The following is a 72,089-nucleotide window of genomic DNA, read 5'->3' as shown; positions in this document are numbered from 1 at the left end:
AAAATTATAATTTTTTTTCACATTTTCAATTGCAATATCTCAAATATGGGCAAACATACTGTGCAAATTTTTGGTAAGGTATATATTTTCATCTGTTTACTTTATTCTGGATGCACATTTGAAAAACTTTCTTTTTTTAACCATTTAGGAGACGTACAAATTTAACATTGTTTATCAACATTTTGAGGAACACTTTGTTTTCCAGCACCAAGCCAAGATTGCAAAGGCTCATAGGTGTCAGATTGATACTCTTATAAATGACTCGAGTTTAACAACTACACCCCTTAGTATACCCCACAGTTTTTTCAGGAGTTAATGCAATTTAGAGGAGAAGAAAGAACATTTGATAGTCTTGCAAATATCTAATTTTAAAGACAGGTTTTTTTCCACAGTGCACATGAAAATGAGGATTTACACCCCGAAATGCATACCCCTGTCTGTTCTGTGTTCAGAAACATACCCATTTTGGCCCTAATCTTATGTCTTTATGCACAACAGGGCCCAAAATGAAAGAATCAGCCGGCGGCTTTCAGAACACATATTTTGCTTAAAGGTGTTTTAGGCCCCGTTGCACATTTGTAAAGCCTTTGAGCAGCCAAAACGACAGAGAAACCCCACAAATGACCCCATTTTGAAAACTAGACCCCTCAATGAATTCATCTAGGTGTATACTGCATAATTTGACTTCATAGTTTTTTAATGGATGCAAGCAAATCAGAGGGAAAAAATAAAATTTTTTATTTTTACCAATTGTGTCATTTTAAAAAAAGTTTTGTTTTGTACAGCACACATATGAATGAAGACTTTTACCCCCAAATGGATCCCTCTGTTTGTACCGTGTTCAGAAACATACCTATTGTGGCCCTAATATTATGTCTCTATGCACAAAGGGGCCAAACTGAAAGGAGCAGCCAATGGCTTTCAGAACAGAAGGCGCTCAACAAGCTGCACCTGAAACTGCGAGAAGATGAGCATTTCCGAGGCTTCTTGTAAATTACTCTTTCATTTCAGGTAGCGATCTGAATAACGCCGGAATCACAAGGCCTATGTGGAATCCACTTGCGTAGGCCTGCAGTGGATCCCAGCTCTGACCCCGGCTGTGGCACTGTGTACGGCCACGTAACGTATTGTACATAACTGCGTACTCATGCAGGCGGTCATGCGCAGTGCATCTTTTTCTGTTTGTATTTCCCTCGCAGCCCATACACAATGCAATAGTGACCTTGGAGCACAATGGGCTCTATGTTGCGGATATGCGTGGTAGTATAGAACATGCTGTGTTTTGTTTTCTGTGAGTGGATTACGTAATTCTGACCTGCTAATGTGAGCGGAATTGTGTAATCCAATGCATTTGATTGATCTGCGTATTACTGCGAATCAAACGCTTGCGGAATCTGCAATTCCTATCCACTCTTGTGAGACCAGCCTAGTAGTAGATCACTACCTTTCTATTACATGACTGGGGACCGGTCAACGAGGTCACCAGTCACTGCTCCAGGCTCCTGGCTACCTTCGGTAGCCGGGAGTAAGGAGATTTTTAAATTTCCCGGGTTCTCTCCAGCTCCTAGGCATGTGTCCAGCATTTTGCCGGCGGGCGTATCCACAGCAGCCAGGGAAAGTCTGTGGAGGAGGATCTCGTTGGGGTTCAAATGCGGAGGCCTCCAGTAAGAAGTTTTATCTCCTCTCACTGATCGCATCGGTGAGGGAAGATGAAACTTCAACTTTTTTAAAACTTTTACATGATCGCCATTATCAATTGGATAACGGTGATTATGTGACCATGGACCGCTCACCGTGGTCCCAGTGACATCTCCAGGCTCTTGGCTACGTTTGGTAGCCAGGAACAGGGAGATTTTAATTTACCTGGGCAAACCTCAACTTTTGCGCATGTGTCCACCATTTTGCTGACAGGCGCATACGCAGAAGCCAGGGTAAGGGCCGCAGATAAGGATTCCATCGGTGGACAAATCCGGAGATCTTAGTTATGTAATTTTATCTCCCCTCATGGATACTTTTTTTTTTTACACTTTTTAACTTTATGAGATACAGCGGTCCTCGGTGACATCTCCCTGCACTCGGCCATCTTTGAAAACCAGTTGCAGGGAGATTTTAAATTTGCCGGGTTCTCTGGCCTTCTGTGCATGCACGTCGTGGGACATCACGAAGGGTGAAGGTGAGTATTTTCAGCTCCCCTCTTGGATCCGATCCAGGAGGGAAGCTGAAACTTTAACTTTATTTGACTTTTTTTTTCACTTTTTTGGTGATTGCCGTTATTCATTGGATAATGGTGATCACAGGCCTGTGACATCTCCAGCCTCCCAGCTACCTTCAGTAGTTGGGAGCAACGAGATTTAATATTTCCCGGGCCTTCCGACCCTTTGCGCGTGATGCAGTACGTCTGGCGCGCATGCGCAGAAGGCGGTGTCAGGTCCTTTTGGACCAGATCACCATGGGATATCGCGGAGGACGGAGGTGAGTACTCTCAGCTCCCATCATGAATCCTTTTTTTACTTTCTATTTACTTTCATGCGATCGGCTTTACCCATTGGATGACACCAATTGCATGACATGGGATCGCTCCCCGTGGCCTCTCATGACCACTCCAGGTTGTTGGCTATCTCCGGCAGCCGACAGCATGGAGCTGTTATGTCCTCAGCCCACCTGGCTTTAATCCCCAGAGCGAGCTTGTTTTTACGGCCCTAGGGATTAAAGCTCACTAAAACAGGACGTAAAAAGTCCTTCTTTCTAAGAACATTGCATATGTCTCTTACAGCGCACATCACATCATATAATAGCATCTATAGCAACCCTTATCACAATCATTACGCGATCCTGCATCTTATGCCATCCCTTAGTACGCCAACCAATCTGTACTCACAGAGTCTATATGATACAATTTCCCCAAAACCTGGAGTGCCTACGAGCTTGTGCTGTGTGGTTCATAGTTTTCCATCGGAGGCAGAAAAAATAGGACATCCAACTTCATGTCGCTGTCATATGTGCAAATTCTTATTCTTATTTCTTCATTGGTGACCTGAATCGCATGTGGCTCTTTTAACCCCCTTTTCATATTTTTAAATTCATATCAATGTATTTCTGTTTTATAACTATACATTAGTGAACCTCTTAATAAAATCAATCAATATAAACCATAATATAAAAACAATTGTTTATTGAATCATATAGAGTCAGCACAGATCTCACCAGCTGCTACTGCCATATGTCTACTAAGACCCCATATTAAATTCTATACTTTGACCCCTCGGTTGTAAGGTCTCTAGTGTGTGTATCTATCTTAATTCCTTTATCCTCGAAAGTTTTTCTCAATCACTTCCCCTTCTCAACACACACACTGAATCAATAACCCTAAAGCATGGCTGATTAATCGAGTAATTACATTTCACAAAGTGTTCAGCCACAGGCACCTCTATTAATTTTTCCTAATTGTACTTTTATGCTTATTTATTCTCTGCCTGATCTGCATAGTTGCTTGCCACACATAGAATAAACTGCAAGGGCACTGTATGAGATAAATTACATATGAATGGTGACAAGTGTACTTTTCTTTACTTTTATATATTTTTTCCACTATGGAGATATTTTAACACATCCTTTTTTGGCCTCTTTCACACGAACATTGCGTTTCCATACTGTCGCATTGTGGCCGAAGAACAAGTGAACGGGTAAAACCCGTGATCAATTCATGGCCAAAATATGCATTTTCTCGTTGCAGTGTGTATATGCCGCAGCATTGAAAACTCTCGGCATGGCTTCTAAGGGTTGACCAGAGCCAGCAGGTATGTTTTCACAGGACTGGACGCTGCAAAACTCCCTCCCCTTCTGTTCTTTTGCAGCTCCGATAAGAACCACCAGCGTATATTGGCCAAAAGATAGAGCAAGACCTATCTTTTCCGGCTGCGTATAAAATCAGCTACCGTATTTGATCACCAATGTCCTATAATTCCTGGTGCGACATTTACGCGGCTAAAATATTCAGTCAGAATCAGCTTTGAGAAAAGTCAGCGGTGAACACTGTACACTCCCCCACTTAACTACGGAGTTGAGAGACGGTACTGACTTTGCTGCTTCAGGTTGGAGTACAAGCCTGGTATGAGTGACTGCCTCAGAAATGCCACTAGTTCAGCGAGGATGGGGCGTAATAAATGGTGAGAGAATGTTTGCATTTTCCCCTCAGTGTCAGCAATGCTTTCCTAAGAATTCCCATCAGATAACTGAGACTGATAATGACTATATTACGGGGAAGGAGTGTATGGCTAACACAAGTGTAATGGAGACTTTATCGGGAAACACGTGAGAAGTGCCGGACTTTGGATTGTCACAGTTTGCCCTTGGAAAATCAAAGTTGAAAATGTGGAATAAAAACCGCGTGCCTCTGGTTCAAACTATGCTTGAGTTTTGGATTATTTTATTTGTCTCTGATTATTTAGTTCTTTGCAGAGGCACTGGCGTCACGTGAACAGTTAAGTTATTCTTTCTAGAAGCAAGACTGCTAACTTTTACGCATGCGTGCAGCTGGGCCAGGCCATGGAAGGAGACAGTAGAGCCATCATGACCCATCCTCTTGTTCCCTGCTGTCCTCCCTATTCATGGCCTGACTTTTGGATGCTGCACTAGAATCCCAGCACTGTAAGTCAACAGTGCTATCTGAGGTAGAGGAAGAGGTAGACACCACCTGAGTTTAGGGGTTCACAGCAGAATTTAAATCTGCTACATGTTAATTAGCTGCAGCAGATTTATGGTAAAAAGCCCATATCTTCAAATGAAGGGGTTAATTCTGCACTAACATAAAAATCCATGGATTTTGCCCTGGAGAATATCTGCTTGCGACACTCTGCAGCAAATTTTGCCCTATGTGGACAAAGCTTTAAAGGAAATATCTTGCATTGAAAATGTAATCTGATCTGTAGGCAGCATGCTATAGAGCATGAGGAGCAGAGCAGTTTGATATATACTGTACTGTATAGTATATCTATATATATAAAGGTGAAACCTCTCACTGACTGACTGACTGACTCGCCACTAATTCTATTACTTTCTGGTGTCATACAAACATGAAATTTAGCAGGGCATTCTTTAGTTCCTAAATAGAAAAAGTAAAGGGGTCACAATTTGATTATTCAATGCTAAGCGCAAAACGTGTTGGCACCCCTGTGTAATGTACTAAATCTAATTCTCTAACTTCCTGGTGTCGTACAAACATGAAATTTGGCACAGCTATTCTTTAGGTCCTATATAGAAAACTTAATTGGGTCACAACTCGATTATTCTATGCTAAGTGCAAAAGTATTAACCCCCTTATGTAATGTACTAATATAACTCATTAACTTTCTGATGTTGTACAAACATGAAATTTGGCATGACTATTCTTTCGGTCCTAAATAGGAAAAGTAAAGGGTCACAACTTGATTATTCAATGCTAATTGTAAAAGTAAGTGCACCCCTATGCACAAGCATTCTTTAGGTCCTAAATAGGAAAAGTAAGGTCATAAATGGGAAAAGTAATGGGGTCACAACTCAATTATTCTAATCTAATTGCACAAGTAAGTGCTTTCCTGCGCAAGCATTCTTTAGGTCCTAAATGAGGAGAGTGGGAGGGGTGGCACACTCTGCAGAGGGACATCGGTACATGCAGCCTGAGGAGAATCTAACGCTCCTCTATATGTATACATATTTTATTCATCGGCTACTCTAAAGTAACCTTGACTTCATACATTTTTCCGTATGAACAACACGTAAACACCTGTATCAAATGAACTCGAGCAAAGATGAGCATATCAGCTAGTGTATATATATATATATATATATATATATATATATATATATATATACACTATACAGTACAGTATATATCAGTATACCAAATAATGTGGATTAGTTTATGCTTCATAAGATTAAGAAATCTCATCCTCTTCTTGTCATCTGCAACTGCATTAGTTATGATGTATTTCCCAATACCCCTCTCATGATATAATTAAAGGGGTTGTCCCGCGAAAGCAAGTGGGTCTATACACTTCTGTATGGCCATATTAATGCACTTTGTAATGTACATTGTGCATTAATTATGAGCCATACAGAAGTTTTCAGAAGTTATTCACTTACCTGTTCCGTTGCTGGCGTCCCCGTCTCCATGGTGCCGTCTAATTTTCAGCGTCTAATCGCCAGATTAGACGCGCTTGCGCAGTCCGGGTCTTCTTCTTTTCTGAATGGGGCCGCTCGTGCCGGAGAGCGGCTCCTTGTAGCTCCGCCCCGTCACGTGCCGATTCCAGACAATCAGGAGGCTGGAATCGGCAATGGACCGCACAGAAGCCCTGCGGTCCACCGAGGGAGAAGATCCCGGCGGCCATCTTCAGCAGGTAAGTAAGAAGTCACCGGAGCGCGGGGATTCAGGTAAGCGCTGTCCGGTTTTCTTGTTTAACCCCTGCATCGGGGTTGTCTCGCGCCGAACGGGGGGGCTGTTGAAAAAAAAAAAAAAAACGTTTCGGCGCGGGACAACCCCTTTAAGCCACAATCCATTCCGTCCATGACACTAGCAATGCCCTTTTTTCTTGAATGGATTTATTAGCTAGTTGCTGAATTGTTTTCATAACAAGCATTATACTTAGGGCTAATAAGTAACTTTTTGTGAAGTTACATGCTGATCTTAATACCATTTTACTCCCATTCAACAATTGGTTGAATCTATCTTTAATGATACAAGAACCTACCAGATATGTCTGCACACATTCAGAAGAACAACTTTTATAATACATGATATTTTATGACTAATACTCATAATGAATAGTCGCAGAGATTGTAAACTGATTTCTGTCCTAATTATAATTTCATCTGTTGATGTAATAGCTAATGAATGTTGGACAATGAAATGATTAATCTACTGACTGAATGCTAATTATTATAAATGCGAAGAATAGGGTTAATTGGGACTTGATTAATTGGACATCACTGGGGACTAAGATGAACATATATAACAGTCCTAATAATTACGATATGTAAATGATTTCTTCTTCGCCTGAACTGCAGTCATTAAACCACTGATATATATTTAATGATTAGAAGAATTATTTGTGTTACAGTGTAATAATCTGGATCACTGTTTAACAGACAAGATAGAAAGGTGAAGAATTGGTAATGCCATGATAATCTCGAACTCACGCGAAGCAACACAAAACAAAAAAAAATAGTTTAAATGATCATGTGACACAAAAGAAGGAGGGCCTACAGTTCTCGTACTTGTTGGGGTTGGATCTCCATCCATTACCATATCCAGATGACAAGATGAATTCTTAGTCATACCAGGTAGAATGTTCCAGAACAATTTTTATTTCATATGCTTTTTTAAACCACGTTTATGTGCTACCTCTGAAAAAAAAAGTTTGGTTAGGATAAGAAAGTATTCAAATCTATCCTGTGAAATACCAATATGTTTCATACAGACATAGGTTTAAATAGTGTCAGTTTGGCATTTCTTTAACAGGTTAATATATGGAACTGTTGAGGTGCTTATAGGATCTGCTTCTTTCTAGTATTCTGGTTTAGGTCTTGTATTTCATTCTCTTCATCTTCTGAAATGGTGGGAGTGGTTTTAGGTGAGACTTGCTTGGTGTTAGGCCGGCTATCTGGGTCAGACACCCGTTTGCTATTCTGGGCAGATGCAGGTGTGATTTTGCCCCTCCTGTATGAACAGCTCTTAGCGGTTTACGTTCTATCAGCACTGCAGGAGTTAATCGTTCCCAGTGCTCTCAGCCCAGCTGCAGAGTATTGGGTATTACCCTCCTAGCTGGGGATCCTCCTCCTTGCCCAAGTATTGTGGTATGCTTGTCTGTCAGCCAGCAAACGCCTCCTGCTCCTGACTTCAGCCTCTGCCCTGTTTCCTGGACTCTTATGTGGTTTCTTTTTGCACCCTGTCTGTCCCGGCACCAGACCAGATTCAGCTCAGACTGTTCATGGTGCTTTGCAGCAGCGTCTTTGACCCCCATGGGTCAGCTGCCAACCACAATGGGACAAAATAAGCATCTTGCCTCCATTTTTTACATGTTTTTTTTTTACGCTTTTTGTCATGCGGGTTAAAAAGTGTGTTCACTGGATTTTTATTTTTTAATTTTATTTTATCTAATAGTAGTAAATAGTAGTAAAAGATTTTTTTAAACTTTTTTTTTCTACATTTTTTTTTTATTTTGACAGTGCGTTGATCTTTTTTTTTTACACTGTTTGTGTTCCTTACACAACTTGTGTGCCTACCTGTGGGAGACTTATACAATAGCACCTATGATCGCTATGATAAAGCATGGCAAGACTTCTGTTCTGCAATTCCTTATCGCTTGTTATAGCGATCATAGGCACTGGCAATGTAGGACGCCTGTATCTGGCGTCCTATTGCCATGACAACCCATCAGGCTCTCCACAATTATATCGCGAAAGTCCAAGGACGTCACCTCTGTGAACCCTTTACATGCTGCGATCTACATAGATTGCGGCATGTAAGAGATTAACAGCGGGGATCGCTGTCTCTATGCACCCCCGCTGTTGCACCAGGAGACCAGCTATCGGTGACAGACGGCTCCCGCTGCTGAATAGCATGAGATCTCTTCTGATCTCGCACTATCCTCAGGGCGTAACTGTATGTCCTGTTGCTCTAAGTATCTCTCTGCCAAGACGTACAGTTACATCTTGTGGCATTAAAGGGTTAATGAGCAAAATTAGGACTAATTATATAAAGAAAATACAGGAAAGTGAAGGAACTTAAATAAAAGGACATTTTTTAAGCCGAGGATTGCACATTAACCAGTAATGATGCAATTTGTTATTATGGAGGGCAAAAAGGTTTTTCATACAAACTTTGTTCAGGAACCAAATGTAGTTGTATACTGCATATGTACCCAAAAATGCTACTAATAAAAACATACGGCTATTTTGATGGACAAATAAAAAAAATTACGGCTTTTGAAAATTGGAGAAGAAAATCCCCCCAAAATAGTTGGGTTCTTATGGCCAAAATTGAGTGTCATTAACAGGTTAAATGAATAAAACAAAAGTTACACTGAATCTTCCCCATAAACTATATATCAATCTGCTCCGCTCCTCCGGCTCTACAACATCATGCCTGCAGTTTGGCCAGTGGGTTCCAGCTGACAGACTCCTTTTAATTTACACTGTGTAATACACAATTGTGTAATAGTTCATCAATTTCAGTTGAGCACCCCACAGTGTCAGTGTTGGTATAGTCCAATCTCTTGTATAAAGATATCAACAAAGAGAATGATTGCCTAGCCAGCATGAGTCTCGGGCTTCTTATTACTGATTTGTTTATGAGGTGTCTTGGAGGACGTTTGGCCAATTAAAATTTGGAATGCATTCAAGTCGTTAGACTTTGTCTAAGATCGGAAATGACAGCTCTTTAAGATTAGAGAAATGTATGCTATCCATGCGTTACGCTACATTGCTCTTGCATATGCAGTGAGTTGGCAGAAATAACCATTCATTCTACATCCATCTGTGGAACTACAGATGTACCACAATATACAATATACTTGCACAACGTCCATACAGATCATTAGGTAGAATGCTCAGCATGTTGTCAACTCTCATTAAAAATGATGATTGATAGTAACCTGATGAATAGTAAATGGAGAAGGAATGCTCCATATGGAGGACATCAAGTACAGCAGTATTTTTATTAATTGTCATTTCTTTCTCACATATACCATATTGGTAAATGAAATGTCAGAATAACCTAAAAAACTAAATATTTTAACAAGTGCTCTAAACACTTAAATAGACATACAAAATAGGGCAACGATAACAAATATGCCAATTTAGGAGTGGCAGATCTTGCCTAAAAGCAGAATGATCGTGGCACGACAGGAACCTAATGGGCCTAGTCTATCCCTAGATGGAAGATAGGGAAAATGTTTAATGTAGTTGGAAAGAGAATAAGCCCCATACAGAATAAATAACCACAGATACTTAGCTGATAGGAGTCCGCTATCTCACCAAACACTTAAGGGTTGTTTCACATCTGCATCAGAACCTACGACCTGAGGATCCAGCACAGATGCAGCTGAAAATACTGGTAAAAAGCACTGCATTCGATGATCTTTCTTCTGGTTCAAAGCCAGCCAGCTGAGCGGAATGCGGGTGGACCCCATTATAGTCAATGCGGTCCACCCAGCACTCTGCGGTCCAGAGACAGAAGCATTTGGCTGCAGGGATTCCCTTTTCTTACTCCCCTAACTGAGCAGGAAAGCGGAATCCCCAGCACACATGTGAAATCACCCTAAGTACTTATTCACAAGCTATATTCGCCCATCTGGGGGCTTTAACATTGCTGAAATACAGCCATCTGAGGCATTGGAATCCACGTTTTCACGGCCGGCCGATATACGCTCGTGTAAAAGAGCCTTTAGCATTAATAGGAGAGTATTATCAGAAAATTACCTTTTGTATAGAGCTAGTTTAAAAGTTAACCCCCAACAAGCACATTAACCCCTTAATGACATGGCCTATTATGGCGTTGAGGACCAAGCAACTTTTGGTATTTTTCCATCTCCATTTTTTAAAAGCCATAACTTTTTATTTTTCCGTCGAGGCGACTGTATAAGGGCTTGTTTTTTGCGTGGCGAACTGTAGATTTTTTGGTACCATTTTTGGTTACATAGACTACATTGTAAAACTTTTATTATTTTTTTTATGATCATAGGGAGAGAAAACGCATCAATTGTGCCATAGATTTTTTTTTTTTTTAAAAAGCGTTAATTATGCAGCATAAATGATACAACACATTTTTTTTCTGCGGGTAGGTATGGTTACAACGATACCAAAATTCTTATATTTATTTTAGGTTTTTCCACTTTTCCACAATAAAACCCCCTTTTTTTGAAATTATTATTTTTTTCTAAACTCACTGCAATCAAAGTGCTATAACCTTTTTATTTTTCCATGGACAGAGCTCTATGAGGGCCTATTTTTTGCGAGACGAGCTGTAGTTTTTATTGGTACCATTTTGGAGTACATACTTTTTTTTAATCACTTTTAGGGCGCCCACCCACTGGCGCTTGCGTTTTCCGCGGCGTTTACCGCGATTTTTCCGCGCGTTTATCGCGGCGTTTTCGCGGCTTTTCCATTAATTTCCATTGACTTTCATGGGTGCATTAGGAGAAAAATAAGGACACATATGCAACTGACAGTTCCTATGTTAAAAACGCAAACGCAACGCAAAAAAAAACGCCAGTGGACAGGAACACATGTTATCTCTATGCCTGTGCAGGAAAAACGCAAAACGCAGGTAAAAAAACGCCAGTGGGTGGGCGCCCTTACTGTGTTTTATTGGAGGCAAAATGCTAAAAATTAGCATTTTGCCTCAGTTTTTTAGCATTTTTTTTACGCTTTTTGCCGTGCAGGATAAAAAGCATGTTTAATGTATTGTACATGTCGTTACGGACACGTCGATACCAAATATGTGTGTTTTTAATTTTTTTTACATTTTTTTATGCTAATATGAGAAAAAGCATTAAAAAAGGGTTTTTTAAACTTTTTTTTTTACATTTTTATTTTTTGAACTTTATTTTTCTCTTTTTTTTACAACACTTGTGTCCCTCTGAGGGACTTTTACTGTAGCACTTCAGATCGCTGCGATAAGGCATGGCAGGGCTTCTTCCCTGCCATGCCTTATCACTTACTATAGCGATCATAGGATATGGCAGTACAGGACGCCGGTATTCGGCGTCCTGTTGCCATGGCAACCAGCTGGGCTCTCGCAATAACATAATACGCTATCTCCATGACGTAAGGGTACATCATTTTACGGGAAGTACCCGCCTCCCATGACATACCCTTACGTCATGGGACGAGAAGGGGTTAAAATTGGAAAAACCCTCCTGAAAATGTAACTTTTTTTTATTGTATATGTCGAATTTATATCTCATGTAAATGTACTTACCGCAGAACTCAGTTGCCTTAGGGTGACTACCCACTAGCGTTTCTGTTTTTCTTGCATGAAAAACGCTGCGATTTCGCATTTGTGTATTTGTGTTTTTCCGGCGTTTTTCGTTGCGTTTTTCTGGCTGTAATTTCACAGCACATCACAGCTTGAAGCGTTGCGTTTTTTGCAGCCCTCCATTGAAAATCATGGGTGCATTAAAAGAAAAATAAGGAGACATATGCAACTTACAGTTGCCATGTGAAAAAGCACAACGAAACGCAAAAAAAACCCCAGATGGACAAGAACACATTTTATACCAATGGCTCTTCAGAAAAAACGCAAAACGCAATTTGGCATCGCGGGGGAAAAAAACCCTAGTGGGTAGTTAAAAAGCATTTTTAACCCTTTAGTGACATAACTAATTTTAGCCTTAAGTGGTAGTAAATCGTTCTCCGTTTTGTGTTTCAGCGGTCATAACTTTTTTATTCTTATGTCAGTGGAGCTATATGACGCCTTTTATTTTGCAGGATGAGTTTTAGTTTTTATAGGAACCAATTTCAGGTACATATAATGTATTGAATAACTTTTATTAATTTTTTTTGCTGCCCGGGGCTATGAAAAAAAGCAATTTCACCATTGTTATTTGCAATTTATTTTTATGGCATTCACAGTGTGGTATAAATATTATGTTACTTTTATTCTATAAGTCATTACGATTATGACATCTCCAAATTTATGGAGGTTTTATTATGTTTTACAACTCTTGCATAATATAAACACTTTCTTTTACAATGTGGTGCCACATTCCAGGACCAGAGAATTTATACTTTTCAGTTAACAGAGGTGTTTCAGGCCTTTTTCATGTGGGTAACTTGCAGTTTTTATTGGTACTATTTTGAGGTATATACAATTTTTAAAATAATTTTTTTAGTCCTCTTTAGAAGAAGCCAAATAATCAGAAAATGGCTATTTTTTTTTTATCAGAAACTTCCGTGCTTAATGAATATGTTTGGTGCTATATAAATAAAGATTTTTTTTTATAGTATGGGTTGTTATAGAAGTAACAATATCAATTATGCGTAGGTTTTTCTTTTGGTTCTTTTTCAGTTTTTTGTCATAATTTAAAACTTTGTGCAAGGGGAAACAAGGTTTTAAAGTTTTTTTCTGTGAAAACATTTAGGTGCCACGGGTAGCAATGACTGCAACATCTGTGTGGTTAAACGGTATTGAGAGGGGATTTGATGAAGAAGTCCTCATCAATTCACTCATTGTCTGGGAAAAACCCTGTATGTGACAATCCAAGAGCAAATATGCTTTCTGATTGATGGGGGGTGGGTTAACAAAAATTCATGTCACCCCTCTACTGAGACAGGAAGATATACAGGAGAATCACAGATTTTCTCTGTATCACTGGTCAGACGCCCTTCCTCTCTATCCTCTACGCACACACTAAAAAATGACAGCTGTAAATTCAGTATTTCCAACTCCACTTCAAACGGCTCTAACTCTGCTTACGCAACCAGAGAAGAATCTCAGCTTTTTCTAAGATTCTAAAATAATATCAGGAGCATGTTGGTAGCCCTGACAGAATCACAGCTACAGCTATTTAAAGTAGAAGGAGCTCCGTTCATTTTAAATTCAACATGTTCTTTTCCTGCAGAATGAACAGAGCTCGTTCAAAACTACTGGAGGGATTAAACAAACTATTTAAGAATTTTTGGGGATTTTTTTGCTTAATTTTCAAAGTCGCGATCAATATTTTTATGAAAATCCTGCAGGTTTTCACTCTGACCACAGAGCCTAATAATATTCTGATACTTCCTTTTCTGTAGCAAAAACCTTTCAGCAGTCGTCTCATTATCATCACAGGCAGGATTACAAAGATGACACCTATATATAAATAACACAGGTTGCACTATTCACAATAGATGATAGTCACAGCTTATCTACTTCTTCTACCCACACAGTGACTTCTGCAAAGGTCACAAAACAAGTCTAGAACAGTCTCTCATAGAAGTCAATGGGTCATCTCCTGCCCATCGTGTGAATGGCCCATGATTTATCCTATAAAGCATACCTCTGCAGCTCAGCCAAATTGACTGTCCCCATATTTACAGACAATATAATTTGTTTTTAATTTACAGACAATATGATTTGTTATTAATTGGTAGAAATTAGGGATGAGCGAGCATACTCGTCCGAGCCTGATGCTCGTTCGAGTATTAGCGTGTTCGAGATGCTCGTTACTCGTGACGAGCACCACGTGATGTTCGAGTTACTTTCACTTTCATCTCTGAGAAATTTGCGTGCTTTTCTTGCCAATAGAAAGACAGGGAAGGCACGTGACCGTGTGCAGTACTGTTGAGGCTGCTTTTAGCAGTGTTGCACAATTTTTTTTTTTTTGTATATCGGGCGTGCAGACCATAGCGTCCTCAGTCTGCACTCATTTTACAGAGTATAGGGGCAGTACTGGTGAGGCAGGGAAAGAGGTATACTGGCTATATAGGCAGTGGGCTTTTTCCCAAAAAGTTCAAAAAAATACTGTATTTGGCCTGCCTGTCACTGCCTTCAGTTTACTGCGTCTCTGCTGGGGGGAGTAGTCGGTGATTAATACCCAGCCTTGCGCATAATTGTTGCCTGCCTCTGCAGTGCGTTACGTACGCGAAGTCAGCCTCCAACAGGGAAATCGAAATGCAGTGTATATCACAGGCAGTGTGGTTGTTCCCAAAAACTTCAAAAAAATACTGTATTTGGCCTGCCTGTCACTGCCTTCAGTTTACTGCGTCTCTGCTGGGGGTAGTAGTTGTTGAATTAATACCCAGCCTTGTGCATAATTGTTGCCACAGGCCAATAAGCGGCACATTTAATTACAGCGTTCTGTTTCTGCTAATCTCGTAACACACCATGCTGGGGGGTAGGGGTAGGCCTAGAGGACGTGGACGGGGCCGAGGATGCGGTGGCCCAAGTCAGGGTGTGGGCAGAGGCCGAGTTCCTGGTCCAGGTGTATCGCAGCCGACTGCTGCGGGATTAGGAGAGAGGCAAGTTTCTGGGGTCCCCAGATTCATCTCACAATTAATGGGTCCACGCGGTAGACCTTTATTAGAAAATGAGCAGTGTGAGCAGGTCCTGTCGTGGATGGCAGAAAGGGCATCCAGCAATCTATCGACCACACAGTCTTCTAGGCCGTCCACAGCTGCAACTCTGAGTCCTCTGGCTGCTGCTCCTCCTTCCTCCCAGCCTCCTCACTCCATGAAAATGACACATTCTGAGGAGCAGGCAGACTCCCAGGAACTGTTCTCGGGCCCCTGCCCAGATTGGGCAGCAATGGTTCCTCTCCCACCAGAGGAGTTTATCGTGACCGATGCCCAACCTTTGGAAAGTTCCCGGGGTCCGGGGGATGAGGCTGGGGACTTCCGGCAACTGTCTCAAGAGCTTTTAGTGGGTGAGGAGGTCGATGATAATGAGACACAGTTGTCTATCAGTGAGGTAGTAGTAAGGGCAGTAAGTCCGAGGGAGGAGCGCACAGAGGATTCGGAGGAAGAGAAGCTGGACGATGAGGTGACTGACCCCACCTGGTTTGCTAAGCCTACTGAGGACAGGTCTTCAGAGGGGGAGGCAAGTGCAGCAGCAGGGCAGGTTGGAAGAGACAGTGCGGTGGCCAGGGGTAGAGGCAGGGCCAGACCGAATAATCCACCAACTGTTTCCCAAAGCGCCCCCTCGCGCCATGCCACCCTGCAGAGGGTGATGTGCTCAAAGGTGTAGCAGTTTTTCACTGAGAGTGCAGACGACCGACGAACTGTGGTGTGCAAGGTTTGTTGTGCCAAGATCAGCCGGGGAGCCACCACCACCAGCCTCACCACCACCAGCATGCGCAGGCATATGATGGCCAAGCACCCCACAAGGTGGGACGAAGGCCCTTCACCGCCTCCGGTTTGCACCACTGACTCTCCCCCTGTGCCCCAACCTGCCACTGAGATCCAACCCCCCTCTCAGGACACAGGCACGACCGTCTCCCGGCCTGCACCCACACCCTCACCTCCGCTGTCCTCGGCCCCATCCAGCAATGTCTCTCAGCGCAGCGTCCAGCCATCGCTAGCGCAACTGTTTGAGCGCAAGCGCAAGTACGCCGCCACGCACCCGCACGCTCAAGCGTTAAACGTGCACATAGCCAAATTTATCAGCCTGGAGATGCTGCCGTATAGGCTTGTGGAAATGGAGGCTTTCAAAAACATGATGGCGGCGGCGGGCCCGCGCTACTCAGATCCCGGTCACCACTACTTTTCCCGATGTGTCGTCCCAGCCCTGCACGACCACGTCTCCCGCAACATTGTACACGCCCTCACCAACGCGGTTACTGCCAAGGTCCACTTAACAACGGACACGTGGACAAGCACAGGCGGGCAGGGCCATTATATCTCCCTGACGGCACATTGGGTGAATTTAGTGGAGGCTGGGACCGAGTCAGAGCCTGGGACCGCTCACGTCCTACCCACCCCCGGAATTGCGGGCCCCAGCTCAGTGGTGGTATCTGCAGCGGTGTATGCTTCCTCCACTAAACCACCCTCCTCCTCCTCCTCCTCCTCCTACGCAACCTCTGTCTCGCAATCAAGATGTGTCAGCAGCAGCACGTCGCCACCAGTCGGTGTCGCGCGGCGTGGCAGCACAGCGGTGGCCAAGCGTCAGCAGGCCATGCTCAAACTACTCAGCTTAGAGGAGAAGAGGCACACGGCCCACGAACTGCTGCAGGGTCTGACAGAGCAGACCATCCGCTGGCTTTCGCTGCTGAGCCTCCAACTGGGCATGGTCGTGTGTGACAACGGCCGTAACCTGGTGGCGGCTCTGCAGCTCGGCAGCCTCACGCACGGGCCATGCCTGGCCCACATCTTTAATTTGGTGGTTCAGCGCTTTCTGAAAAGCTACCCACGCTTGTCAGACCTGCTCGGAAAGCTGCGCCGCCTCAGCGCACATTTCCGCAAGTCCAACACGGACGCTGCCACCCTGCGGACCCTGCAACATTGGTTTAATCTGCCAGTGCACCGACTGCTGTGCGACATGCCCACACGGTGGAACGCTACGCTCCACATGTTGGCCAGGCTCTATGAGCAGCGTAGAGCTATAGTGGAATACCAACTCCAACATGGGCGGCGTAGTGGGAGTCAGCCTTCTCAATTCTTTACAGAAGAGTGGGCCTGGTTGGCAGACATCTGCCAGGTCCTTGGAAACTTTGAGGAGTCTACCCAGATGGTGAGCGGCGATGCTGCAATCATTAGCATCACCATTCCTCTGCTATGCCTCTTGAGAAGTTCCCTGCAAAGCATAAAGGCAGACGCTTTGCGCTCGGAAACGGAGGCGGGAGAAGACAGTATGTCGCTGGATAGTCAGAGCACCCTCATGTCTATATCTCAGCGCGTTGAGGAGGAGGAGGAGGAGGGGGAGGAGCATGAGGAGGAGGGGGAAGAGACAGCTTGGCCCACTGCTGAGGGTACCCATGCTGCTTGCCTGTCATCCTTTCAGCGTGTATGGCCTGAGGAGGAGGAGGATCCTGAAAGTGATCTTCCTAGTGAGGACAGCCATGTGTTGCGTACAGGTACCCTGGCACACATGGCGGACTTCATGTTAGGATGCCTTTCTCGTGACCCTTGCGTTACACGCATTCTGGCCACTACGGATTACTGGGTGTACACACTACTCGACCCACGGTATAAGGAGAACCTTTCCACTCTCATACCCGAAGAGAAAAGGGGTTCGAGAGTGATGCTATACCACAGGACCCTGGCGGACAAACTGATGGTAAACTTCCCATCCGACAGCGCTAGTGGCAGAAGGTGCAGTTCCGAGGGCCAGGTAGCAGGGGAGGCGCGGAGATCATGCAGCATGTACAGCGCAGGAAGGGGAACACTCTCCAAGGCCTTTGCCAGCTTTATGGCTCCCCAGCAAGACTGTGTCACCGCTCCCCAGTCAAGGCTGAGTCGGCGGAAGCACTGTAAAAGGATGGTGAGGGAGTACGTAGCCGATCGCACGACCATCCTTCGTGATGCCTCTGCTCCCTACAACTACTGGGTGTCGAAGCTGGACACGTGGCCTGAACTCGCGCTGTATGCTCTGGAGGTGCTTGCTTGTCCTGCGGCTAGCGTCTTGTCAGAGAGGGTGTTTAGTGCGGCTGGGGGAATCATCACGGATAAGCGTACCCGCCTGTCAACTGACAGTGCCGACAGGCTTACACTCATCAAGATGAACAAAGCCTGGATTTCCCCAGACTTCTCTTCTCCACCAGCGGACAGCAGCGGTACCTAAACAATACGTAGGCTGCACCCGCGGATGAAAGCATCGTTCTCTATTACCATAAAAAACGGGGACCTTTTAGCTTTATCAATCTGTGAATTATATTCATCCTCCTGCTCCTGCTCCTCCTCCTAAAAACCTCCCGTAATCTCGCCGAACGGGCAATTTTTCTTAGGCCCACAAGGCTCAGTCATATGACTTTTGTAAACAATTTTTATACGTTTCAATGCTCATTAAAGCGTTGAAACTTGCACCTGAACCAATTTTTATTTTAACTGGGCTGCCTCCAGGCCTAGTTACAAATTAAGCCACATTAACCAAAGCGATTAATGGGTTTCACCTGCCCTCTTGGTTGGGCATGGGCAATTTTTCTGAGGTACATTAATACTGTTGGCACACCAATTTTTTTGGGCCCTCGCCTACAAGGTAATCCTAGTAATTTTTATGGGCTTCGCCTGCACTCATGCTACAGCAAGGTGTGTGGGGTTGGCCTACACTTTTGCTACATAAATGTAACTGGGGCCTTGTGTATACTGCAACTACTGAAATGTGAAAGAGACTGTTATCTCTCTAAACTGCTGCATCAGGAATGTTACTGTGGCCTGTCTTGACTGCTACGACTACTGAAATGGAACTAATACTGTGCTCCCCCTATACTGCTGCTTCGGAATTGTTACTGTGGCCTGTCTTGACTGCTACTACTACTGAAATGGAACTAATACTGTGCTCCCCTTATACTGCTGCTTCGGAATTGTTACTGGGGCCTGTCTTGACTGCTACTATTACTGAAATGGAACTAAGACTGTGCTCCCCCTATACTGCTGCTTCGGAATTGTTACTGGGGCCTGTCTGGACTGCTACTACTACTGAAATGGAACTAATACTGTGCTCCCCCTATAATGCTGCTAGTGATATGTTACTGGGGCCTGTCCCTAATGCTATCGCTGAAATGTTACTAATTCTGGGCTCTGCCTATACCGCTGCTAATGCTATGTCACTGGGGTGTGGAAACAGAGGCTTCCCAAAGACATGATGGCGGCGAGGCCATTTCCCACCAACGCGGTTACTGTTAAGGTGCATATAACCACGGACACGTGGAGAGGACACGTAGTGCCTCAAAAACATCCCCCTCCTCCTCCAACAATGAAAACATTCTTGGCAAATACCTTTGCATTGGTCCGACTGGTGGCAGTCCAAGAATTTCACCTTTAACGACACAACAAGAGAGCCCCCCACCATCCCCCCACCATGGCCCACTTAATCCTGGCCACATTCCGAAAACCAACTAAATAAAACCCAGCTACTAGGTTTGCAGTCGCCACCACATTCCCACCAACACGGTTACTGTTAAGGTGCATATTAACAGTCTGACTGGGGCATGCACTGTGGGCCGAAGCACACCTGTATTGTATGTACCGTTAGCTCTGCTGAGCAGGGCACTGCAATGGGATTTATTTATGTACCGCCGGTGGGTTCCAGGGAGCCACCCATGCTGTGGGTCCACAGGGACTTCACATTAGGGATTTGTACCTGCCAGTGTCTATGTATTAAAAACCCCGGTCAGACTGGGGCATGTAGTGTGGGCCGAAGCCCACCTGCATTTAATCGGATGTAACCTCAGCTGTGCTGGGCAATGCAATGGGATATACTTATGTACCGCCGGTGGCTTCCTGGGACTCACCTATGCTGTTGGTCCACAAGGAGTTCTAACTGCATGTGTCTACTTATAAAGAACCCCAGTCTGACTGGGGCATGCAGTGTGGGCCAAAGCCCACCTGCATTAAACCTGACGTTACCTCAGCTGTGCTGGGCACTGCAATGGGATATATTTATGTACCGCCGGTGGGTTCCAGGGAGCCACCCATGCTGTGGGTCCACAGGGACTTCACATTAGGGATTTGTACCTGCCAGTGTCTATGTATTAAAAACCCCAGTCAGACTGGGGCATGCAGTGTGGGCCGAAGCCCACCTGCATTTAATCGGACATAACCTCAACTGTGCTGGGCAATGCAATGGGATATATTTATGTACCGCCGGTGGCTTCCTGGGACCCACCTATGCTGTCGGTCCACACGGAGTTCTAACTGCATGTGTCTACTTATAAAGAACCCCAGTCTGACTGGGGCATGCAGTGTGGGCCGAAGCCCACCTGCATTAAACCTGACGTTACCTCAGCTGTGCTGGCACTGCAATGGGATATATTTATGTACCGCCGGTGGGTTCCAGGGAGCCACCCATGCTGTGGGTCCACAGGGACTTCACATTAGGGATTTGTACCTGCCAGTGTCTATGTATTAAAAACCCCGGTCAGACTGGGGCATGCAGTGTGGGCCAAAGCCCACCTGCATTTAATCGGACATAACCTCAGCTGTGCTGGGCAATGCAATGGGATATATTTATATACCGCTGGTGGCTTCCTGGGACCCACCTATGCTGTCGTTCCACACGGAGTTCTAACTGCATGTGTTTACTTCTAAAGAACCCCAGTCTGACTGGGGCATGCAGGTGTGGGCCGAAGCCCACCTGCATTTAATCTGACGTTACCTCAGATGTGCTGGGCACTGCAATGGGATATATTTATGTACCGCCGGTGGGTTCCAGGGAGCCACCCATGCTGTCGGTCCACACGGACTTCACATTAGTGGGTTGTACCTGCCTGTGTCTATGTATTAAAAACCCCGGTCTGACTGGGGAATGCAGTGTGGGCCGAAGCCCACCTGTATTTAATCTGCCGTTAGCTCTACTATCCGGGGCACTGCATTGGGACAAACTACAGGAGCAATACAGCGCTAATGAGACGTGCACAGCTACGCTAGCATAGGAGTCCGCTGTAGGCCCGCGATTGCTGAGGGTTTGTGCAGAGGTCTATGTCCTTGGTGCAGTGAAAGTCCGCTTCCTGCCTAGGATTGCTGAAGCTGTGGGCCGAGGCCTATGTCGTGGGCGCGGTGCAAGTCTGCCATGTTTGGCCGCTCAGATCAATTTTTGGTTCATGTCTTGGGCTTCCTAGGACCCCCCTATGCTGTTGGTGTAAACTTAGTTCCCATCGCTGTGTTTGACCTGTCTGGCACAAAGGCACTGACTGACTTGGGTAGAGGGCAGAGTGCTGACGGCTTTCCCCTTGCAGTGTGGATTGAGCTATGCGACACCTTGACAGAATGAATACTGTGTGGCACATGGATTCCCCATTGCTATGCCCACGTTTGCAGCTCCTGATGGAGGTGGCACAGGATTGGAGTTCTCATTGCTTCTGTACAGCATTGTGGGCTATCGCCCTGCCCCTTTTAAAGAGGGTCGCTGCCTGGCCCTGCCAACCCTCTGCAGTGTGTGCCCGCGGTTCCTCCTCATGGCAGACGCACTTATAAATAGACATGAGGGTGGTGTGGCTGTGAGGCCAGCGTGTAGCATGAGGGCAGCTGAAGGCTGCGCAGGGACACTTTGGTGTGCGCTGTGGACACTGGGTCGTGCGGGGGGTTGGGCAGCATGTTACCCAGGAGAAGTGGCAGCGGAGTGTCATGCAGGCAGTGATTGTGCTTTGTTGGAGGTAGTGTGGTGCTTAGCTAAGGTGTGCCTTGCTAATGAGGGTTTGTCCGAAAAAAAAATTGGAAGGGGGGGGGCCCACTCTTGCCGCTATTGTGGCTGAATAGTGAGACCTGGGAACCTGAAATGCAGCCCAGCATGTCGGCCCTCGCCTGCCCTATCCGTTTCTGTGTCGTTTCCAGCACTTTCTTGGGTTTTGCAGATTTTCACAAATGAAAACCTTAGCGAGCATCGGCGATATACAAAAATGCTCGGGTCGCCCATTGACTTCAATGGGGTTCGTTACTTGAAACGAACCCTCGAGCATCGCGAAAAGTTCGACTTGAGTAACGAGCACCCGAGCATTTTGGTGCTCGCTCAGCTCTAGTAGAAATGTTTCACTATTTGTTTTTCATTGGTAAAAAATATATGATTAATTCCCTTTAAAACTAAGGCTAGGGATTGCAGTATGACCCTAATGTAAGTAAATGCAGTAGTGTTGCAACTCACAAGTTACTGCGGTTGCAAACTAACAATCGCAAAAAATCCTAGCCTGATGGATTTCTTGCGATGGACAAGTGACTATCATGGCAAACTGCAAGTTGCAATATGACTGCATTCACTTATGTTAGGATGTGATGTAGCAGGGCATTTTGTGCATAGCAGTCCCAGAGGAAAAAATGCACTCACGGCTGGTGCCGATATCCCCTTTGCCAGGAATAGGCTTCTCCATCACGAAACTTTGTAGTTTCCATTTTAGTTTGCACAGTGTTCACTGGACAGACCTTTTGAGTGCTTGCTTAATCTCTTCCTACAAGTAATGACAAGGATGGAGACTCTTTCTACCTTCCTATGCTGCAGGGTCCTCAGCCCTGATGGTCTGGCTGTTTCTTCATCTGCTGTAGTAGCCGCTACAGCAAGCCTTTTTCTGGGTTGTGCCTCCATCGTTACTGTGCCTCCTGGCTGCTCCCCTGAAAGGTGAGATGGCTGCTATCACAACTCGCTAAAATGGCTTCTACCACTTTAAGATTCAAGAGATTGATTTTCCTCTGTATGCTGCATCACTCAGGGCTGTGGCGCAGCTCACAGCCTTTATGTATGGTGCCAATTGTGCCTACAAGGTTTAGGCTGCTTCAAGGAGGTGGGCTTTAGCTCTTCTCATTACTCTCTATGTGTGTCTATTTTTTGACCGTGACACTGTGGCCGCATTACTGAGGGGTGGAGCCTCCTCTCTTTGGTCTCCCTTCATCCCCGCGGGGACTCCCTGCTTTGCTGTGGGGATTCCCGTCATCCCCACAGTGTTAAACTCTTTCCCTTTGTCGGCTGGCTCGCATAGTCTCCCATAGGAGTCTATGGATCTGTCGGTGTTGTGGCATCAAAAGACTGGACAAGTCCTATCTTTTGATGGAGAGAAATCTGGGCGTCAAAAAATCTTTCATCTGAAGGAACCCATAGGAGACTGTAGGTTCTTTCAAATGCGATCTTTTTTTTTTATGCTCCTGCTCTGCGTCAAAATGAGAGGCTCATGTTAAAGAGGCATAAAGGGGCTTTCCCACTTCTAGATATTTTGCTGCAGGAAGCTGACAGCTCTGTACATTCTGCAGTGGCTTGGGTTAGTACTGCAGGTTGAGTTCCATTCACTTCACTAGGAAAAACCACTGCACACTGTATGGAGTTATCTGCTTCCTGCAGCAAAACAGCTAGAAGTGAGACAACTTCTTTAACTAAAATTGTACACTGAAAACACTGAGCAGTGCAGATCTCAATCAGCAATGATGTGAGATGACTTAATGCTAGTAGATGATTGTAAGCTGGGGAATAGCTTTATACACATACAGTATGTATGTGCAGCTAGATAGCCATGCCCCCCACCATTTCTACACTGTCCCTCTTCCTCATACAGTCTCTCTGCAGCTCTGCTCTCTGTAATATGTTCCCTCAGCAAATTATCTGCCGGCTGTCCGGCGCAGTGTGCTATTGGATCTGTAGTATATCCGAAACAGCCACACAGCTAGCTACTGCAAGTATGCCAACTGGACAGTTAAGAGCAGAACCTGACCCCATCTTCCAGTGCTCAGACAGCCTCAGGACTTATGGCCCATTTACAATGATTATTTTGAACGAATGACCCAATGACTCATTTGCTTTCCAACAATGAGTGTTTACATATAAAGGTAATTGTTTAAATTTCTTGCCATTTTACTCATTTATTGGGTCATTTGGTAGTGTTTACACGTAAAGATAAGTGGGCAACTGTTTGCTCAGGTGGGCATGCATATGTGCAAAGAAAGAACTTGTTGTAGATTTTCTAGGACCTTGAAAGTGTCACTGGACCAAAACTGCTCTGTAATGTAGCAATTTTGCATGGCCATTAAACTCAATGGAGTTGCAGTGCGAGTTGTGGATTACGGCAATCAAGACATGCAAGAAGTTGAAGGGCTCAGATTTTTTTGTGATTGTGATGTCGCAGAGCAGGAAGCGATCATTTTGACCGCTCCAGCTCTGCTTCTAGAAGACACAGAAGAAGATGCCTCACAGAGGGGACACGCCTGGAGATCGGTCCTGGCCAGGCAAGGTAAGTAAAAAATTTTTTGTCAGAACCCCATTAAGTTCAATGTCAATGTGATGTTGTCATGTTACACAACAGTTTTGGTCTGTCGACACCTTTTATGAAGTGGATCAGTTGAATTTACTACTCCGCCAACCTCATTAAAGGGGAAGTTCCTCACTAAATAGCTTCCCTTTAAATATCCCTGGCTTCTGAAGTGCGGTTGCTGGTGATAGCCATAATAATGTGTGTTTAAAGCATATTTAGCACCTTGCCTCACAAAAAAATGCAATAAAGGGGATGATAAAAGCCATACGTACCCCAAAATGGTACCAATAAAAACTACAGCCTGTCATGCGAAAAACAAGTCCTCACAGAGATCCGTCCATGAAAAATTTAAAAAAAGTTATGGGACTTTGAATGCAACGACATAAAAAAATAATTTCCAAAGAAAATGTTTTTTATTGTACAAAAGTGGAAAAATTTAAAAAATAATAATTTTGTTATTGTCATGATCGTACTAGCCTGCAGAAAAAGATTATCATGTTATTTAGGGCTCCTTCACACAGGGGTATTTGCATGTACAAGATGCAGAGAATAGAGCCTATTGATATCAATGGGTTTGTTCAATTTTGTGTATTTTGCATTTGCATTTGAGCTGCAAAAAAATGCAGCATGCTCTACTTTTCTGCGCACCAAAAGTCGTCATAGAAGTCAATAGGGGGGGGGGGTGGAATGCGTAAGCAATACAAGAGGAGATGCATAATACGCTGCATAATACCGCTCGAAAAAGAACCTGTCTGGAACTAAATAGCCATTTCAAGCAGTTTATCTTGCTTGCTGTGCCCAATCGGGCATGCCCTATGGGCAGAAAAAGTACAGTAACATATGCCGATACATGTGCATAAAAGCATAGTTCCTTCCGCAAAAAACGCTGCACTAAGGTGCGTGCAAATGCACATACGCCCATGTGAAGGAGCTGCATGATTAACGTTGTAAAAAAATACAAGAATTGCACAACTGATATGTTTTCTCTCGCTGTCCTTCCCCAAAAGCTTATAAACTACAGTTTTTCACAGATAAAACAAACACTCATTGGAGCATGTCAATGGGAATATAAAAAAGTTATGTATTTTGAAAAGTGGAGATGAAAATCCCCCCCCCCCCCCCCAAAAAAAAAGCAATGCATCCATATGGCCAAAATAAGCTGTGTCCTTTAGGGGTTAAACACTTTAATTTTGAAAAATGTATAATTTGTGGAAGTTATTTTGTGGAAGTAACAGAATGAATATTGACATGAATAATGAGTTTAAAAAGTGGTAATTGAGAAAAAGGGCTTCAGTGTGAGTCAGCATGTATCATTATTACTCATACTTGTATGTACAGGGTGCTGTTTCAAATGATTCTTTGCTAATAGATGATTACTGAAGAGCTAAATGGAAGTGTTAATTTACTGAATAATAGGTAATATTTTTTTAAACCCAAGTGAAGGAGGACACTGCAACCTGCTGACATACAAAGAAACCCAATTACAATATTATGTACCTGTCTTTGTGTATCCTGTAAGGGTGCCATGGTAATACATGACCAGTTAAACATTAATATCACTAATTAAATGTATTCTTCTAGCCTGGATCTTTTTATTTGTACTTAGAGATTCTACTATCCACTCATAAGCATTCATGAAAAAGTATCTTATGTTTAAAAGAGATTTTACCAAAGTTTCTGCTTTTATTGTAAATAGGAACTGGTATAAAAAAGTTATCCAAAGTAGTCTGTAGCCACTTATGTATCATTGCCTATTTAAAGGGGTTTTCCAGGGAAATACTGTTGATGACCTATCATCAGGATAGGTCATCAACTGTCGCGTATTACCAATGCTGGATTAGAGCCACAGGTGTGGTAGCCAAGCCGGTCACTGGAGTAGTCAGAATAGCCGGGAGTCGTTATCAGGAAGTCACGGTACAAATGAGGTACAAATGTATGAGATGGAAGCGTAGTCAATGGAAGCCAAAAGTCAGCAGCAGGAAGTATCAGTATGCAGTACAAATGGATGAGACTGAAGTGTAATCAATGGAAGCCAAAGGTCAGCAGAAGGAGGTATCAATATGCTTATAGACGAGAGGGAGGAAGAGGACTTTGATCAAGGTGGTGGAGCACAATGACGCACTGAAGGAGTGGCAGGGCTAGGCTACTATATGAAGTCAAAATTAGTAGCAGGGCGGAGCCAGAACAGGAAGACAGGAAGTGGATTTGGGAAACAAAGAACAAGGCTGGGTTTCAGCAAGGAACTGTCCAAATCCTAGATAGCCTAGCAGAGAGAGCTGCTGACTGGAACACAAGAAGTTGTGGGTTCCAGTCACAACTTTTTGTGTTCTGGCGTGGGCTGTCAGTGAGCAGGCGTAGGCTGTCAGCACCACAATAACAGAGGTTGGAATGGAAGCCTCTGCATTGACCTACTTATAGTGGTCAGCGTTACAAGCACTGGGCACTACATAGAGGTCAATGTGGAGGCTTCTGCTACAATCTCTGTGTTATTATTGTGTTACTACTAGTCACATCAGCAACCACATCAGGCCCACAGCTAGGTCTGCTCACAGGACTTATGTGGAATGGGCATTTTTTGAAACTGCAGGTGATGACAGAAGAGCGGTCATCTCTAATATCTGCAGTAAAATTTTAAAATGCAGCAACAGTGTAAGCATCCTTAAAACAACGTGCGTGAACAGTCATGTGAACTCCCACCACCCACTGCCTTGAAGAGCGCACTTTGACCAGAGGGCAAAAAGTCCTGCTCATTCTGCTTCCTTTCCTGCTGTCTCTTCTTCTATCTCCCTCCTCTAAGCACAGAGAGGCAGAGTAGCACACCTACTTCAGGCCTCTCCTCCGCAATGGATGATTGAGCTGCAAGCTTCATAGGCACTATAGAGAGAGCACTTTGAGGGTCACAGAGGTGATGCTACAATCTTGAGGGGTATTATTACTTTATAGGGCCACAGAGGGGCACTAGCACTATGAGAAGATTAATGAATGGGTAGCAACAGAATAGGGAATGAGATGAGTCATGGCTGAAAGAAGTTGCCATGATGGTCTGGGCCCCAAAAAAGAAGAAAAACAAAAACAGACAACTCCAATCAGAGATGACACCACCTGTGATCACTGGAGGTAAATGCCCTAAAATCATACTGTTTGCATGCGGAATTTGACCAATATTTGGTGACTGCATTATATACAGATATAATAAAGCTTCTGCCACTGTATCTAAGCCTGTAACAGTGTTATAGATATGCTGCATCCAATATATTTTTATTTTATGGGGCACCATGAGTTCGGTATATGACAAACGTTTATCTTTCGATGGATAATGTTTCATTGCTACTGGAATATTTAGATCTTTCCTAATCAGGATATTGCAGATATTTTATCTTACAGTTTAGCCCTGGTTCACAGATGCTCACTGCTGTGAATACCATGTGATCTTTGATCTTTACATGGCATCTGATTATGCAATGTTTGATAGCCTGAATATTGTATTAAAATTAAATGTAAAAATAAGAGTAATTATTTAATAATACAATATTTTCTGACGTACACGGTATTGCCTTAGAATACTAGTGTTATTAAATGTAAAGCTTAACTATTGATTAATCTGAATTTAGAAGAGTACTTTTAAATGACGCAGAGTGAAGAAGACAATTGCAATAGCTCTAGAGAAGAAAAATACCCAACTGAGATGAGACATTGATTCAAATGATTTATTGAATTGCCTGTAGAAAATTTTTGTGACTTCTGACATGGGTAAATAATACAGTTGCTTTGTTACTGAAGTTGCTAGTAGCAAGAAACATTGAAGACAGCTCCTTGCCTAAGGCCTCAACAAGTACAGCTCTGCTCTGGGCCTTCTTTGGGCATTCTACATATTAAAAGACGAGATTGAAAAGTTACATCTTGTTCTAGAATTGTCAACTTGTTCTAGAAATACATGTGAATAACGCAGTCTTGTTTATCTAAAGAATTTGTTAATGTCCCAGCAGAGTCATTCTCATTCCCCTCACCTAATCTTTGTATTGTCTTAGTATTTTCATCTCTTGTAAAATGCAATGTATACTATAATAAATGAACATACTTAGAGTGATTAATACAGAAGAATCCGTGCAATCAGTATAAACAATGACTGCTCAGTTCTTTTCTATTACTGAAAGATTGAATAATAATTTTGTGCAAACACGTAAATCTATTATATAACTCATTCACTGCGGCAGAGGAATTATAAGGACTAGAGATACCTTCACTGCATAATTCCTTTTAAAACTTAGCTATTAATAATTACGTAAATTTAAAAATTGAAAGGCTCAGAAAGGACAAACAATAACATATAAAACACCAATACTTATCTGGGGTTGGAAATGGGACCCAGATACGATTATAGCCGGCCGCTCACCATCAGAGCCGCAGGCGCCACTTCTTCCACTCTGTCCCTGCTTTACACCCCGGTCTAATCCAGCTTGGACTGACACCTAGGGGTTCTGTCTTTCTCTGCTTTTCTGAACGAAGCACAAATGGGGCATCCAACCCCGATTGTAACTAGAATAACCTGCTCCCCTCTCTGAGCTAACTTGTCCTTCTTCTGGGACATATACTGCTTTTTCTCTCCTGTGCCATCCGTTTCTAAGGGAATTTTCCCTAATACACACGGATTGGACATACACCAACTGTGGTAGAACGGAGGCATAGGAATTATAGGGAAGCGTCCCGATATAACTAAGTCGGACAGATTACTCGATGTGCCGAACAAATGGGCACTAATCTGTATCGATCTGAGAAGTTTGACAGACCGAGCAGGGAACCTTCAGGGGGTCACTATCAGGCAACACTCTAGCAGCGGGTGACTTAGCTAGATCTGAGGCTGTCATCCGCTACCTTGAGGTGCCATTTGACATACCTGAAGTGATATTGGTATATATCACTTTATATGCCAGAATCTATCTAAAAAGACCATTTAAAACAAAATCCGGCAGCGGCACTAATCTAAGATACCGCGTCGGAAATGGCAATCTCCAAGTAGGGACCGTAACTTTACGGAAATATCGAATAAGTGGCACCACTCAAAAAGGACCAAATCGTTATTAACGTCCTGATTGAGTAACAATCTTGCTCTACTGCTCTATGACTATTTAGATACATGAATTAATGGGTGATAATCACCCGTGCTCCTGAAGAATTGCCCTTTACCAGGACAGGGAAACGCGTCGAGCCTTTTGAACCTTGAGCCTTTTGAGCCTTTCTTGTTCAGCATCATTGATGCGCAATGAGCCCATGTTCCTAGCACCTTCATATGTGTCAACAGAAGTGTGCTGGAACTGAGCATCCATTGAAAACCTCAAGCATCATCAATATGCAAAACAATATCGTGTTTTAAGCGAGCTTTCGGAGCCTCTCTTGTTCAGCACTGCTGATGTACAATGAGTCCATGCTTCTAGCACATGTCTATATGTCAACAATAATGTGCTGGAACTGAGTACTCATTGAAAATTGTTTTAAGCATCATCAACATGCTAAACAATATCGTGTTTTAAGTGGGTATCAATTTGTGTACCGCACCAGTTTTCAAACATCTATCCTCCAGTTTCGGACACAGAAAAGGGGGCAAAAAATCTTTTCTTTTTTTCAACTATTGGAACCCTTACCCGATCTCTATATCTATGAGCGGTACTTACCTCTCCTACTACACCTGGGAGACACATTACCCCACACGATCCCTAATTAGGGTTGATCCCTTTCATATGTGTGTTACTTGTTCTTTTGTGTATCGTCTATAAGTGTTATTTGTGAGCCCATGTTCTTAGTATTTATTTATAAAAGTCATTAAATTTTAAATATCTATATCTGTGAACAGATACGATTATTAGGCCTAAGGGATTGTTCAAGAACAGCACATTAGGGGTACCTATAATGATATAGGCCCCAGAAATATGTAAATGCCCTCAAAAGAATCAATTCCTAGAGTCAAATGTCCCCTTAAGTGGAGCCCTTGATGGTCTATCCAGAATAAAGGACTAGACCATCATTAGTAGAATTGGTTGTCTCAACACTGGCCAAAGTAAATGTATAAACACCAGAAAAGCCAATTACTAAAATCGGAAACGATACCCTAACAGTTATCTGGTGCTGCCCCTATCCATATGCTACTGCCTAAATAGAAGAATCAAACTAAGTAGCAAAAATGGAAAAGGTTGTGGTGAGGTACAACAAAATAACAAAGCAGGAGACAAAGCCTCAAAGCCTCCAGTCTTGATGGTAGACTGGAGGTGTATGACTTCCCTGGATACCGTGTCTCCTTATGAACCTCTGTACTGAACACTCCCCCATGGGTGTGGATGTAGAGCCCCCGATCAGCATGTATAATTAACCACACCGCCTTGCCTGCCCAGGCTTTGATACAAAAAAAATAGTTTAGTTTTTTTTTCTCCCTTAGCCTTGGAGTACTGGACTATGTACATACTGTGCTGTCCTCACGCTGGCTCAGACTGGTTGGCAAACCCCCGTAGCATATTACTTGACATGCCTTCACCCTGTTGCTTGTGTTGTGCCCTCTTGTGTCAGAAACACTAGCTGCAGCTGGACAAAGGTTCTGAGATTGGTTTCAATTTTCCTATGACAGAATTTGGCCCCATGATGTCTCAGTCAATGTTGTCAGAGGTTTCGCTCAGACTTTGGTCCACAGAACATCACTTTTACCTACAGTGCGCCCTGCTCATGCCACTCAATCTGTCAGCTTTGCAACACTCTCAATTCCGCTACCTTGCTACATCTGGAATAGGTGGGAAGGAGTTATAATCACCTGATAGTTTTTTTTCTTTCAGCTTGATGCACATGACTACGCACAAGCTAATGGCCCAGGAGACAGGGGATTCAGTCATGTTGATCAGTTATTAGACGACCCTGATTTTGCACTTTGTGGATGGGTCGATGTATGGTCAAGGAGGCAGGTTCTATACAGGTTATGTTATGCTCTCCTTACATAATGTGGTCAAGGCCAAACGCCTTCTATCTTGCATGTTAGCCCGAGAAGCTGAATTGTATTCTTGAAAGCAAATGAAAAAGCAATTAAAAAAGAAAAAAACAGTAAAGGTGTACAGGCACTAATGGAAGCCCTCTTGCTGTCTGAGAGAGTGGCCTGAAAGCACAACAAAAGGCCACTCTAAGGATGGCACAAAAGAGGCAACCATAAATAACCTGGCTGATCAGGCTGCAAAGACAGCCACACAAAAGCCCAGACTTGATCCTTTAGGGGTTGGGGCGATACAGGTACCTCCTCAGATATCATCCCCGGTGGATTATGACCTGTTGATGCAGTTACAAAAGCAGGCAACCAAGGGCGGAAAAGGAACAATGGGAACCAGCAGAAGGGGCAGAGACACCTGGAGATAAATGGATGGTATCCAACAAGCTCTGTCTTCCACAGGCCCCTATCCTGTCATAGCTCTGGTCTCCCATGGAAATACATACCTGTCAAAAACAGCTATGACAGATGTAGTTGCTAGTCACTAGTATGCACTAGGATTTAGCATCACGGCATAAATACACACAGGGCTGCCTGATTTGTGCACGGAACAACGTGGGTAGGTCTGTACAGACTCCCATGCAGTGCACCCCTCATCCCGACTACCTATTCCAGCCTCTTTAAGTAGTATATTTCCAACTGCCAAAGGTGGGCAGGTATGAGTTCATTCTGGTCTGCTTAGACCTGTTCCCAGCGTAGCTAGTCTGGCCTACCGGCTCACAAACTCCCCCACCAAAAACTGATATCTGAGGTGGTATACAGATACAGTGTACCAGAGATAACTGAGAGTGACCAAGGTACTCTCTCCATGGAAAAAGTCACGCAGAAAGTAATGAAAGGTTGGGGGTAGAACAGGCCTTTCATGCTCCGTTCCATGCACAAAGCAGTGGTAGAGCAGAGAGCTTACATGGTTCCTTAAAAACCACAATCCAGAAGTCCATGGCAGAGCTCAGTAGACCATGGACCGGGTGCCTCCCCCTGGCACTCTTCTCCATATGGTACATACCTAACAGAATAGGCCTCAGCACATATGAGGTATTTTTTGGGTCGGCCCCAAGGTTAGGATTGTATTTACCATGATAACTGTAGATGTAGCATGATAGCTTGACGAACTATGTTATTGATCTCACAAAACGCCTAACTAATGTATATTCCCGAGTATTTACTTCCCTCCCAGATCCTGACAGCTAAGAAGGAACTCATTCCGTGAAACTAAGAGGTTGGGTGGTTACTAAAAGACAAGTCCACAAAGTTCTAGAACACAGACTTGACGGTCCATGACAAGTGTTCCTGACCACCGCTACAGATGTTCAGCTGGAAGGACAAATCCAATTGGATACACACGTCTCATTGCGAGAGAGTCTTCCCACCATGATGAGCATATGCTTTCTCCTGGGTTGTAAAATCCCTTTTAAGTTTTTCACAGCTATGGTTCCATAACTAAGGTTTTGAAGGGTTTAACTAGCCAACTTCAAAGAACTAGCAGCAAATTCTATCATCTCCAACCCCTTTCGGTGACTGGTGGACTGATACTTTCAGTAGATGGAGCCACTGAATTTCATATTTTGCTGGAACTTTAGTGACTATTCTTACTGCTATTGCTGTTATTGACTGCACTATTCCCTGCCTTCGAGGATTTACCTCAAAGACTCTTGACAAAGCTGTCCCTGTTATGTATGATGACGCTTTGCCTTTAACTACTGACTCCGAAGCTGAATCTGCTTTTGATCAACCCTCTCTTCTTGCAGTGCATTCCTATGAAACATTTTGTTTGTTCGTGCTAGGGAGACATCATTTGGGGGATCCGGGGAAGTTGTATAGGAATTCCGGCTTATGTCACTTAGGGCATTTGTAAGTACCTGGCTAGATGTTTTCCTGGCTGCTCTAAAGAAACAAAAGTAATAGTTATAGTAATAATATATGTTTCTTACATCAGTCTAGGCTAATATATATATATATATATATATATATATATATATATATATATATATACTCATATACCTACCTTCTTAGTAAGTGGCTAGTAGCTTGGTAGTTAAAGGGGTTGTCCCGGGCCGAAACAGGTTTTTGGTTTTTTTCAACCCCCCCCCGTTCGGCGCGAGACAACCCCGATGCAGGGGTTAAAAAAGAACACCGGAGAGTGCTTACCTGAATCCCCGCGCTCCGGTGACTTCTTACTTACCTGCTGAAGATGGCTGCTGGGATCTTCACCCTCGGTGGACCGCAGGGCTTCTGTGCGGTCCATTGCCGATTCCAGCCTCCTGATTGGCTGGAATCGGCACGTGACGGGGTGGAGCTACAAGGAGCCGGCATCCAGCACGAGCGGCTTCATTGAGGAAAGAAGAAGACCCGGACTGCGCAAGCGCGGCTAATTTGGCCATTAGACGGCGAAAATTAGTCGGCTCCATGGAAACGAGGACGCTAGCAACGGAACAGGTAAGTGAAAAACTTCTTATAACTTCTGTATGGCTCATAATTAATGCACAATGTACATTACAAAGTGCATTAATATGGCCATACAGAAGTGTATGGACCCACTTGCTGCCGCGGGACAACCCCTTTAACATGCTCAATATTATACCCTGGTATGTGCAAACAGAATATTGAGCTACACTCCTCCACAGCTTTCTCACAAGAAACTTATCTGGAAAGAACTCTGGGGCCTCAACCACTGATAAGGAAAAGCTACTTAATGAACACAGTATAAGTTTGGTTTGTTTTTATCTAGTTAGAGGTGATGTGTTTGGTAGTGGCATACACCTGGGTTGTTAACATATGTTAATCATTAGAGTCATTACATACAAAGCCAATCATGAGTTGTTATGATGTTAGGGGTGTACATGCGTCATTTCCACTGTATCCTGATGTTAACAATAAACCAGAAGTGTACTAGAGAATGACCAACATGGGGTCAGACTCAGATACATTGCATGCATGCTACTTCTCATTATAACCAATTTGGAGCAGGGCAGTGAAGTACATGGAGTATGATATTTTTCCCATAACACAGTCTATCAAGCGACCCGATGAGGATGGCTTGATAGGCTTTCTGCCATGACAGCCCTGGGGCCTTTCAGAAGGCTCCCGGCAATGTGATCACTGGGGGAACCTTACGGAACCCTAGAACATCATTCGGGGGATTTAAATGCCGCTGTCAGATTTGTCTGCGGCATTTAAAGGGTTAACAGCCCTAGTTAGGCACGTGGCTCAACGCAGCTGTTGCCGCCGGGTGTCAGATGTAATATACAGCCGACACCCGGGATGTATGAAGGGAGGTCGCCCCAGCATAAGGACGTAAAAATACTATAGGACAGTCACTAAAGGGTTAAAAAAAATCATAACTCTTGTCCACCAACATAGCTGTCTGAAGCTTGTTTTTTGCAGGGCAAGTTGTTTTTTTCAGTAGTACTATTTAGTGTACTTATGTACTAAAAAACTCAAAATTGAGTGGAGTGATATGGAAAAAAACTGAATTCCGCCATCTTTATGGGGTCTTGTTTCTATGATGTACACACTGCAGCAAAAATGACATGATAACTTCATTCTATAGGTCAGTAGGAATACTATTATACCAAATTTATATATTTTTTTAAGAGAGGTATAGAGTCTAGATCACGTGAGGTAATTATCTCCTTCTACTCTTCCTTACTCAGACCTCATCAGGAATACTGTGTCCAGTTCTGGGCACCTCACATTATAAAAAAAGACATAGACAAACTGGAACAAGTTCAGAGAAGAGTTACCAAGATGGTGAGCGGTCTGCAAATCATGTCCTATGAGGAACGGTTAAATGATCTGGGAATGTTTAGCTTGTGAAAAAGAAGGCTGAGAAGAGACTTAATAACTGTCTACAAATATCTGAAGGGCTGTCACAGTGCAGAGGGATCAGCCCTATTCTCACTTGTACAAGGAAAGACTAGAAGTAATGGGATGAAACTGAAAGGGAGGAGACACAAATTGGATATTAGAAAAAACTTTCCTACAGTGAGGGTGATCAATGAGTAGAACAGGTGACCATGGGACGTGGGGAGTTCTCCTTCAATGGAAGTGTTCAAACAAAGGCTGGACAAATATCTGTCTGGGATGATTTAGTGAATCCTGCACCAGGCAGTGGTTGGAGCTGATGACCCTGGAGGGACTTTCCAACTCTACCATTCTATGAATCTATGAGTCTAGGCTCTAAGGTAGAGTAACTCACAACCAATGCAATATATTTAGAATGTTACTTAACCCCTTTACACCACAGGATGTAAGCTTACGTCCTGACTGGGGGGCACTTAATACAATCGGACATAAACTTACCTTCCCAAAAAATTACAACTCACACAAAAAAACAAGCCCTCTCAGAGTTCTGACTATAGAAAAATAAAAAAGCCATGGGACCTTGAATGCAACAATGTAAAACAAAATTCCAAGAAAAAGGGTTTTATTTTGCAGAAGTTGAAGAATCTAAAAAAAAGTACTAATTTTGGTATCATTGTATTCATAGCAGCCCACATGATTAACTGTATAAAAATCAATGGCAGAATTTATGTGTTTTCTCCTCCTGCCCTCCAAAAAAAAGATTTCTAAAAGTTATACAATACATTCTATGCACTCCAAAAATGGTACCAATAAAAGATACAGTTTGCACAAACAAAAAAAGCCCTCATATGTTGAAGGAAAAATTAAAAAGCTATGGCTCTTGAAAAGTAGAGATGAAAATCCCCCAAAAGTTGCTGCATCTGTATGGCCAAAATAGGCATGCTCTGTGACTTGTGTAGATGTTATTGTCAGGGAGGGGGAGGAGGTGAGCTGTGACCATCACCAGTTGTGAATTGTGGAACTTATGTTATCTAAATATAGCTGTCACCTTTCATTATATTCTTGCCTGTGATGATAATGTGGTGACAACTGGAAAGTTTTCTCTACAGAACAGGAACTTTATTAGGCTTAGAGCTCCTGCACGCTTGTCCTTTTCTCACACTTTTTTCATGCGATTTTGCTGCTTTTTTTAACCTGAAAGTCAATAGGACTTTCTAATGTTAAAAATGCATCACACGAAAGTCGCAATGCATTTTTAACATTAGAAAGTCTTATTGATTTTCGTGTTTGAAAAATGCGTGAGAAGAACACAAGTAACCCTTGGTGGTCAGTGTGGGAACTTCGAGATAATAGGATCTTTTTAATATATAGATAGTGACAAAGAAAATGTAAAAAAAATCAACAAAAATTCTTAAATATATGCCTATAAACTTGATTTAAACAATGAGTCATTTTCAGATGACACATTCCATTACTTATAGATTAGTTCTAATTTAAGTAACACCTAATAAGAGAATGTGTAATTGACTGTGAAGAATGGTTATCTGTGCAGGTAGATGCACAGAAACCCAGAATGAGTGTATTCAGTGACAAGATGTCAGAATATTATACCCAAAATACATAAGTAAAGGTCATTGCTCTTATCTTGTATCCATGGTTACAGTTTAATCTTTAGCATCTGTATGATAGTAACTTTAAAACGACATTCACTACGACCCCTCTGAACAGCGATATCCCTTAAAAATACAATGACCTTTGTTTGCTGCAAAGAAATAGCATTTTCACATCACATCTCCCCTTTCTCTCTTGAACCCATCTCAGACTGTACTACTATTCCGACCAACAAAGTGCAATATCTTTTCATTTTTATTTAATGTTATTTTGTAGTAAAATATAAAGTTCGAGTTATTCCATATATATTTTTTAAATGGAGGAATTTGGCTAATAGATATAAAATAGGAAGTTGAAGATTATAATATTCTATAATTATGACATTTTTCAGTACATTTCTTCATAGCAGAAAGTTGTTTTGCAGGGCGTCATCTTATGATGGTCTCTTAAAGGCAATGCATTTCAGTTACAAACCGCAAAATCTCCTGTGTGGACACAGAGATAAATGATAATATGCTTTCTGTCCCAGTGTTAGGCCTTAGTCACACGGGCGTTTTTTCACGCGATTTGCGCATCGCATGACGGATGCGCATGCGCAAATCGCGTGACCGGCGCCGAAAAATCGGCCCAAAAATCGCCCGAAAATCTGCTCCTAGCCGCGTTTCATTAGAAACGGGCCAGAACTGTCCAGCGCATCGCATTCAATGGAGACGGCAATACAGCGGCTCCATTGAATGCAAGCGCTGCGGGCGAGTGTGGGATGAATTGTCGGGAAGGGGTTAAATATATAACCCCTTTCCTGCAATGCATCCTGAAAAGTGAAAAAATAAAAAAAATGTATGTACTTACCTGCTCCTGGCAGCTGGAGATCCCGGCGGCCGGCCTGCAGTGGGTGTGAAGGGGGTGTGACTCAGGCTTGCCCCTGATTGGCTCAGCGCTGAGCCAATCAGAAGCAAGTCTCAGTCACACCCATTCATGAATTCATGAATGGGTGTGACTGAGATCAGCCTCTGATTGGCTCAGGCTGAGCCAATCAGGGGCAAGCCTGAGTCACACCCCCTTCACACCCACTGCAGGACGGCCTCGGGGATCTCAGGCTGCCGGGAGCAGGTGAGTACATCCTTTTTTTTTATTTTTTCACTTTTCAGGATGCATTGCAGGAAAGGGGTTATATATTTAACCCCTTCCCGACAATTAACCCCGCGCACGCCGGCAGCCCATTGCTTTCAATGGAGCAGCTGTATTGCCGCTCCATTGAATTCAATGGGCAAACATCGTTCTTCTCTGCCACAGCTGTTCCAGCTGTGGCAGAGAAGAATGATTTGTCTTCTATATGTTCTCATTGGGGTCGGCGCTGCTGCCGCCGGCCCCATTGAGCGCATATAGAGAAGAGAACAGGAATCGCAGATCGCAGATAGGTGCGATCTGCTATTTCTGTTCTCTAATTTATCGGACGAGCGCATAAAAAGCGCTCATGTGTCCGATACCATTGCAAAGCAATGGTTTTAAAAAATCGCCGGACGCATGCGCATGCGCAAATCGCGGCAATAAACGCCCGTGTGACTGAGCCCTTAAGGTTGTGTGTCTGGCACCTGTGATTCTACCTTCACAGGTAGGGGATAATTGAGCTGGCTGGATGTGGTATTTTCCACCAACCAATCCCCCTTGTCTGCTGCAGATAAATACCAGCAAACTATTGTGAGATTAACTCTTCATTGTTAATCTCACTACTCCCCTGACACCTGCTGTCCCTCCCCTCCTTACGGTTTTTGGGATGCGTGCATTGTGTTATGTGTGATCCAGTGACCCGCAGGTTTCTCCCTATCCCTGAGCAGGTGCGGCGCCCAGATGTATTATGTCTTGTGTGTGTATCAGATAGGTGATGCCTGACACTGTTCCCTATGTCAGCATGGTGGCTGACTTTTTATTACCCTGATGTGAGGACACTTGAACTGGCTATGGTTGACCATCTGTATGCATGTGAGCCCTGGGTGGGGTTCCTGTCATATGTTGTATGCACGACCATGTGTGTTGGTGTGAACAGCGACATGTTTTGTACGTCTGTGCAGGTGGTCAGACAGGTGCTTTATGTGCAGTCCTGTTCTGTGTTCTTTGTGGTATGTGTAGCCTGGTATGTTGGTGTGAACAGTAACGTGTGGTATGTCTGTGCAAGTGGCCAGACATGTTCTTTATGTGTAGTCCTGTTCTACATGGTTTGTGTTACTTTGTATGTTGGTGTGAACAGTGATGTGTGGTATGTCTGTGCAGGTGGCCAGATATGTTCTTTATGTGCTGTCCTGTGTTCAGTGTGTGTGTGCAGTGTCGTGTCCATGTGTGTTTAGTGCATCTCTTCAGGTTCCTGATCAGGCAAGAATAGCCAGGTCCCAGATAAAGACAGTGTGGCTGACCTTATCGGGATGATTACCCCATTTTTAGGCATGGATTCCCCACTTTTCCCTGGTTAGTAAGAGACAGGGGTCCTTCCTTCATTGCCTGGCGAGGTAAAAGCTGTGAGTGCAAATGCTGTGTGAGTATTTGTGGTTTAAAAGGACACAATCTTGCATCTGAACAGAGACGTGGCGCTATAGTGCGTGGAGCAGAAATAACACCCACTCATTACTAAGGAGACTTATTAGTTCACTACACACAATAATTCACTAAACTGAGTAATAAGACAGTATGCAGTAAGAAGCACTCCCATGAAAACACATTTTTGCATCCCTGCACCTGATTGCTTGTCACACTCTGGATGCCTCCTATGTATATTGCACTCTCTTCCATGCAGTGCAACCTTCTGTCTGATATTTATCAGGACCCATCTTGATGTTGCTTTCACTGAGTTCTCTGTATCAATAGAATTACACATCAGAACAGCCTCACATGAGCAGCTACAGTCTGTGCCATCTTTGCCTGCAGAGAGGGCAGTGTACATATCATTAGCCTGTACATTTATCTAATAAGCTAAAGACCATAAATACAAAGTCATGAATGATGAACTATTATGTGTGTTACAGTCCATGTTACTTCATCAGACAGGAAGTTCTGGTGATTGATCTCTGGTGACTCTTTGAGAGAACATAAAGGCATGTAATTGTTATGCATATGTATAACATATGGAACATATCAAATTTGATATGATATGACCACAGTCTAATGCACTTGTCTACTGGTTTAACAAGGTTTAACAAAAGAAAGTGCCAAATGTAGGTAGGCAGGGTTACACAGTGTCCTTGTGTATGTGTATTATATATATAGAACACACATATATAACATGGCATTTTCCCTTGTTAAACCTTGTTAAACCAGTAGACAAGTGCATTAGACTGTGGTCATATCATATCAAATTTGATATGTTCCATATGTTTGATAGGTTTCTGTTAAGGTTGTAAGTCTAGGACCTGGCTGGGTGTGGTATTCTCCGCTAGCCAATCCCCCTCATTTGCGGTAGATAAATACCAGCAACTCTTGTGAGAGATTGCTGTTCATTATATGTATTAATGTTTTTCTCTCTGTTAATCCCACTCAGAGCTGGTGTTATGCATGCTTGTCTGATGTGTCTCTCTCCGTCCCTGAGGATGGTCTGAACACCTGCTGTCCCTCCCCTCCCTGAACTGTGTCGAGTCCTGTATTTTGTGCATCTCTCCAGGTTCCAAATCAGGGATAGCCATGTCCCAGATGAAGACAGTGGGGCTGTCCTTGTTGGGACAATCACTGCGCTTTTAAGCAGGGGTTCCCCACTTTCCCTGATTAGTAAAGGACAGGTGTCCTCACATCTTGCCAGGAGAGGTGCAATTGGTCCCTGCAAACACTGTGTGAGTGTTGCAGTTTTAAAAGGACTGCACGGAGGCTTGGCGCTTTAGTGGGGACGTAACAGTTCCATTGCAGATCCAGCACAAAATACCATAAGAAAAAGCACTACATGCAGCAATTTTTCTCTGGTAAAATGCCGGACAGCTGAGTGGAAACCAAACAGACTCCATTATGTCAATAGGGTCGATTCGGTGCTGTTCTGTTCCATCATAAGACAGACCTGTTCAGCCAAGGGATTCCCCTCTGCTGCTCCCTGAATGGAGCTGGCAAATGAAACCTGCACTGCAGATGTGAAAGCAGCCTAACATAAGGCCCATGTACATGGAGCAATCATTTTGCATAAACTACTCAGCTACTTAAGAGCAATTAAGTGTGCAAATGAAGCCTTATCTGAAAGCAGTTAATAGCCCGGGGGCTCTTATCTGCTTTCAGTTCTTTTGTTCTCCAGCAGGGAAACAATGCTATCAGCACTCCCAGCGGAGAACTGCTGATAAGGCTGATCTACGATTTTTAGGTTGGCCTGAATTTAACAATCAGCTAGCAGTGCACAAAAAGTGCGCGATGGCCGTGCGTTTAGATGCAACGATGATCGCTCAAAGATCGCTTTTTAGTGATTTTTGAGCCATCATCCCTTTGTGTAAATAGGCCTATACTGTATACATGAAGAGCTTTTCCTGGCATATACATCAAATGGAACCTTACTTTGCTTAAACTGACACAGCAACACCCAAATGTCATCAAAACAGCTGTGTAGAGAAAGACTGCAGTAATTCACACTATCCTCCACTATCTGGATCTGCAGTTCTCTTTCATGAAGCTGAGTTGGCATAACCACAGGTTTGAGAATGCATAGATTCAGAGATAGACTCCTCTAGCTGCAAACTCGCAGTTTTAGATTATCGGATTAAGCAGCCAATAGTTCGCCTGAAAACACAACAGCGTGCAATTTGTGAAGTAAAGGATATGACAGGTATAGAGTAAGTGCGTGTTACTAAAGACACTTTATGAATTAAGCTCACACTTTGCAAAGAAGCATTGAAGTAATTAAAGATGTTACCCTTGTCACTAATCTGCAAGAAGCAAACATCACCAAGGCTGCGTAAAATACCATAGCCTTTACTTACAATGCTTTGCTTACATTCTGCATATTTTATATCTATTTTACAAAAAAAATCACAGAAATCGTTATCGAAAGGCAAATCTTAGCATAACAGCATTGGCCTGAAGAAAATATTTGTAAACAAAAGCTTGTAGTTTAGAAACCGATTTACCTCTAGTATAATGTACACTAAAACACTTCTCCTTAAGGCCTCAGTCAGACGAGGAGTTTTTTTTTCACCTATGTGCACCAAAAAAATGCGCGGCACAGATGTGCAAGATGCACCTGACTAAACGAAGGTCCCCTCATCACTGAACAATGTGACAGCACTGTCACAGTGCTTAGTAATGAGGGGACTGCAGTGGGACGAAAGAATCTTTCATCCCCGCGGGGAGTCCCCTCATCACTGAACACTGTGACAGTGCTGTCACAGTGTTCAGTGATGAGGGGACTCTCTGTAACATCACACGATGTGCATCTTTTGCAGGTGCGAGTATTTTGCACTATTAAAAACGGACATGTGAACACTTCATGGGAAACCAATGGTCCTAATAGACGCGCTTTTTTTGTGCACATAGGTGCACAAAAAAAAACAAGAAACACTCATCTGACCGAGCCCTAAAGGGGTTATCAGGTATGAGACTTTTTTTTTTTATGGATCCAAATCTGTAAAAAAAAAGGAAGTGTCGGTACTTACCATGTTTCTCCGAAAATAAAACCTGCCCCAAAAATAAGACCTGTGCCTCTTTGGGGGCAAAAATTCATATCAGACAGGGTTTTATTTTTGGGGAAACATGGTCTAGTGCTGCTGTTTTCCTGGCATCGTGGCTCACAGTATGATGCCATGAGAATGACATGTGTTCGCTGCATCCTCTGATTGGCTGCAGCCATCAGGTGGTAGGCATTTCTAAACAAAGAGCTGCAGCGCTGGATCTCCGGGGGATCGGTAAGTACCGCTGCTTTTATCGTTTTAACAGATTTGGATCTATTGTTTGGAAGATTATCTCACAGCTTGACAATCCTTTTACAGTCCATCTTTCAACACCGAGTTGTTTTCTGGTCCAGAATTCTGTGCTGATTAATTTTTTAATATATGTTTCTAGGAGTTGGCGCTTCACTTTCCTGATCCGGAGCTACAAATCTCCTGCATCGACATACATTTAAAAGATAACATTCTGTCTGCCTGCCTGCAACCACCAATAAAGAAGGCTTAGGAGTTTGCTGCAAACTATTCTATCATTCAGTTCAATGTATTAACAGTCTGTACTCTCTCTGCAGGCAGACAGAATTTTATTTTCTGACTCCATACAGAAGATTTGAAGTCTTTTATCTGAAAAACGGAGCTCCGACCCAATAAAGATATATTAAGAAATTTATCTGCACAAAGTTTTGAATTTATATAGACTAAATGTAACCAAAATGCTGTTCAGCAATAGGCACTCAATTTAAACTTGATTTCATATTTCATAAATTTTGGTGAAACCTGCTATGAATTAGTTGTATAAACCAACAGCACAATCAGGGGAATATCTTCCATGAAAGTAACACTGTCAACTAAATACATTTCTCAAGCGTTGGTATGTGAGACGCTGTTATGACCTAAATTTCCTCTAAGCTCTCCAGATTGAAGCTAAAAGAGTTAATTTGGGACCTTGGAATGATTTTATCATTTTTATCACTCATTATTTCAGTGCTCACAACTTTTCTACTTTTCCATCTATGTACTGTAACAGTTTGATGCCTTGTTTTTTAAGGAAATTTTTATTGTTTAAATAGCAGAACTTGAAGGTACATAAAAAAGCATTTAATTGCAAGAAAAATACAAATTACAGTATTTAATGACCAGCGTAAGTAGATTGATTAATCTATTCTGTAGGTCTGATGAAGGCAGGCAGCGATGCAGTGAAATCTCCTTTGTTGTTCACCACTTTGTTGGAGCCCCTGTTCTATAGGCATGGTGGGGTGAACGGATTTGAGTTTGGTGAGTTCAAAGAAAAATATCCTTAAATTCAGATGAAAGCATGTTGATTTTGGGATATACATATGTATAGAAATATTTTCATTTTCTTTGGCTTATGATGATCATTATATTCAGAGGGAAAATAATAGAGTGTTGAAACGTAAAAAAAATACAAAAATCAACTCTTGTTAAAACATGGGGGAAGATATATGTGAATGAGATAAACATGCAGAGTTTCTATGGGTAGAAAAAATAAGGGAGATGGAATAAAACGTCCGCAGTGCCACCTATTGAAAGGCAGAATTCCTTCAAGCTAAAGTTAAACTCTTTATACAAGCCTTGTAACTTTAGAATTCACAGTGATTGTTACAAGGCTTGTATAAAGAATCTAACTTTGGCTTGAAGGAATACTGCCTTCAAGTAGGTGGCACTGTGGAGGTATTATTCCATCTCCCTTATTTGCATATTACCCAGAGGAGCAAGAATGGCCTTTTGAGTCTCCTCACTCACCATCTAAATGCTCTCCCTAAGCGTGCATTTACACGAGCGTGTGCATGTGCATACATACATGCGCACATAACCACGTGTCTATTAGAGCCATTGGTTCCCCATGGTGTGTTTACATGTCCGTGTTTTACAGGCAAAGATAGTCCTTCAGCAAACATGGGTGCCCGTGTATGCTGCTACAGGACTATCTTTGGCTATAGTTTACTTAGGGAGCCAGGGTTCGGACTCTCTCTACGGCTCATGCATTCTTTGGCTTCTTTGGTCCTACGCGATTAGGGTTATATTGTGTGCTGTTGGTTGCTGTATTCGCTTCTGTGTTTTGCAGGCATGCAAAATGCACGTACCTGCAAAACATAGGACATGCGTGCACCATAGGACATGCACCATAGGATATGCATTTGTGGTGAGTGTCAATAATCCCCACTGGGAGTCCTCTTCTCAATGAACACTATGACAGCATTGTCACAGTGTTCAGTGATGAGGGGACACCCCGAGGGGAGTAAAGAATCCCCTGCCACAGCTGTGACAGCTGTGGCAGAGGATTTCATCATCTCCGCGGGGAGTCCTCTCATCACTGAACACTGTGACGGCACTGTCACAGCGTTCAGTGACAAGGGGACTTCCCGCGGGGAGTAAAGAATCGCTGTGGCAAAGGATCGCAATGCTCTCCTATTGATTTTAATGGGGCCTTGCTGCCCCATTAGGATGCCAGCACCCTTGCAGTGATTTTCGGGGAAGGGCTTTAAATATAAGCCCTACCCTGAAAAATCAATCCTATCTGGAGTAAAAAATGAAAAAAAAATACATACTCCCCTCTCTGATGCTACCGGAGCTCAGGCACGTCTAGCCACTTGGGTCCTGTCACTGTAATGAAGTTCTTTCAGCAGGTGGAGATTTAAAATCCGCGCCTGCTGAAAGGGCTGCGTCTGATTGGCTGAGCGTTCAACCAATCACAGGCAGTGCTCAGCCATTCATTGAATGACAGCTGAGCATTGCCTATGATTGGTCACAGCACTCAGCCAATCACAGGCAGCGCTCGGTCATTCAATGAATTCAATGAAAGCAATGCTGCACAGACCTGCATTCATGCGTGTTTGTGCATATACGTGGATGCGCGGTTTTGTGCGCACCTATGTACGCACATGCTCATATGAATGCATCCTTAGGAGAAAAGATATGGATAGAGATACATAGAGGGAAAAACACTAATAACATTCTCATAGGGATTTACTACAGGCCAAAAAATGGGGCAATGTCTTCAAAAATAATGGCACAGATAGCAAATGGAAGATTTTTAAAAGCATCTTAAATACTGTGAGCGGTTACTGTGAGCAGGAATAAAAAGGCTAGGAATATGAGAAAACCTTTTTGGCTCAATCAGGATGTAAAGGGGGCAATAAAAACCAAAAAGAAAGTGTTTAAACTACTAAAACAAGAAGGCAGTGAATGAGCACTAAAAGCATAAAAGCAAAATAATAAATTATGTAAAAACAGATAAAAGCAGCAAAGGTAGAAACAGAGAAACTCATTGCCAAAGAGAGTAAAGCTAACCCTAAACTGTTCTTCAACTATATAAAGAGCAAAATAATTAAAATTAAAAGTGTTGGCCCTTAAATAATGTAGGAAAAAATTAGAGATTGATGAGAAGAAAACAAATCTATTAAATTATTTTTTTCTCCAGTGCATTCACAGCGAAACATTAAATGGCAGGTGAAATTCAGAATTATAAAGAAAACACTCTACTAAATGCCACCTTTCCAAACCAAGACAAATTGCAGAGCAGCCTTAAAAAGATTAAAAAAGACAAATTGCCAGGGTCTCAATGGCATACACCTAGGGTTTTAAGGGAATTAAGTAATGTGATTGACTATTGTTTCTTATATTTAACCGCTTAGTGACCAGTTCATAGTGTTTTTATGTCCTAGCCAAGTGGACTTTAGTCCATGAGGACGTAAAAACATGAATCCTGCAGGGATTAAAGCCCTGAGGACGTGACAGCTCCATGCTGTGGATGCCCGGAGGTAGCCGACAAAATTGAGCTATCATCCAGGGCTGTGGGGAGCTCCCTCCGGCAATGCTATCGGTGCTATTCAATGGATAGCGTTGATCGCATTAAAGTGCAAAAAAGTTTTAAAAACATTAAACATTCAGCTGCTCTCATGGATCAGATCCATGGGGGCAGCTGAGATTACTCACCCTGGTCCTCCAGGATCAGACGCCAGCCTTCTGTGCATTTGCGCCAGCCACATGTGCAGAAGGCCAGGAGCCACGGCAAATTTGAAATCTCCTGGCTCCTGAAGGTAGCGGGAGGCAGGAGATGTTACCGGGGACCGCGATGAGTGGTCCTGTGATCGCCATTATCCAATGGATAACGGCAATCACGGAAAAGTTCAAAAAAGTTTTAAAAAAGGTAAAGTTTCACCTCCCTTCATGGATCGGATCCATGAGGGGAGGTGAAAATACTCACCCCCGTCCTCCATGAAATTTAAAATTCCCATGCAACTGGATGTCAAAGATAGCCAAGTGCAGGGAGATGTCACCGGGGACCGCTGTATGTGGTTCCTGGTCACATGATCACTGTTATCCATCAGATAGCCGTGATCATGTAAAGTTAGAAGGTGTAAAAAAAAAGTTTACAAATTAAAATTTCATCTTTGCTTTCGGATCGCATCTGTGAGGAGAGATAAAATTACAAACCCAAAGTCCCTGGATTTGTCCCCTGAGGGAATCTTTATCCGCGGACCTTACCCCGGCTTTAGTGCATGCGCCTGTCAGCATTATGGCGGACGCATGCACAAAAGTCAGGGATTGCCGGGAAACTTAAAATCTCCCTGCTCCTGATGACCAAAGGTAGCCGAGAGCCTGGGGATGTCAAGGGGGCCTGTGGTATGCGGTTCCTGATAACGTGATCGCTGTTATCCAATGGCGATCACGTAAAAGTTTTTAAAAAGTTGAAGTTTCATCTCCCCTCACTGATGTGATCTGTGAGAAGAGATGAAACTTCTTACCAAAGGCTTCTGTATTTGAGCCCCGATGCAATCATCCTCCATTGACTATTGCGGCTTCTGCGCATGCGCCTGCCAGCAAAATGCCAGACACATGCGCAGAAGCCAAGGAGCCCAGGAAATTTTAAATCTCCACGCTCCCAGCGACCGACGGTTGCCGAGAGCCTGGGCCAATGACCAGTGTCATTGTTGAGCAGCCCCCGGTCATGTGATAAAAAGGTAGTGATCTGCCTTAGGCCGGTCTCACACGACCGGATAGGAATTATGGTAATTCGCGGATCAATCAAATGCACTGGATTACACAATTCCACTCACATTAGCGGGTCGGAATTATGTAATCACTTGCAGAAAACAGAACACAGAGCGTTCTATATTTTTTTTAATTAAATGTTTTTTTAAACGTTTGCAATTTGAATTTGACATACAAATACATATTTGTACATTCTACACATATAAACCCCCCGAATTACCCTCCTCCCCTTCCCTCCCCCCCATAGTCTCTCTGAAATTAATCCTCTCGAAATTTGCATAGAACAATATAACATAACAGTGGGACCCGTTTTACGGTATGTCTTCATTAAAGGTCATAGAGTCATTAAGAAAAATGTCATCTGCAACCAACCCTTGTAGTTTATATATTATCCCCTCCCTTTTTTATCTTCTCTCCTTTCGTGGCATCCCATAACATGTGGGTCATCGAGCAATAAAGTCCAGGGCAAAGGACAAATGGCAACATCAAGAGAAAAGAGGTTATCTTTGTTTGTTCCGGGGGACAAAAAATATGTTGTTTAATTGTTTGATCTCTCTCTCCATTCTATACATCATAACTTCAATAAAACATGGCAGTACATATTTTGTCATTATCCCTGGTTCCACCTGCGCATCTTCTCATTAATAAACCTTATACATATCAGTTAAGTTGCTGGTCTCTTTATTACCCTTTCTCTCCCTCTCTTGAGTCTGTTCTTTGACATGTATTCCTGAGTTCACTTGTTATGTTGTATTTTACTCTAAGCATATGCCCCTTACCCCACAGATGGATATGGGCCCATCAAGCCATGTGTCCGTATCTATTTGAGCCGCATATCATAGTATTTTTGATCGGTTTTATAGTTTGAATATATATTTCTTTCCCAGGGGAATATTTGATTAACTTTACTTTTGAATTCACACGGTGTAGGAGGGGCCTCATTCAACCAATGTTGGGCTATTGTTTTTTTAGCTAGATACAGCAGCCTGGCTCCTGCAAGTTTTTCGTGTTCATCCAGTGCCAAGTCATGTATGTATCCCAAAATACACACAAATGGAGTTAGATCTATAGCTACCCCATATACTGTGCTAATCAAATCACACACTTCCATCCAGTATCTATGCAATTTCAGCCATCACCACATCATATGGATTAGATCTGCTGATTGGTTCTTGCAGCGTATACACATCGGTGAGCTCCTTACTCCAATACTGCACAGAAAGGCCGGCGTGCGTACACCCTGTGAAGCAAAAATAACTGCGATAGTCTGTGCAACTCGCTCTAAGACAGTTTTGGTGGGACTCCTCAATAGGCCCAATATCTGCCTCCCACTTTACTTTAGTCAGAATTGGGTTATGTGTATTCACCCCATCCTGGATATGCAAGTATATCTGCGAGATTTTTCCCGCTGTGGTAGCTGCTATATCTATTATATCTGCAACCATATATAATGACACCGTCACCTCTGCTGAGTTTGTTTCTGCTCAAAGTGCATGTCTAAGCTGCAGATATTTATAGAATTCACTATTTGGTATTCCAAATTCTTCTCTCAATTGTTCAAAAGTTTTTATTCTCCCTTTTTTTAATATCTCAGCATGTTCTATTTAACTGTGGATATCCGTTGCATAGAGCCCATTGTGCTCCATAGTGGTGAATATACTCACAACCCATACGTAATTACATTGTATACGGGCTGCGGGTACCCATATCATTGCTAAGCGACGGCTCGGGAAATACAAACAAAAAACTGTCTACTGCGCATGACTGCCTGTGTGAGTATGCAGTTATGTGCAGTACATTACATAGCCCTATGCAGAGCCACGGCCGGGCTCACAGCTGGGATCCACTGCGAGCCTCTGCCAGCGAACTCCACAAATGGCCGTGTGAGCCCAGCGCTATTCAGATCGCCACCTGTAATACATAATTTACCAGTAGTCCCCGGGAACGCTCGCCTTTCTGCAGTTACAGGAGCAGCTTGTTGAGCGCCTTCTGTGTGGGACCACCGCACATCAGCATGCTTACGAAGCCTCACAGAAGGCCACTTTTTACACACCATCTCTGCCACTGGGGTCAGGAAATACCCCCAAAAAAGCATGGGTGGAGGAGGGATACCCGATTTTATTGCCCCATGTGCCCATCCCAACCAGGCCTCCATAATTCCCCCTGTCTTCAGACATACCACACAGTTTACATTATTACTTTTATCTAAGATTTGGGGAATGCCAAAAAACGGGGGGGGGGGGGGATTATTTTTAGGGAGTCATCTTTTTTCCGCACAAGTGAGCAATGGGGCCTGGAATATATTCAGCTGTGCCCTGAAATCCAATGGGTGTTCCCTCCATTATAGGCCTAGCCATGTGTCCTGTAAGTATATTAGGGCCACAATGCATATGTTTCTCAACACGGGACAAACAGGGGAATCCATTTTGGGGTGAAAGTCATCATTCATATGTGTGCTGTACAAAAAAAATGTTTTTAAAAATAAACAATTGCCAAAAAAATGAAAATCATAATTATTTCCTTTTGCTGTGCTTAGATTCATTGAAAAACTGTGGGGTAAAAATATGCAGTACACCCCAAAAAGAATTCATTAAGGGGGTCTAGTTTTCAAAATTGGGTCATTTGTGGGGGTTCTCCATTGTTTGGGCCGTTCAAGGGCTCTAAAAGTGTGCAATGGGGCCTAAATCACCTTCAAGCAAAATGTCTGTTCTGGAAGCCACTGGCTGCTCCTTTCGGTTTGGGCCCCCTTGTGCATACAGACAGAAGATTAGGACCACAATGGGTATGTTTCTGAACACAGGACAAACAGGGGTATCCATTTTGGAGTGTAAATTGTCATTTTCATGTGCCCTATGGAAAAAAAAAACTGCCTTCAAAATTTTATTTTTTCTCCTCTCAATTGCATTAACTCCTGAAAAAAAAACTGAGGGGTCAAAATACTCCTGACCACCCTCAGTGAATACATTAAGGGGTGTAGTTTTTTAAATGGGGTCATTTGTTGGGGTATCTATCATTCTGACACCTATGAGCCTTTGCAATCTTGCCTTGGTGGAGGAAACCAAAGTATTCCTCAAAATGTTGATAATCAATGTTAAATTTGTACGTCTTCTAAATGGTTAAGAAACGAAAGCTTTTCAAATGTGCAAGTAAACAGATGGAAATATGTATCGTAGCAAAAATGTGTATAGTATGTTTGCAAATATTTGATATATTACAATTAGAGATGAGCGAACGTACTCGTTAAGGGCGATTTTGCAATCGAGCATTGCTATTTTCGAGTACCTGATTACTCGGGTGAAAAGATTCGGGGGGCGCCGGGGGTGAGCGGGGGGTTGCAGAGGGGAGGGGGGGGAGAGAAAGAGAGCTCCCCCCTGTTCCCCATTGCTACCCCCCGCTCCACCACGCCGCCCCCCGGCGCTCCCCGAATCTTTTCACCCGAGTAGCCAGGTACTCGAAAATAGCGATGCTCGATTGCGAAATCACCCTTAATGAGTACGTTCGCTCATCTCTAATTACAATGGAAAATGTGAAAAACAATCACAATTTTTTCAAAATTTTCCCAATTTTGGCACTTTTAATAAATATACAGAAATTCTTTTGGACTATTTTTACCACCTAAGTGGAGTACAACATGTGGCGACAAAACCTCATGTCCACAGGGAAATTATATTTAGCAAATCCACGCGTGAAAAAAAATGCAAATCCGCATCCCATAGGAAAGCATTGACCATTTGCAGTTAATAAAATAGCCACTGATGGTATTGTAAGTGATTTGCTGATTTCACACGTGTGAAAAAAAAGCGGCATGCTCCATTTTAGTGCGGATCATGCGTGCGGAAGCTCATAGAGCTCATATCTCAATTGATCTCCCGCATGAAAAAAAAGACAAAATCTGCACCTACCAAAGAAAGAACATATGGTTGGCAATGGACGTGGTCATGCAGAGTTTTTCCTGCACAGAAATACCCGCGGATATCTGATTGAGCCCTTATGGAGCTATTCTATGTTAAAGTGACACGTCAGATTTCCATCATTCGGCTTGGTCATTAAGGCTCAAACATGCTTGGTCACTAAGGGGTTAAGAATTCTGTAGTGACAGGGTCTGCTCCATTTGATTGGCACATAGCAGATGTGGTGCCAATATTCAAAAAGGGGTAAAGAAATCAACTCAGAGACTATTGGCAGTAAATCTGGCTTCTATTGTGCATAACATGCTTCAAGGGTTTTTTTTCACCCTAACATACTATGTTACTAAAATGTCCATAGCTGCTAAAGGAATCCTGCAGAGATGGGTTTACGCCATGTTTTTACCATGCACTTGAAGCATACCCTGACTGTATAGAACAGGGTGCAACAGGAAGAGGTGACAGATTTTGAGTTTACTGTATCTTTAATTCATTGCCTTATTACAAAGAAACAACCTCTGTAACCTATTTTCATTGGAAATGCGGGATTAAAACTTCAGAAAGCAGAAGTCCAATACGAATACAATTGTTTACTATTCAGGGCATCCCCTCATACTATGAAATGTTCTTCAGTCTTAAACAATATAATTTCTGAAATGCAAGGCTCTGAAAAAAAACAGAGGTCAGGTACTGAATGTCTCAGTGGGAGAGCAGGAGATATTTTTGTGATTGTTATAATCTTTCCCTCCTATGCCGCAACCTAATATTCTTACACTGACAAGTAAAACTTAGTCCAGCAGACTAAACTAGACCAATATACACTCATTGTCAAAAAAAATCAAGCACCTTGAAAGAATTGGCATTTTGCTGCAAAACTCAGCATGCAGTTCCATCTCAGGCAGACATGCAAATGATGAGAGTTGTGGTGTGATTAGATGAATAGTCTTGCCACATGAGACCATAAAAGTGGTTCCACCATTGGCCTATAAAAAGGCTCTCAGAAGCTACTTGTGTATAGTGAACCCCTTTTCCCACTTGTGTAGAGTTTGCTGACCACTAGAATGCCTCAATCAAAAATATTTCCTAGAGTTTGAGAAGGGGCGCATTATTGGAATTCAAGAAAGACATATCAACAAATTGGCTACCACCTGGGCTGTTCTGTTAGGAGGTATGGGGAACGTACACAAGAATACTGAGATTAGTTTGCCTTCAACAGACCACCAGCAGAGAGGATCATCTGATCGCCCGACGAGCACGAGCATCAACAACCCTTTTGTTGTCCACCATCCAGAGACAGGCTGCCATCCATCATTAGGCCATTGTGTCTGCTGGAACAATTTCTAGGCGCTTGGCTGAAGGAAATTTGGTCTCATGGTGCCCATTACGTGAATCCACTTTGGCACCCACCGTCACTTTCGTTTTCAGTGGTGTTGTAAATAATGAAACTGGACGTTACAGAGTGGAACCAAGTTGTCTTCAGCAACAAATCCAGGTTTAGTTTGGGCACTGATGATGGCTGTGTTTATGTCTAGAGACCTAGGTGTGAGCGTTTTAGCTGTGGAGCAGCACACTGGCCCCACTGCTGGTGCGATGGTCTGGGGGGCCATTACATATGACAGTTGGTCACCCCCAGTATTGGTATGAGGGACAATGACAGCTCAGCAATATGTTCAGGAAATCCTGAATCCACAAGTGTTCCTCTCATGGCAGTGCTTCTAAGAGGCATTTTTCAGCAGCATAATGTTTGGCCACACAGCAAGGCTGTCACAGAAATGCCACCTCAACATTGCCACACTCCCGTGGTCTGCTCGGTCACCAGATTTAATGCCGATAAAACATGTATGGAACCATCTGGGACAATAACAGCCTACGAGTTTGCACAATCTAGAGACTCAGTTACAGCAAATGTGAACTGATATGCTGCAGGATACCATACAGAACCTGTATGCCTTCATGCCCATCTGTATCACATCCTGTATCCAAGCTAGAGGCGGTGCAACAGGGTACTAGAGCCTCCGTGCCCACCTGTATCACATCTTGTATCTAAGCTAGAGGTGGTACAACAGGGTACTAGAGCCTCCATGCCTGCCCGTATCACATATTGTATCCAAGCTAGAGGAAGTACAACAAGATACAAGAGACACCATTCCTACCCATATCACATGTTCTATCCAGGTTAGAGGTGGTACAACAGGGTGTTAGAGTCTCTATGCCTGCCCTTATAACATTTTGTGTCCAAGCTAGAGGCGATATAAGAGGGAACTTGAGCCTCCATGCCCATATATATCACACCTTGTATGCAAACTAGAGCTGGTATTACAGAGTACTAGAACCTTCATGCCAACACGTATCACATCTTGCATCCAAGCTAGAGGCAGTTCAGCAGGATACTAGAGCCTCCATGTCCACCTGTATCACATCTTTTATCCAAGCTAGAGGTGGTACAACAGGGTACTAGAACCTCCATGCCCACCCTTATCACATCTCGTATCTGAGCTAGAGGTGGTACAAAAGGGTACTAGAGCCTTCATGTTCATTCGTATCACATGTTGTATCCAAGCTAGAGGGGGTACAACAGGTTCAATGCCCATACGTGTCAGATCTTGTATCTAAGCGAGATGCAGTACAACAAGGTACTAAAGACTCCATATCACCCATATCACATCTTTTATCCAAGCTAGAGGTGGTACAACAGGGTACTAGAGCCTCCATGCCCACTCGTATCACTTCTTGTATTCAAGCTAGAGGTGGTACAACAGGGTACTAGAGCCTTCATACCCACCTGTATCACATCTTGTACCCAAGCTAGAGGTGGTACAAAGAAGTACTAGAGCCTTCATATCCACTCGTGTCACAACTTGTATCCAAGCTGAGGGCTTTGTCACATGGGCGCATCAGCGCCCATGTTACTGCAGGAAGAAGACGGCCGCACTTCAGGACGAACGTCTCTCTGTAGCGCTGGAAGAAAGAACATGTGACCAGCTTCATTGCCAGTCATGTGTTCTTTCTTCGGCGATGCGGGGAGTCGTCCGTCCTGAAGTACAGCCGTCTTCTTCCTGCAGTAAGGGCTCAGTCACACAGGCTCATCGGCGCCCGTGAACGGGTGCCGATGCGCCTGTGTGGCTAAGTCCAAAGGTGTTACAACAGGGTACTAGAGCTTCCATGTCCATGCGTATCACATCTTATATCCAAGCTAGAGGCAGTACAACAAGGTACTAAAAACTCCCTGCCACCCATATCACATCTTCTATTCAAGCAAGAGGTTGTACAATAGAGTACTAGAGCCTCCATGCCCACCCTTATCACATCTTGTATCTGAGCTACAGCTGATAGAACAGTGTACTAGAGCCTCCATGCCCACATGTATAACATTTTGTATCCAAGCTAGAGGCAGTACAAGAAGGGACTAGAGCCTCCTTGCCCACCCATATGACATCTTGTGTCCAAGTTACAGGTGGTACAACAGGGTACTAGAGCCTCCATGCCCACCCGTATCACATTTTGTGTTCTAGCAAGAGGAGGTACAACAGGGTACTAGAGCCTCCATGCCTGCCCGTATCACATCTTGTATCCAAGCTAGAGACTGTACAACAGGGTACTAGAGCCTCCATATCCACCCGTATCACATCCTGTATTTAGACTAGAGGTGGCCCAGCAGGGTACTGGAGCCTGCATGCCCGCCTGTATCACATCTTGTATCCGAGCTAGAGGTGGTACAACAGGGTACTAGAGCCTCCATGCCTGCCCATATCACATCTTGTATCCAAGCTAGAGGTGTCCCAATAGGGTACTAGAGCCTCCTTGCCCACCTGTATAGCATCTTGTATCCAAGGTAGACGTGGTACAAAAGGATACTAGAGCCTACATGTCCACTCATAACACATCTTGTATCTGAGCTACAGGTGGTATATCAGGATATTAGAGCCTCCATGCCCACATGCATCACATCTTGTATCCAAGCTGGAGGCAGTACAACAGGGCACTAGAGCCTCCATACCCACCCATATCACAGCTTGTATCCAAGCTAGAGGTGGTACAACAGGGTACTAAAGCCTCCTTACAAGGGGTCGGTTCTCCACAGTAAATAATCCTTTTGGTCTGATATTGTAATCACGTAAAACAACATTGCAATCACACAGGGAAAGGTATGTTATATTCTGACAACTTCTAGGTGCTTGATTTTTTTGACAATCAGTGTACTATGGCATTATGATTAGAGATGAGCGAGCACCAAAATGCTCGGGTGCTCGTTGCTCAAGTCGAACTTTTCGTAATGCTCGAGAGCTCGTTTCGAGTAACGAACCCCATTGAAGTCAATAGGGGACTTGAGCATTTTTGTATGCGACCGATGCTCCGCATAGGTGATGACTTGTCAAACACCAGAAAACATCAGAGAGTCATGGAAACACCACAGAAACAGATAGGGAAGGGCAGGGGTAGCATGCATGGCTGCATCTGAGGCTCCCAGGTCCCACTATTAAGCCAAAATGGGGGCAAGAGCCTGGTTGTTACCCCCCTAACAATTTACTTGGGACAAACCCTCATTAGCAAGGCACACGCGCTGGCACATCTTAGCTAAGCACCACACTACCTGCAACCAAGGACAATCACTGCCTGCGGGCGACATTGCTGCCTCTTTTCCTGGGTTACATGCTGGCATTGCGGTCCAACCCTCAGCACGCCCCATTCAGAACGCACACAAAATTTTCCAGACGCAGCATTCAGCTGGCCTCATGCCACACGCTCGCTTGATAGCCACACCACCCTCATGTCTATTTATAAGTGCATACTAGATGAGGAGGAACCGGAGGCACACACTGCAGAAGGTTGACTGGGCTAGGCAGCGACCCTCTTTGAAAGTGTGCGCAATAGCCCACAATGCTGTTGAGAATTGATGTTAAATTGACGTATATTGTCAGGAGCCGCAAACGTGGGCATAAAGGGGACTCAGGTGCCAGCACTTTTACAGATCTCAATAATGCAGCAATACTCTGTGTGGGAAGCACGTGAGCGGGCTCAAAGTCAGGCTCGGTCCCAGCATCCACCTTGTGTGAGTTACATAGCAATGGGAAATCCATGTGTCCCCACACAATTCATTCTGTGTAGGTGTCAGCTCAACACTGCAATGGGAAGTCTTTGAGTTCCTTGGGCTTGCCTATGCTGTCGGTGCACAAAAATGGTAGTACACAGGAAGAAATCAGAGTGCCCAAACATGGAAGAGTTTTACCCCGCCAAGGACTTCGGCCCACATTTCTACCCTAGTCAGTCAGTGTAGTTGTGCCAGACAGGTAAAATACTGCAATGGGAAGTCTTTGTGCACCCACAACATAGGCAAGCCCAAGGAACTCAAACATAATATTACACATGAGGAAAACAGAGTGCCCAAACATGGCAGAGTCTCACCCCACCAAGGGCCTCGGCTTCGGCCCCCATTTCTACCCTAGTGTGTCAGTGTATTTGTGCCAGACAGATAAAACAACTCAATGGGAAGTCTTTGTGCACCCACAGCATTGGCGAGCCCAAGGAACTGAAAGATGTTATTACTAGAGATGAGCGAGCACCAAAATGCTCGGGTGCTCGTTACTCGGGACGAAATTATCGCGATGCTCGAGGGTTCGTTTCGAGTAACGAACCCCATTGAAGTCAATGGGCGACCCGAGCATTTTTGTATTTCGCCGATGCTCGCTAAGGTTTTCATGTGTGAAAATCTGGGCAATTCAAGAAAGTGATGGGAACGACACAGCAACAGATAGGGCAGGCGAGGGGCTACATGTTGGTCTGCATCTCAAGTTCACAGGTCCCACTATTAAGCCACAATAGCGGCAAGAGTGGGCCCCCTCCCAAAAACTTTTACTTCTGAAAAGCCCTCATTAGCAATGCATACTTTAGCTAAGCACCACACTACCTCCAACAAAGCACAATCACTGCCTGCATGACACTCCACTGCCACTTCTCCTGGGTTACATGCTGCCCAACCGCCCCCCCTCCCCCCCACAGCGCACACCAAAGTGTCCCTGCGCAGCCTTCAGCTGCCCTCATGCCACGCCACACTCATGTTTATTTAGAAGTGCGTCTGCCATGAGGAGGAACCGCAGGCACACACTGCAGAGCGTTGGCACGGCTAGGCAGCGACCCTCTTTAAAAGGGGCGGGGCGATAGTCCACAATGCTGTACAGAAGCAATGAGAAATAGAATCCTGTGCCACCGCCATCAGGAGCTGCACACGTGGGCATAGCAATGGGGAACCTATGTGCCACACACTATTCATTCTGTCAAGGTGTCTGCATGCCCCAGTCAGACCGCGGTTTTTAATTCATAGACACAGGCAGGTACAACTCCCTATTGTGAAGTCCCTGTGGACCGACAGCATGGGTGGCTCCCTGGAACCCACCGGCGGTACATAAAAATATCCCATTGCATTGCCCAACACAGCTGAGGTAGTAATGTCGTGCTTAATGCAGATGGGCTTCGGCCCACACTGCATGCCCCAGTCTGACTGGGGTTCTTTACAAGTGGAAACAGATGCATTTATAATTCCCTGTGGACCCACAGCATGGGTGGGTGCCAGGAAGCCACCGGTGGTACATAGAAATATCCCATTGCATTGCCCAACACAGCTGAGGTAGTAATGTTGTGCTTAATACAGGTGGGCTTCGGCCCACACTGCATGCCCCAGTCAGACTGGGGTTCTTTACAAGTGGACAGATGTAGGTTAAACTCCGTGTGCACCTACAGCATGGGTGGCTCCCTGGAACCCACCGGCGGTACATAAAAATATCCCATTGCATTGCCCAACACAGCTGAGGTAGTAATGTCGTGCTTAATGCAGGTGGGCTTCGGCCCACACTGCATGCCCCAGTCTGACTGGGGTTCTTTACAAGTGGAAACAGATGCATTTATAATTCCCTGTGGACCCACAGCAGGGGTGGGTGCCAGGAAGCCACCGGCAGTACATAGAAATATCCCATTGCATTGCCCAACACAGCTGAGGTAGTAATGTTGTGCTTAATACAGGTGGGCTTCGGCCCACACTGCATGCCCCAGTCAGACTGGGGTTCTTTACAAGTGGACAGATGTAGGTTAAACTCCGTGTGCACCTACAGCATGGGTGGCTCCCTGGAACCCACCGGCGATACACAAAAATATCCCATTGCATTGCCCAACACAGCGGATGTAACGTCAGCTGTAATGCAGGTGGGCTAAAAATTCATTTGATTACACTGTAGGCGAGGGCCCACAAAAATTGCTGTATCAACAGTACTAATGTACATCAAAAAAATTGGCCATGGCCAACCAAGAGGGCAGGTGAAACCCATTAATCGCTTTGGTTAATGTGGCTTAAGTGGTAACTAGGCCTGGAGGCAGCCCAGTTTAACGAAAAATTGGTTCAAGTTAAAGTTTCAACGCTTTTAAGAGCATTGAAACATATAAAAATTGTTTAGAAAAATTATATGAGTGAGCCTTGTGGCCCTAAGAAAAATTGCCCGTTCAGCGTGATTACGTGAGGTTTCAGGAGGAGGAGCAGGAGGAGGAGGAGGAGGAATATTAGACACAGATTGATGAAGCAGAAATGTCCCCGTTTTGGATGGTGAGAGAGAACGTAGCTTCCATCCGCGGGTGCAGCCTACGTATTGCTTACGTATCGCTGCTGTCCGCTGGTGGAGAAGAGAAGTCTGGGGAAATCCAGGCTTTGTTCATCTTGATGAGTGTAAGCCTGTCGGCACTGTCGGTTGACAGGTGGGTACGCTTATCCGTGATGATTCCCCCAGCCACACTAAACACACTCTCTGACAAGACGCTAGCCGCAGGACAAGCAAGCACCTCCAGGGCATACAGCGTGAGTTCAGGCCACGTGTCCAGCTTCGACACCCAGTAGTTGTAGGGGGCAGAGGCGTCACGGAGGACGGTCGTGCGATCGGCTACGTACTCCCTCACCATCCTTTTACAGTGCTCCCGCTGACTCAGCCTTGACTGGGGAGCGGTGACACAGTCTTGCTGGGGAGCCATAAAGCTGGCAAAGGCCTTGGAGAATGTTCCCCTGCCTGCGCTGTACATGCTGCCTGATCTCTGCGCCTCCCCTGCTACCTGGCCCTCGTAACTGCGCCTTCTGCCACTAGCGCTGTCGGATGGGAAGTTTACCATCAGTTTGTCCACCAGCGCCCTGTGGTATAGCATCATTCTCGAACCCCTTTCCTCTTCGGGAATGAGAGTGCAAAGGCTCTCCTTATACCGTGGATCGAGCAGTGTGTACACCCAGTAATCCGTAGTGGCCAGAATGCGTGTAACGCGAGGGTCACGAGAAAGGCATCCTAACATGAAGTCAGCCATGTGTGCCAGGGTACCTGTACGCAACACATGGCTGTCTTCACTAGGAAGATCACTTTCAGGATCCTCCTCCTCCTCCTCTTCCTCCTCCTCAGGCCATACACGCTGAAAGGATGACAGCCCAGCAGCATGTGTACCCTCACCAGTGGGCCAAGCTGTCTCTTCCCCCTCCTCCTCATCCTCCTCATGCTCCTCCTCCTCCTTCTCAACGCGCTGAGATATAGACAGGCGGGTGCTCTGACTATCCAGCGACATACTGTCTTCCCTCGGCTCTGTTTCCGAGCGCAAAGCGTCTGCCTTTATGCTTTGCAAGGAACTTCTCAAGATGCATAGCAGAGGAATGGTGACGCTAATGATTGCAGCATCGCCGCTCACCACCTGGGTAGACTCCTCAAATTTTCCAAGGACCTGGCAGATGGCTGCCAACCAGGGCCACTGTTCTGTAAATAATTGAGGAGGCTGACTCCCACTGCTCCGCGCAAGTTGGAGTTGGTATTCCACTATAGCTCTACGCTGCTCATAGAGTCTGGCCAACATGTGGAGCATAGAGTTCCACTGTGTGGGCACGTCGCACAGCAGTCGGTGCACTGGCAGATTAAACCTATGTTGCAGTGTCCGCAGGGTGGCAGCGTGCGTGTGGAATTTGCGGAAATGTGCACAGAGCTGGCGCACCTTTCCGAGCAGGTATGACAAGTGGGGGTAGCTTTTCAGAAAGCGCTGAACCACCAAATTAAAGACATGGGCCAGGCATGGCACGTGCGTGAGGCTGCCGAGCTGCAGAGCCGCCACCAGCTTACGGCCGTTGTCACACACGACCATGCCCGGTTGGAGGCTCAGCGGCGCAAGCCAGTGGTCGGTCTGCTCTGTCAGACCCTGCAGCAGTTCGTGGGCCATGTGCCTCTTCTCTCCTAAGCTGAGTAGTTTCAGCACGGCCTGCTGACGCTTGCCCACCGCTGTGCTGCCACGCCGCGTGACAGCGACTGCTGGCGACCTGCTGCTGACACATCTTGATTGCGAGACAGAGGTTGCGTTGGAGGAGGAGGAGGAGGAAGGTGCTTTAGTGGAGGAAGCATACACCGCCGCAGATACCACCACCGAGCTGTGACCCGCAATTCTGGGGGTGGGTAGGACGTGAGCGGTCCCAGGCTCTGACTCTGTCCCAGCCTCCACTAAATTCACCCAATGTGCTGTCAGGGAGATATAGTGGCCCTGCCCGCCTGTGCTTGTCCACGTGTCCGTTGTTAAGTGGACCTTGGGAGTAACCGCGTTGGTGAGGGCGCGTACAATGTTGCGGGAGACGTGGTCGTGCAGGGCTGGGACGGCACATCGGGTAAAGTAGTGGCGACTGGGAACCGAGTAGCGCGGGGCAGCCGCCGCCATCATGCTTTTGAAAGCCTCCGTTTCCACAAGCCTATACGGCAGCATCTCTAGGCTGATCAATTTTGCAATGTGCACGTTTAACGCTTGAGCGTGCGGGTGCGTGGCGTCGTACTTGTGCTTGCGCTCAAACTGTGGCACTAGCGACGTCTGGACGCTGCGCTGAGAGACATTGCTGGATGGGGCCGAGGACAGCGGAGGTGAGGGTGTGGGTGCAGGCCAGGAGACGGTAGTGCCTGTGTCCTCAGAGGGGGGTTGGATCTCAGTGGCAGGTTGGGGCACAGGGGGAGAGGCAGTGGTGCAAACCGGAGGCGGTGAACGGGCATCGTCCCACCTTGTGGGGTGCTTGGCCATCATATGCCTGCGCATGCTGTTGGTGGTGCCTCCCCAGCTGATCTTGGCGCGACAAAGGTTGCACACCACTGTTCGTCGGTCGTCAGGCGTCTCTGTGAAAAACTGCCACACCGCTGGTGGATTATTCGGTCTGGCCCTGCCTCTACCCCTGGCCACCGCACTGGCTCGGCCTGTGCCCACACCCTCACTTGGCCCTCCGCGTCCTCGGCCGCGTCCACGTCCTCTAGGCCTACCCCTACCCCTCAGCATGCTGTATTACCAGTGATTTGATTTCCCAGGCAGGAAAGAAATTGGCGCAAGGCTGCACTCAACCGTAGCTGGTTGCGTCTGATTTTTTTTACGTTCTCCACGCAGCACAGACGTACCCAGAGCCCTTAGGACTGACACAGGCAGGGCAAATATACTTTCTTCCCTTTTGTTTAAAAGGATAGGCCCACTGCGTCTATTCACTGAATAATAAGTTTAATAACTGTGTTGCGGCCCTGCAAAACTGTCACAGAACTTTACTGTTGCAGAGTTACTAACTGTGGCAGAGCAGGTATTTCCCAGGCAGGAAAGAAATTGGCGCAAGGCTGCACTCAACCATAGCTGGTTGCGTCTGATTTTTTTACGTTCTCCACGCAGCACACACGTACCCAGAGCCCTTAGGACTGACACAGGCAGGCCAAATAGAATTTTTTCCCTGCTTTTTACAAGGAACACCCACACTGCGTCTATTCAATGAATAATGTATGTCTTCTGGCCCTGCCTACACAATTCTATCCCTGTAGTATTAATGCCGGGTGCAATGCTCTGCACAGCCGGTTTTGAGAAAAAAAAAAAAATATGCAACACTGCTAACAGCAGCCTGGACAGTACTGCACACGGATAGATGTGGCCCTAGAAAGGACCGTTGGGGTTCTTGAAGCCTACACTAACTCCTAACACTCTCCCTGCCTAACCCCCACTTCTGTCCCTATTGCAGGGCGCAATGCTCTGCAGATCCAATTTTGGAAAAAAAAAAAAATACTGTGCTAACACAGTACTGCACACTAGTAGATGTGGCCCTAAGAAGGGCCGTTGGGGTTCTTGAAGCCTACACTAACTCCTAACGCTCTCCCTACAGCAGCTCCAGCACGATAGTACTTTCCCTCAGCTAAGTCACAAGGCATGTGTGGCGAGCCGCGGGAGGGGCCGATTTTTATACTCAGGTGACATCTGATCTTTCCAGCCACTCACAGCAGGGGGGTGGTATAGGGCTTGAACGTCACAGGGGGAAGTTGTAATGCCTTCCCTGTCTTTCAATTGGCCAGAAAAGCGCGCTAACGTCTCAGAGAGGAAACTGAAAGTAACCGGAACACCGCGTGGTACTCGTTACGAGTAACGAGCATCCCGAACACCCTAATATTCGCACGAATATCAAGCTCGGACGAGGAAAACAGAGTGCCCAAACATGGAAGAATTTCATCCCGCCAAGGGCCTCGGCCCACATTTCTGCCCTAGTCAGTCAATGTATTTGTGCCAGACAGGTAAAATAACACAATGGTAAGTCTTTGTGCACCCACAGCATAGGCGAGCCCCTGGAACCCAAGGAAAGTATTACACATGAACAAATCAGAGTGCCCAAACATGGCAGAGTTTCACCCCACCAAGGACCTCCGCCTCGGCCCACATTTCTGCCCAATTCATTCTTTGTATGTGTCAGATAGCTGAACAATGCAATGGGGAAGCCTTTGTGCACCCACAGTATAGGCGAGCCCCTGGAACCCAGGGACAGTATTAAACAGGAAGAAAAGAGAGTGCCCAAAAATGGCAGTTTCACCCCGCCCATGACCTCGGCCCACACTTCTGCCCTAGTCATTAAGTGTATTTGTGCCAGATAGGTAAAGCACCGCAATGGGAAAGCCGTCTTCACCCTAGCCAAGTCAGTCAGTGTATTTCTGCCAGACAGGTAAAACAACGCAATGGGAAGTTTTTGTGCACCTACAGCGTAGGCGAGCCCATAAAACTCAAAGACGGTATTACACATAAAGAAATCAGAGCGCCCAAAAAAGGCAGTTTCACCCCACCAAGGGCCTCGGCTCACACCCTCAGTAATCGTGGGCATAAAGCAGACTCGGGTGCTAGTACAGCTGTGAACGTCTCTTTAAATCAGTTACGGTTGCTTTCATCGCTCCAAAGACTGGATGAACCACAAAGAAGTTTGACAGGCCAAACCTGGCGCAGATGATTCTACCCCCCAGGACCTTAGCCTCTGCCTACACCCTCAGTAATCATGGGCCTCAAGCGGATTCGGATGCTAGTGCAGCTGTGAACGTCTCATTAATGCAGTAACGCTCCTTTTGTTTGGCCCAAACCACTGTCTCAGATAACAGTGGTAACACGAGAGAAAATACATGTTGCCCAGCGCTGATCCCCAGACCCTAAGCAGGAGGAGGAGTTGACATAATAATGCTGAGAAACCATGACCGAGGTAGGACCCACAATACTCTGTGTGGGAAGTACATGAGCAGGCCCTGGGTAAGGCTTGATCCCAGCCTTCACCTTGTGTGACCCAAGGTGCCGTGAGTTAAATAGCTATGGGAAATCCATGTGTCCCCACACTTCATTCTGTGTATGTGTCAGGCAGCTGAACACTGCAATATGAAACCTTTGTGCACCCACAGTATAAGCGGACCCCAGTAACATTTCTGTAGCAAGAGTATAGGCAAACCCCTCAAACCTTTCTGTAGCAAGTGTATAGGTGGACCCCAGAAACATTTCTGTAGCAAGAGTATAGGTGAACACCAGTAACATTTCTGTAGCAAGAGTATAGGCGGACCCCTGTAACATTTATGTAGCAAGAGCATAGGCAGACCCCTGTAACATTTCTGTAGCAAGAGTATAGGTGGACCCCAGTAACTTTCATGTAGCAAGAGTATAGGCGAACCCCTCAAACCATTCAGTAGCAAGTGTATAGGCGGACCCCAGTAACATTTCTGTAGCAAGAGTATAGGTGAACCCCTTAAACCATTCAGTACCAAGTGTATAGGCAGACAGCAAAAAATGCAATGCAGGAAAAAGTGTCATCCACGCTTGCTTGCAGAGTAAGGGCGCCTACCCACTTGCGTTGCCGATTTTCGCGCGTGAAAAACGCTGCGTTTTCACGCGTTTTTTTGTGTTTTTTGCGGCGTTTTTTGTGCGTTTTTCGCTGTGTTTTTTGCAGCCCTCCATTGACAATCATGGGTGCATTAAGAGAAAAATAAGGAGACATATGCAACTGACAGTTCCTATGTGAAAAACCCCACGAAACGGAAAAAAACCCCAGATGGACACGAACACATTCTATACTAATTGCTCTTGAGAAAAAACGCAAAACATCACAGGAAAAAAAATCGCAAGTGGGTAGGCACCCTAAAATTTGTAATCTTCCTTTATTTAGTCATATTTAAAATTGCCAGGTGTACACATCTCTAACCAGACGCGTATCGGCTGCACAGAGCCTTCGTCAGTGGTATGATCTGAATAGAGTGTGGGACCAGCTTAAATAGGTGTAACAGAACAAATAATTATAATGACTGTCAGCTGTACAGGCTATAGGGCAAAGGGAAAATACACAGAAACATCAAACTATTACTTGTGAGATAATGTCTGGGATGAAACTTGTAATAAAACAAATATCAAACACATATCAACATGACAAGAAAATGGATAACATCGGGCGCTCTGCCAAAACTTCATATATTGCTTTTGTTGCAAGATTAACCCCAAGTTGCACTTTATTTATATCTATTGTGGTTAAGCTTCACAATTGTGTTAGTAAAAGTATACAAAAGACCATATAAAATTCCCATTGTTATACAATAGCATTATACTTAGTTCCCCTTTATAGAGCAGTAAGCCTGCATATTCAATTATATCGAAGAAAGGAAAAAAAAAAACAACTTCCCCTATTTCTCTCCATGAAAAGATATCCAATGTTTTATTCTTGCATGTAAGATGTTTCTATATACATGATATTAGTCTGACTTGCAGTGTGGCGCCCCTGAGAGGGGTCTAGTCCTGGAAAAAAAAAACAACAACAAACAAACAAAAAAAAAACAAACCTACCTAATTTCTCTCTATTAAAAGATATGCTTATGTTTTATTATTCTGACTTGCCATATAGCCCCCCCTAAAGGGGTCTGGTCCCAGGAAAAAAAAAAATTCCATTTACTTCTGCCTCTGGAAAAATATACTCATATTTGGTTCCTATATGTAATGTTTCTATATATATGGTGCATGTCTACACTTTTTCCTGCATAGAATTTTTTGCTGTTTAAAGCCCAGGACCGGGGGCAGGTGAACCCGCTTGAGCAAGCAGTGGATCGTGAGATATATGAAGTGGGCAAGCTGACAGCACAGCACACCATATTCAAGTGTTTGTATAGGCGGACCCCTGTAACATTTCTGTAGCAAGAGTATAGGCGGACCCCAGTAACATTTCTGTAGCAAGAGTATAGGCGGACCCCAGTAACATTTCTGTAGCAAGAGTATAGGCGGACCCTAGTAACATTTCTGTAGCAAGAGTATAGGCGGACCCCAGTAACATTTCTGTAGCAAGAGTATAGGCGGACCCCTGTAACATTTCTGTAGCAAGAGTATAGGCGAGCCCCTGTAACATTTCTGTAGCAAGGGTACGGGCAGACCCCTGTAACATGTCTGTAACAAGAGTATAGGTGGATCCCAGTAACATTTATTTAGCAAGAGTATAGGGGGACCCCTGTAACATTTCAGTAGCAAGAGGATAGGCGGACCCCAGTAACATTTCTGTAGCAAGAGTGTAGGCGAACCTCTGAAACATTGATATACCAAGAGTATAGGCAAACACCTGAAAAAATGTGGTTACCTAGAGTGTAGGTGAAGGCCGGAAAAATTAGTTAGATAACACTATAGGCAATGGCCTGAAAAATTGGTGCTGGCTGGGAGGAGCTCGTGCCTGCATCCTGGGAGGGGGATTGGATCTGTGTGCCAGGTTGTGGCACAGGTGAAGAGGCAGTGGTGTGACCCAGAGGTGAATGTCCTTTGTCCCACTTTGTAGAATGCTTCGTCATCATATGCTTGCGCATGCTGGTGGTGGTCAGGCTGGTAGTGGTGGCTCCCCAGCTGATCTTGGTGCGACACAGGTTGCAAACCACTGTTCGTCAGTCGTCCGCGCCCTCACTAAAAAACAGCCACACCTTTGAACATCTAGCCCTCTGCATGGAGGCTTGCCGTGAGGGGGTGCTTTGGGAAACAGTTGGGGAATTCTTTGCTCTGGCCCTGCCTCTACCCCTGGCCACTCCACTGCCTCTTCCAACCTGTCCTGCTGCTGCACTTGCCTCCCCCTCTGAAGCCCTGTCCTCAGTAAGCTTAGCAAACCAGGTGGGGTCAGTCACCTCATCATCCAGCACCTCCGAGTCCTCTGTGCGCTCCTCCCTCGGACCTCCTGCCCTTACTACTACCTACCTGACAGACAACTGTGTCTCATCATCCTCATCCACAAAAAGCTCTTGAGACAGTTGCAGGAAGTCCCTAGCCTCATCACCTGGACTCCGGGAACTTTCCAAAGGTTGGGCATCGGTCACGACAAACTCCTCAGGTGAGAGAGGAACCGTTTTTTCCCAATCAGGGCAGGGACCCGAGAACAGTTCCTGGGAGTCTGCCTGCTCAGAATATGTCATTTTCATGGCATAAGAATGCAGCTAGAGGATTTAGAGCTGCAGTCCCTAGGTCGGGAGTAGTGGACTGCGTAGAAAACTGGGTGGTCGATACATTGCTGGACACGTTTTCTGCCATCCAGGACCTGCTCGCACTGCTATGTTTGTAATAAAGGTCTACCACGCGGACCCGTAAATTGTGATATGAAGCTGGGGAGGCCCGAAACTTGCCTCTCTCCTAATCCCTCAGATTTTCAGTACTGTTTCACGGAGAGACCTCGATTTTATGCACTGCAGGCTGAGAACGCTATAACTGAAAGAGTGGGAACAGGCCTAGATGCGTAATACAAAAGTTGGTGCACTACTGCTCCCAGACAGCCACAACTATAATGCACACGGTGAGATGTAGCCCTAAGAAGGACCGTTGGGGTTCTTGCACAGAGGATCAGGGGGACTGTAAAACTTTCCCTATATAAGTAGCTTTGTCCCTAAACTCTGCGTTATGCACTGCACACACAGAACAGTATAACTGAAATACTTTGCAGTAGGCTAGGAAATGTTAGAGTGCAGTTTCACGGTGAGAGCTCACTGTAAGGCACTGCAGGCTGAGAACGCTATAACTGAAAGGCTGGGAACAGGCCAAGATGCGTAATGCAAAAGTTAGTGCACTACTGCTCCCAGCCAGCCACAACTATCGGAGGAGGTGTGAGGGGAGAGGGTCACTAGCGCAGGTGGTGGGGCGGGCGAGCAGAAGAGAGCAATTTCGAGACTTCTTCCTCTGTCATTGGTCTGAGTACAGTGAGCAGGAGCTAGATGCAGTCAATTTTCTTTTTGAAGTAAGCAGCCAACTCTTCAGCACTGAGATCCATCACAGGGGGCTGCGGTTTATGGCTGAGAAGGGAGTGAAAAGTATCAAAGAGCCGTTTAGGGTTGTGCGATAGTGAGGAGACGAGAGAGGAGAAGTAGACTTGTTTGGCGTGGTGGAGGGCGAGCTTGTAGGTTCTGAGCATGAATTTGTAGTGGAGGAAAACTGTGGACGTTTGCGACTTCCTCCACAGCCGTTCAGCACTTCTAGAGCACCACCGGATGAAGCATGTTTCAGGCGTGAGCCAGGGTTGCCGCGTTCTTTTCTGCTTTAGTAAAGAACTGTACTTGCAATGAAATAACAATTCTGGAGTGTCTTTTCTAAGAACTCTCAAGTGACTGCTGCAGACATTGTATTTGTACTGCTACTGCAGCTGTAGCTGCATAATTTAAATGAATTGTTTCCATTCCCAAAAATCTTAATGTAGACCAGGCCTTAATTGTACATTTCCAGGAGGAATAACAGAGGAACATTATGACACAGAGTTCCAAGTAATTTTAGATCCCAGACAAGACCCCTAAATTGGTTACAACTACAGACCCCCAAATTATTTCAGACACCCTAATTAATTGCAGATGCCAGATTTTTCTCTCCTCACCAATTTTTTATCCTTCCCTCCAATATGTCTCCCCTCAAAGATTGTCTCCCCCATGTATATACATTTCCCCAGTACATATCTGTCCCCAAGTATATACGTCTTACCCACCTCAGTATATTTCCCAATCTCCCAGAGTATATACCTACTTCTCCCTCCGTATATTTATCTCCCCAGCATATGCCTCGCTCATGATATATAAACTCCCCAAATCATTTCTTTCTCCACTGTTATCTCACCCCCCCCCCCTCCAGTATATGTCTACCTGCCCCGGTATTTTCTCTTCTCCTCAGTATATATATATATGAGATCCACCACTCCACATAAGGAACAGCTCTTACCATCCAATCGCATTCCTCTTCTCTTAGCACATACCAGGACTAGGTTATCAACTGCTCTTCCTTCCCCACAGCTCTGACAGCTCCTGTGCTATGTAATGTAGGAGGAGTCTCTAGTCATATGGCATAAGAGCTAGAAGAGCCAAGGGGAAGGAAGAGCAGCCAACCAAGACCTCCTATGGACAGTGTTGAGTTCCGCACAGAACATGTACTTTGCAACTGCTGCACAGGGAATCTTGATGCTGGATAGATTCAGAAACCCTCTGTGTCTGGTCCACGGGATTTAAAAAAATGAAAGGCGGCTCAATATGTGACTGGGATGAACGGCCCACCAGTAGTCTTCCTGGTAGAGCAGATTGTCATTCTGGGCCTGGCAACCTCCCTCAAGTAGCATTTTCACTTTTCTGCATGATGCTGGGAATTGATGTTTGTACTGCCATATGCCTTTTGTCTCAGTAAGGTCGGGCTTACCCAAGGGGTGGATTTGAATTGCAGATTCCGCAATCAGTATCCGCGCAGTTTATATACTGTAATATGTGGGCATTGAAAGGCATGAACTTTCGCTGGTTCGCTAAGACATGCAGGTAGGAACTGTATATTCTGTGAGCAGAATAAAAATTGCAGCATGCTCTATTTTAGCATGGATTCTGTGTGGACGGACTCCATTGAGGTCTATGGGTGCGAGGGAATCATCATCCATTGTCAATGAACATTGCATACGGGCAGCGGAATCGCTTGAAACTGTATAGAAGAGGAGAGAGAGAATAAAAATCTTGCCTGACGGATGCTCTACTACTTTTCGGTGTTCTTTCTGAGATCTTTTTTCTGCACGGACAATACACTGTGCATACGCATACATCAGGGTAAAAAAACACTCCCATTCACAATCTTCCGCGACCATTCGCAATTACTTTCCGTAATCGCAGGCCTTCCGCTATGGAAATTCGCATGTGGAATCCGACCCGTTCGTGGGAGCACGGTCTAAGTGTGCCCATTTTCTCCTTCTGAAATATTTCCATATGGACGAGGAGCTTGTATACTGCATTGACGTCAAAGGACTTATTGAGTGAATGGGATGTGATAGTTATCTACCTGCAGAATGGAGGCTTTCTATTGACAGTTCAAAGAGAAGTCCAAAATGTGTGTTGATTCACAATGGCAATATATTAGCTTCCATTCCTATTGCTCACTCGATAAATACGAGAGAAACTTATGAATCCATGAGAACCATTCTCTAAAAAAATCAAATATAATGATCATTGCTGGATTTCATGTGGCGACCTGAAAGTTATATCAATTTGTCTAGAACAGCAAAGTAGATACACAAAATGTCCTTGCTTCTTGTGCCTTTGGGATAGCCAAGAAAAGGCAGAACATTACACAAGGACAGTGTCAGGAGGAGATTTACCCATGGCAGTAGTGGTGCGGGGGCCAGGCTCGGTGGTTCTGCCATGTCCCTCTGTGCCACTTGGCGTCCCTGTCCTTGGCGTCTGTCATGGAATATAAAGTGTTATGTTTCAGAATGCAATAAGTGTATGTTTCTTACCTTGTATTGGACTATTGACCCTTAAATAGAAGACTAAAACCAAGCTTTGTAGTGGCGGGAAATAGGATTTTAAGATAAGAAGTCAACAGACAAATTAAATAAGGCTGAGCTATGTTAACAGAGAAGACACACAACTATTGCAGAAATGTTGTCTAATGCAACAGCAATATCCTGACTTAGGTAATTTCTATGTCTGAGACGAGTCTTAAGAGTTTTGAGAATATTTGGTAGATGTCAATAAGCCTTATGATCAATAAGTATTTTCACCTTTGTAACAGTAAGCTACGTAACACTAATCTTTGTACCAAGAAACATTTGGATACGCCCTCGTCTTTCTGTATAAGAGTTGGCAATGTTTATAATAAAGTAGAATTTCCTCGAGATTCTCACTGGAGAAATGTCTTGACATAACATGGAGTAATTTCATGCTATTGATAGATAATTGCTAGCAAATCTCCTCATCACGGGTTTCCATATCTACCAATTTGGCACCTGGCAACAAGGTCATCAGATGGGTACCGGTGTGGTCCGATAACAGCGTCTCAGTGGCCGGGCTTAGAGTTCCCCTGTTAGGGGGCACAGCTGGAGGAGGGCATCACCAGCCAGCGTGTCATCTAGTCTTGCCCCGACCTTGGCTGGGCTTTTGGTATTTAACTCCACTGATACTGTCAGTCCCTGCCAGTGTTTGTTATGGCTCTCCAGCTAACACCCGCTCAGGTTTTTCTGTCCAGTCTGCTGACCTGGTTTGCTCTGACCTTGAATTAGTATCTCCTTTGAGCTCCTAGGTGGTTACTTGGCGCTCCAGTCCTCTGGTAGTTTGTATCCTGTCTATCTGGTTGGTCGGTCTCTCCTGTCCTTCCCTGGGATCCCTTTAGTGCAGGGTAGGGACCGCCGCCCAGTTGTCGTCCTGGGGCTTAGCCCAGGGGGGCAAGTAGGTAGGGACAGGGGAGAGGGTTGGTTGTAGGGACTTCCTCTCCTCCATTCCTAAACTAGCCCTGACAGAAACACTGGCCTTAGAAAGATTCGGGGTAGTTGGACCCTGAGTATCCGTTTGCTATGGAGGCAGTTTCAGTAGTAGCGGATCAGATTCTGAATTTGACCCTGGTCATACAGGAATTATCTGCCAGTCTTTTGCGTCAGGAGCAAGTCGGGGCTGAGATGCAGGTGAGGCTGTCACGGGAACCTGCACCCGTAAGGGAACCTAAGGCGACGTTACCTGACTTCTTTTTTGGGGACCGGAAGGCATTTTTTGTGTTCTGCGAAGGTTGTAAACTTTATTTTAGTCTCTGCCCACTCTCCTCTGGGTCTGAGCACCAGAGGGTAGGTTTAGTCATATCCAGACTAAGGGGGGACCCTCAGAATTGGGCCTTTTCATTACCTCCTGACTCCCCAACTCGCCAGTCAGTAGATTCATTTTTCTCAGCATTGGGTCAGATTTACGATGAGCCAGATCGTGCAGGTTATGCGGTTTCCAAGTTATTGGGGCTCTGTCAGGGCCAGAAGATGGCAGAGGAATTTTGTTCTAATTTCCGTCAGTACTGTGTGGACTCCGGGTGGAACTACCGGGCCTTAAAGGACCTCTTTCTTAACGGGTTATGTGGTGCTTTAAGGAACTTGTTACTGAGCCATCCTGAGCCGGAGACCTTAGAGACCACCATGACTCTAGCTGTATGGGGTGATCGGCGTCTGAGGGCTGGGGGTGTCGCCAAACCGGAGGGTTTCACTCCGGCATTGAAAAAGCAGCATCCCGTTTGT

The sequence above is a fragment of the Eleutherodactylus coqui genome, chromosome 4 (genome assembly GCF_035609145.1).
Source record: "Eleutherodactylus coqui strain aEleCoq1 chromosome 4, aEleCoq1.hap1, whole genome shotgun sequence".
Classification (NCBI taxonomy): Eukaryota; Metazoa; Chordata; class Amphibia; order Anura; family Eleutherodactylidae; genus Eleutherodactylus; species Eleutherodactylus coqui.
The sequence above is the reverse complement of the archived record's forward strand: the minus strand, read 5'-3'. Positions refer to the sequence as shown.